We start from the raw sequence: 72089 nt of genomic DNA on the forward strand, positions 1-72089 counted from the left end.
AAAAAAGAGGTAAAAATAAACAAATAAAAATTATATTTAAGAATTTAATCTAAATGGGTAAGATACTTAATTTGGAAATAATGAAAAAGAATAGAGATAAGAGAAAATCAAATATATGAAAATTATATGAATCAAATATATGAAAATTATATGAAAACAAAAAATCACGTGAATAGAGATGAGAGAAAATCAAATATATGAAAATTATAAATGAATGAGAAATAAGAAAATAAAAACAAGGAATAAACTAAACTTACACAAAAGTGTATCATATGTCAGTGAAGAATTATATTATCATTAAGATGAAATCAAACTAAAAGGAAATCTACTTGGATATGCAAATTTCACCATTACAAAATTATAATAAACCACCCACTTCATATACTAGTAAGCATGAGATTTCGTGAACAAAGCTTATACTCTAGGAAGGAAATTATATATATATATATATATATATATATATATATATATATATATATATATATATATATATATAAAGTTATTTATCTGAAAAATAAAACCATCGACTAATGGTGGGGGTTTCCTATGGATCTACTATGGGGGGAGTTTCTGCTGCTAGATCCATTGTTCACATCTGTGTTATGGGGTCTGCAATAGAGAAGGTTTCTATAATGGGTATTGGTGGTGCATGTGCAGATGATTTTGTGGATCCCTGGATGAGTTCTTGGAGCGAGGAGGATGATTTTAATCCTTTCTTGATATTATTTTAGTGGCTTGTATTCATTCTAAATAGGTTTTCGCTGATGGGGTTAATGTTTATTATCATGGGGAGAATGATGTGCTTTTGAAAAGTAAGAAGATTTCCGTTTTCCTTTGTCTGCCTTGAGTTTCTCCTCTTTTGTAGGCGTTGAAACTTTAAGGGATTTTTTGGATGAGAAGGATGAGCTTCTTTTGGATATCCTAATGAAAGTTCGTTTAAAGACTAATAAGATAGACAAGAGTTCTAATGTGGTGGTAAGTTTCTAGGGTTGAGAAGAGGGTTTCTCTCACCTTCCTCAAGTGATAATACCAGCAAAATGAATCACAGTTATGTGGATCCTCCTAAGCCCCTCTCTTTTACTTTGAAAGGGATTGGGTTTCTTGCTAAAATAGTAGAAGATGATGTTGTTTTCTCTCCTTTTAAAGTCCCTAAAATTTTGGTTACTGCTTTGGAGAGTGATGTTGCTTCTAAGGTTGTTGTCTCTTCTCTAGGAAGTGATAAACTAGATGTGAGATATGCTTCTCTTGAGGATGTTGCTTTTCTTCTTATGTTTTGGAGAAAGTTTCAAATATTTTTATTATGGAAGTTTCATTTGAGGCTAAGATGGATATTCAAAAGCTTAGACCTAATTATGATAATGAGGTTTTTGTTTTATCTCCTCCTATTGTTGTTCTTGTGTTTGCCCCAAAAGTCTCCACAGAGAATGTGATGGATGAACAAATTCAAATCAATATTCCTAATTTTGTTATCAAAGAATCTTTTGTACTCACCTTTAGAAGTCTCTTGTTGGGAGATTCTATGTTAACCATCCCAACATTGATTCAATTAGAAGATGGGTGCTCTGGAGTTGGAATCTCTCGGGTGAGGTTGAGGAAACAATAATGTTGAATGATTAGTTTTTGGTTACTTTTTTCAATTTGAAGGACTGCACTAGGATTTTATTAGATGGTCCTTGTTTTATTGGAAAGTGTTAATCTTAGAGGATCCGGTTAATACTAAGAGGGGGGGGGTGAATCAGTATTAACAACAATTTCAAACTTTAAAACTTGATCTTATAAAACTTCACCAAATCAATCATAAACCAACAATAAACTCTTTACTATTACCGGTAATCACTGATAACCAACTGTTAAACTGATTCAACAAAACTGCTCATTAAGTGTTCATCAACATGCATAAACTGAAAGTAAATCAAATCAACACATCAGAAACATTCACCACATGAACACCATGTTTTTCACATGGAAACCCAAATAGGGAAAAACCATGGTGGGAATTGGTACCCAAAAAAATTGTGCACTCTTTCGGAATGAGCCCTGTTAGGAGCCTAGCCCGGTTAGGAGCTTACAAAGATGCCCTGTTAGGAGTCACCCAGATAAGGGATTTAGATGATGAGCCCTGTTAGCTTTGAACTGTTAGGATCAACCTTGCAAGAGGATTTAACACTCAGATGTTGAGCTACCCAGTTAAGGGATTTACAATGTAAGGCCTATTAGGACCTACCCAGTTGATTTTGATTGCTGCAACTATTAAGGAACAACAATGAATGATCTGGGTATAGAACTTAACTTCTTGCTTGATCATATCCAATTCTTCTCCAAATCTGCTGCACTCTAGCAAATCTCTCACACTTTGGTTTGGCTTCACACTCTTCTCAAAAACCACCGACACAACAAACATCAACTGTACCGACCTAAATAACCTTTACAACTTAGTCGGTTACAAAACCCCAAGACTTACAACATATATCATCACAGATCTTTACAACTAATTACAAATCATCAAATAGATCATAAAAATCAATTACAAATTAATTATAGCCGTTGAATGATCACCGCACCTCGATCTGATACACTTTTAAACCCTTAGCTCATTTCGCTAAGCACTTCGCACATTCCCAAGAAATTTGCTCTTCAAACATGCTAAAACATCCTTCAAACACTTCACACAGTTTCAAGTATGTCATCACTAGCTTATAAACATAATGTGATCCATCGCTGAACTCAAAATCATTACGGTTAAGAGAATTCTTTACCGGTCCTTATTTACCCTTCTTAAACCCTAGCAAAAATACAACAAAAATCATAAACATGACTTTCGATAACCAAATAATGATGCGGTTCCGGTCAGATACATATTACAATGATACAAACTCACATTCCAAACCACAACACTTCAATCACCACCAATAGATCTAATCAAAACATTTCCTCGTTTACCGGTTAAGGTCCTAATTCCCAGTTTCTTATTTCTTTATCGGCAAGGTCTTTCCAGTAGACCAAAAAGACTAAGATGAGAAAATACAACATAGTAAACATCAATTGCCATCAATGACAACACAAATAACTAATCAAAGTCATCCAATCATGCAATCTCAATCTCTTCATCACAATGTCATCACAAACAATCCTTTACCGGTTCAGTCATAATTCTTCATCTGCATTAGTTATGCCAATCATGCCAACATAAAGAATGGCCTTGGTATTCAATAGTGGACTCCTACTTTCAACCCTATCAAGGATTGCCTTTCCAACTTTCCTATTTGGGTTCATTTACCAAGCCTATCCTTAGAATTTTGGAGTGAAAATATCCTTTCGACTATTGCCAATTCATTTGAGCATTATGGTGCCATAGATAAGATCACTAAATTCAGGAAATGACACCCATATGCTATAATTTATGTGTTTGTGAAGGAAATTTAGGTGCTTCCTACCCAAATTTCCTTATCCTCTAAATTTGGAGTTTGGGTATAGCATAATTTTTTATGAAGATTAGATACATTCATTTGCCATTCATGTGGCAAAGTGGGGTATTCTTTTACTACTTGCTTAAGAATGAAGAAAACCCACAATGTTTGGAAGAAAAAGGAATGTCGGTCTACCTCTAAGGAGGATTCTTCTTCTTCCTTTGTAAGATGAAAACGTTGCCTCTTTCAAAACTTTAAGGCTTGATGATCATGCTATTAGTGGTCTTATGTTTTCCCAGGCCTTAAGAAAAAAAGGTTTGAAGATGAAAATAAAAGGAATTTCTCTATGGATTGTTTGAAGATGGACGCCTCTTTCAAAACTCCGAGAACTGAAGATAGAGATGCTAGTATTACATAATTTTACGCTCGTCTCAAGAAGAAAAGGTTTGGGGAAAATTATCTTTGTATTACAAAAAAGCAAATTGTTCTGGATCACCTTTCTAAACCGTGCCTTGATATGGGTTGACTGTTTGTTTGTAACTTTAAGTCTCGTTGTTGTTCTAATTGTAGTTGTTTGTGTTTGTTATTCTTTTCTTGTTCGTCTTTTCTTGGTAGTTCCTTGTTGTCATGTTGTGCTTAATGCTCTACCTTATTGTAAAAGATTCTAGATCCTTTCAAAACCCTACTTACCTTAATCAAAAACAAAAAAAAATCTTATTAATAAAATTTCATTTCCTATCATACGAAAAAAGTTACATTTCAGTCATCAAATGTGGGCGACGTCTATCCAGTACGTCACCTACTGTACAACTTTCAATAACGCAATTTGTTCCAAACTCATGTAAATCTCGACGTTACATTAACTCGCTTGAAAATAATTTGTTTTGACGACGTCAGAACGGGCTCCATTTAATAAAAATGAATAAATAAATTCCCGTCAATCCAATCCAACTGCCCGTCAATAAGAAGATAAATATAGATTGGTTCAGGGATGGTCAGTGAAAGCGTCAGATGCATAGAAAGGGAGGTTATCCTACCATTCTGCCCACCACCTTTCTCTACAACAATCAGTCTATCTTGTACATACATAGCATTGATGTCCATAGATTTGTTCGTCTGTTTGTTGGAGCTGACAGTCAAAATCTAAGAACTAATAATGAGATCTAGACAATGGTATTCCAAGAGTAGACTATGGATTTTGGTGTTGGCCCTTTTCTGAATCAGAGCCCATTCAGATTGCATTGAGCTTGTTCATGGATTTTTGCAATGGTTATGTAGCTGGAGTAGACTCCTGTATTACAGGTGAATGCTCTAATTGGTCATTTAAAAGTAGACATACAGGAAAAAAGAAAACCATTATAAACAATATATTCATTCTTTAAGGTTTTTGAATTTAACTTCTATCTATTTTGTTAAGCACGAACTTGATTCTTCATATCAGATTACTTTGGCTATTCTAAATTATTTAGAGAACAGGAAGAAATTTCTCTAGTCTCTATTAACTTATGTTTTGGTGTATTTTTCTTGCAAGAGTACTAAATCATGATAAATCTTATTCAGGGCTTATTGGAGTTGGAAATTTGGAGAACAATAGTTGCACTCCCGCTTTACGTGCTGAAAAGAGGTATGTGTAATGATGATCTGTGCTCTGTTGATTGTAATGGGAATCAATTTTCTTGTTCTTGTTTGGATTACTTGCAATGGTAGCCCTGTTAGATAAGATAATGATTGAAAGTTTTTAAAAATAGCATAGGACTGTTTAAGGTCAAGAAAAACTCCATTAAAGTTTCTATTGATTTTGTAAGGTTTGAACTAGTTAGTTTTCTACGGTAGTCTTGTAGCTTTTGGTCATTTCTACGCAGATGGCATCTTTACTATGTTCCCTAAATTTGATCTGGGCAATTGCACGCTTGCTTTTTGATAATCTAATTTGCTGTTCTTGGTTGATTATTAAGGATGGATATTATTCAAAACTAGAAGATTTTTAAATTGTGAAGGTTATGTTTTAAATTTTGGGATAATGAAAATAAGTTGAGACAATACTCTTTAATCATGTAAATATTCTTAAATAATGACGGAGGTTCTCTTTTAATGTTCCAATCAAAAGATTCTTATTCTAATTATTTTTTTTGGTGATACATTGAATTGTTCATCTTGATATTTAGCGATGAAATGGATACATATTAAATGTCCTTAAATACAAGTACATAATAATAGACCATGTAAATATGTCTTGAGTCAACTTATGATGAGAATACAATAGAGAGTAGTATTTAAGAAAAGTAAATTTAAATTCTAGTGGTCAATTTTATGTGGGGAGGGATCAATCATCTAGTGTGGAGTTGATCCAAGACAAGGAAACACTAATCTTGATGTGGAGAATGAATTTCTAGACCTGGTGTAAAAAAGTTCAAATTTATGAGAATGAAAGTGGATATGGATAAGATATAATCAAATGCATGGCAATGAGTGTAAATGGATAGAGGTGATGGATAGAGAATGATACCAACTTCATATAAGATAGTGTAATTTATCGATATACAATTATATTACATCATTCTCCTAAAATGAGTCCCAAAATAAATCAAAATTGGCATTGATACAATTACGATTACATTTTATCACCATTTTGAGGTAAATACAAATTCTATCATGAATAAGTATTTTATTTAGTAAATAAACACTAACAAACATGTGTATAAAGTAAATAATAAAATATTAAGGACATTGAGGTCCATGCAAATTAATGGACCCCAACTAGATCTCATCACGTGTGTTCATCCTTTAGCATGTGCCCTCCATGGGAAACTATGAGAGAATAAAAGGATGTGCAATGAATAGCTTCTATTAGACAAGTAAAGATAGAGATTACTACATGTTGAATTTTCTATCAAGAATCACGAGAAATAAAAGAGGGGAGAGTAAGGTTAGAAATTTCCACCTATACAAAAAGTGGTATAAGGATTGATATTTATGGTATTGAATTACAAGGTCAAAAAATAAATCATAAAAAGTCAAGCATTTTATGATACCTTTACATAGCTAACTATTAGAAACATATTTTTTTATTCATTAAAGCCTCTTGTGATGTTAGACGAACATTATTTAATCATGAATATGGAATTGATCTAGATGCAAGTAAAAATTTAAACTTATGTATGCAGATTTGACCCACATTGATATGTCTATCAAAATTACACACACACACACACACACACACACACACACACACACACACACACACACACACACACACACACACACACACACACACACACACACACACACACACACACACACACACACGTATACGCATGTGTGTGTATGTGTGTGTGTGTGTGTGTGTGTGTGTGTGTGTGTGTGTCTATGTCTATATGTATATGTATATGTATATGTATATGTATATGTATATCTATATATATATCTATATCTATATATATATACACACACAATTGATAATCTTGCTGTGTATGGGGATTGTCCTTTAGTCAAACCCTTGTTATTGAGTAAAAAGTATGGAACCAAAGATTAAAGACTGCTAATGTAAGTATATGATACTTTTATTGTTGTGTGAACATGTCTTGAATTCTCTTAGATGGTCTTTGGATGGTTCTTTAATTTGTTTAGATGAATAATAATGAAGTAGATTTTTATTTAAATACAAAATCCTAACAAGCGAAAGTTAGGAAGAGTCCAAATTTGATTTAAGTTTTAAAAGTGTTGAGGTAATTTCAACACTTGTAGAACTAAATTGGTTCAATTATATGGATGCAAATACAACTTAAGTAAAGAAATGGATAAAGTAAAGCTTAAAAAATTTGTTTCTCAGGATGTGTGTACAAGGGATTAAGTTCAATTCCATTAGTGTAGACCTACCTTAAGTAAATGAATGGGTAAATTAAAGGTCAAAACCAAAATTTGAGGATTTGTGTAAATTAGATCAAGTATAAATCAAGTTATTTGCTAATTTTTTACACTAGAATTGATCCACAAAATCATGAAGAAAAAAGAGATGTTCTGAATAAATAAAAATGGGAGAGGCCTAAACCTTTACATAGAAGCCATAGAGCTAAAACTAGGGGTCTCACAAGGGGTGAGTGTTGGTCCCTACCGGAGACTGAGAGGGGGAGGGGGGGGGGGGGGCGTGAATCAGTCACCTACCAGTTTTACATAATTAAAACCCTTTTAATCAAGTCTGAACTAACTTAATGTTCATCAATACAAACAGTTATTACAGGAGAACATGCATGCATGAAAAGATACACAATAACACCAAGAATTATCTCATGGAAACCCAAATGGAAGAAAACCATGGTGTGAGTTGATGCTCACAAAATTTGTGCTCTTCTGGAGCACGCCTTGTAAGGAGCCATCCCTATTAGGATATCTACAAAGAAACTGTTGTGCCACTCGATTAAGGGATTTGAATCTAGGCCTTTTAAAGCCTTCACCCTGTTAAAGGTAGCCTGATTAAAGGACTTAAATCATCAATCAAGATGACACTCGATTAAGGGATTTAAACAACAGGACCTGTTAGAATCCACTCGGTTAAGGGATTTTGAGTTGCAATGGTTAGAAAGCAACATGAAGTTGATCTGCTGGAATAGCTACTCATAGCTTGATCAGACCACAATGAATCTCATACTCTGTCTGCAACGGTTGTGTCTGCTCTGCACTACACCGGTTCTCTACTCATACCCTCAGCTCTGCACTCTGCCGATCTACTTCACACACACTTTTCTCTGCTAAATCACTTAGCACTTTCTCACTCTTCACTCTGCATGTTGGATCACCTCTCATGGGATTTGCACTTTGCCAAATTTTTTCGATCAAAATGTTTTGCATGAACTCAAAACACTTTATACTCCCTCTGTCGTCACCTTCAGATGTTTCCTTAATCAATGCAATCACAAATTTTGGTAGATTTCAATTCAAATCTTGCCTCTCTTTCTGTAAAAATTCCGCCAACTATTCATCCAAATCTGCCACCGCATCACCCAAAAATAGCAACTTCTGGGTCGAGTTCAATCTTTTAAATGTGAACCAGAAAATCCGCAAAAATCATGGCTTAACTACAAGATGACTGAGGTTGACTTTGCTAACCTTTAGTTTGGCATTATCACAAACTAACCAACTCACCTTTTGCCATCGCAACTTTGTTACCGATCACCACTCTTAGATTTATGGTGACTACCTATCTTCCTTTTGCTTCACCGGCCTACCGGTATACCACTACGCTCTTCACTACCAGTTCATCCTTTGCTACTAGTTTGTAGTACTTCCATCAAGCCTCTTTTCCTATTTTCCAATGAAGTTCTAGTTTGCATAGGACCTCAAACCTTCTTGCCTAAGTCACCTTATGTGACTATATCATCATCGGAATAGCCAACTTGAAGATTTGACCTTAACACTGATCTTCTTGAATGACAGACCAGTTGGCTTATTCTATCTTCCCTTGAACCGATTGAACCTTGATCATATATCTATGATGTTGCTTCCATGTTGTTTGCAAGCCATCACCTTTGCTACTGAGATACACCACTCCATCGATCAGTGTTAGTCATCAATGACAAATCTCAGCTAATATACTTGTTCACTGGATTAACCGATTTTGTCAATATCAGTAATGCCAACAATGAGATTAGCCAATAAAAGAACTAGTTGAGAACCAAGAACAAATAAACAACAAAGAACTAAACCAACAACTGAACGACACTAAAAAAGGAACCAAAACCACCCATCAAAGACACAAACCGATGGTCTACCTCGCGGGGGTCTTATTAGATTTCCAATCCTAGCTAAGCGCTTTCACCTTCTCAAAGAAAGATAATATTTTGTTAGAGGCTTTACTTGAAAAGATAGTCAGGGACTCAGGAGTAGCCTTGACCCTGGAAACAATATGCTTTGATGTAGTTGTAGAAGACAATTCCATATGGTGCTTCTTCGCATTCCTTTTGTCAATCTCCTCCTAGATGGCTTGTAGAGAAGAAAAAAATTTCTAGCCATTTTCATGTTGAGGGCCACTGCCTTGTCTAACTTCTTCTTGAGAGTCTCCTAGTTTCCCTAAAGCTCTATGATGACCTTGGCCATCTCCTTTCTACCATCCCCCTATTCCACCTTTTCACTAAGAGCCTTAACTTTCTCCTCCATCACTTCCAATTTCTCAAGCTTCTCCACTAGCTCATTGGTCACCACCCAGACCCTTTATCTTTTTTTTTTCATTTGCCCAATTGGAGGCTCTAGCATCAACCTCAGATAGTGCTTCCAATCTATTGATTTCTTTCTTATCAGCATTGAACTGGGCGAGGAGCTAGTAGATAATGGCTTCAAGTTGTTATTCAAGATTTCATTTTAAGTTTAGCCCATTTGCACATAAGGTTTAGGTCTATTGATGCTACTTCAACCCCTAGCATAGAAAAATCTAATTTTTAGTATGTTAGAGATGGACTAATACAAATTTGTTAGGGAAATTTTGAGACAATACATAATACATGCATTACAATTTTTTTTATTAGCATATTGAGCTAAGAATATCTATCATTCATTACCATTTTTAAATTCTATTCTACTAAATATTTTAGTACTTTATTTAGCCTCAACTTATTTATCTAAATTAATCATTTGATTAATAATCACTAAGACATTTTTTGTATTGTTATTTTATCCCTTAATAATTTTTAAATTTATCTTTAAAAAAGAATAATTTTAAATTGACACTTTAAATATTATCTAGTATCCACGGTTGGGTGAATGTGAGATCATGAGGTTTTAGATGCAACCTTTAAGTGGCAACGAAAATCATAAAACATAAATTTAAATAACTTCACATAAACATTTTACTGAGTTTTTATCTACAAAATTTTGAAAAAGTGTTAAGAAATTGAATGTGTTTAGAGACTAATTTGTTTTAAAAAAAATTAAATTAATTTCATATAAACTCAATATTTTAAAAGAAATATGACTATCATTTTGATCAACCTAAATAGTGAAAAAACCCTAAGCAAATGTGGTACACATTTTTAAATATAAATAATTATTTATATTTTTATATAGATTTAGAAAGATCTTCAATAGTGTCTCTATACTCCACCTTAGCTTCTAAGATATTTAGCAAGTGAATGAAAATAAATTCTTAAGTGCACTTTTTGTTATATTAGTTTAACTAAGTTTATAATAGTTGAGATGATCATACAACTCATGTCATCTTGACCTACAATACAATGTGGAGATTTGTATGGAGGGTTATATAACCACTAAGAATCTAAGGTTCTATACTTATTTTCATCAAGAGGTTAAGGGGATAAATTATTTAAGGTATGCAATTTGAAAGTGGAAGTGTTCCACATGGATGGTGAAGGGTAGAGAACATTATTTTTGATAAAGTTAAACGGGTTTTACATGGACCGAAAACCAAAAGTTTTACAACAATCGGCCATCAGCCAAACAGACATGAACCAAAATCAAAATAGGGGAGCATCCCCGAGCAGTCACAGAAACAAAGGAAACGCAGACAAACAAGACAAAACAAAAGAAAAAACTCTCAATTAAGAGAGAGCACCAGATCTTTGTTCTTCTGGATGGAAATCCTGTTGATTTCCTCCAGCTCCTCCATAATGAATCTAGAGGTACCCTTGTTGCTGCTTCTGCTTTTGGTTTTGGAACTGGGACCAATAGTTTTGCTGTCGCAAGAAGCCATATCTTCCCCTCCAAGATCTTTCACCGGTTCACTGTGGTAGGATCTGTAATCAAGAACCATGACATTAATCTTTTCAAGCCCCTCAATACTGTTGTTCATGGCTTCTTTGCTCATGTCAGCCAGATTCTTGAGATTTTTCTTAATCTACGCCATAGACTGCTCAACTTTTTCAATCCTTTGTTCGTGATTGCATTTCATCACCTCAACATCCTGGGAGAGATTTTTGGTCATAATCATGAGTTTCTCAGGTTTACTGGGCTCAGGAGAAGTAGTGAAGATATCAATAATCTCTTTAACCCCCACTTTGAGGGTATCAATTTCATGCTCAACCCACTTCCAACAACTTTCCTGGCTTATGGTAGCTTCCATAACCAGATTCATCAAGTTACCAATCCTCTGAATCCTACTATTCTCTTCGTTGGCCATGGTCCCCTATTTTTCTTTCTGGACATTGATAGGGATGTCCAATTTAATTCCCTTCTTCGTAATCTTCAGACTATGGTCCTTAACCACCAGCTTTTTCTTTTTAGAGAGGGGCTTGACCTTAGAGATCAATTTGATGGTGGTTTTGTATTTGCTAGCTACCCATCTGGGAGGATTCTTGCTGCTAAACGTCCTAGGGGTGACCATCATCTCCCCTTCCTCCGCAGCTTTATAGTCAAGGTCATCAAGAGGAACCCCACTTTCTTCCAAGTCCATTTCCGAGTCAGAGACCTCATGGATATCAGTCTGATGGCCAGTCTCAGAAAGAGGGGTACAATTTCAAGGGATTTAGCGTACTCCATGATGAGAAAAATGAGTCCCTCGTGGAGAATAGGGTTGTTAGGATTCTCCTAATATTTTTCCAGGCTATTTTCAAGAGAGGAGGCTAGATAGAAAGGAACAAAAATAATTTTACCATGCCTAAAGTGATTTAAAATGATAAATGATAGGAAAAGATGCTGACATATCTACCATCGAGTGTAATATACCTCATTATGAACTTGGCCATGTTATCCCAGGGAGCCATAAGATCTTTTCTATTATATTCGCCATCAGCCATCTTGGTAGCTCTAGAGCGCTCCTTGTCTCTGTCAAAGAACTCGTCAAGTCCTCCTCCTCGATTTTCCTATCCCTATAGAATCTTCTGTCAGTCGTCGCCAGACCAGTGACCATCGCCACCAGGGTTTCATCAATATGATAATCAGTGCCATAAGCCCTGAGACTCCCTTTTTTCTACCCGCTAACAAAAGCCTCTGCGAGCAGAGGAGAAGGGCCATGAGGTCGGTCCAAGTAGGGGATGATTGCCCCATCAATGACTTCCTCCCACACATCTTTGTTTTTCATCCATTTCTCACAAGTAGAGGGCTCTTGCCTATTCTTGTCCCCACCCATTACGTTCTTGGTCACCAAATAGCAGAAAATGGGCCACACCAGAGAAGGCACCGACCAATCGTAGGAAATGGGCCACACTAGAAAAGTATCTAAATAGTAGCAAAAAGGGCCACACAATAAGACAAAAAATCCAGTCACCGAGAAAGTTTCTAGATCTTTGGTTAGGGAAAACCAAAAAGAGCCATTTCCCCATCAACTCAATCAAGTCATGATGAGAGATCGTTGATTAACACAGGAATCATCATGGGCCAGCTTGCACAGATTTTTGGGGAAAGCATCCTTGCTGCTCCACCATTTGGTTGCCACTTATCCCACCGCCAGATTGGCCAGTAGATCTGCCGTCTTGTTGCCTTCCCGGTATACGTGCGAGATTTTGAAATCTGCCAGTTCATTAATTATATCTCAGCAATACTTGATCAAGTTAGTTGTCATCCAGCTAGGATCTGTGTGTTCACTCAGACAGTGTTTACCAGTCAGACTCCAACCGGACTTTAGTAAAGCCTTCTCTTTTAGCCATGTGTAACCCAATATGGGCAGCGCTGGCTTCCGCATAGTGGTTGGACTGGGTGCCTAGAGGGAGCGCCACCACAGAAACCAGCAGACCAAAATGATTCCTAGCCACTCCCCCGCACCTGGTCGGCCTAGGATTTCCTTTAGCCACCCCATCCACATTAATTTTGATCCAATCCATAGGGGGGGGATGCCAAAGAATATTTTGTCTGCACTGTTTGGTTGTAGAGAACATTATTATTAAATTCATTCATTAACATTTTTATTTTAGAGGAATGGTTACCTAGAAACGAGTTTAGTGTTTTATTTATTGAGATATTATTTAATAATTTTTTTAATTTTTAAAATTAAATTTAAAATAGAAAATTATACTAGAGGCATAACCTATAGAAGTAGCAAGGAAGAGAATCATTTGATTTCATGAATATGAAGGAAGAACTATTTAGAGCTAGTATTTATTTTTTAAAATGTAATGATATCCAAATTTTTAAATAGATATTAATGTCTACAAATGAGGCTATCAAATATTAATGCTTACAAATTAAACAATGAGAAAGTAACACATAAATATATAAATTGACTGCACTTTTCAAAGTGATAACAAAACAAAATGATTATGAATAAGGAATGATCTAGCTTTTCAAAAAAAAAAAAAGTTTAAAGCTACTTACAAAAGTAATATAGCTTTTCAAATAAAAAGTAAAATAAATAATGTAGATAAAATAAAATAATTTAGATATAATTTTTTTTATGTGTCCATAAAATATGTAGTAAATAAAATAGTTATAAAATAAAATGAAAAATAGTATATATATCTTATATATATCTATAAAGACTTAGAAATATCAATCTTGAGTTATTTTATTTTACTTTAGAATTATTTAAACATGATTTTACTTTATTTTTACTTTAAGAATTGCCTTTTTATGAAGTAAAGAGGGATTATAAGAACCCCTCACAATAGAAAATAGCAAAAGTCTACTATGATTGAGCTCTATAAGATATATAATTCACATAGTTTTATAAATAGTAAAAACAATATATGGCATGAATGAAGGGGTATAAATAAATAGGGGTTTTAAAAGATCATAAAAAATAAGAATATAAGATATATTGGTAAAAAGGGGATTTTTTTAAGAGGAATTGTGTACTAGGGAAGGGAATTGAAAATTCAAGATGTGGGTAGAAATAAGATTAGGGGTGCTGTGTGAGTAAAAATGTGATTGTAAATGTAAAGAGATTGAAATAACAATTATCAACCTAAGCATACACAAATTAATCAAACACTCAAGATAAGGAAGCTAAAAAGAAAACTAGGAAAATAAATTAGTAAGCAAATAAAATAGCAAACTCTCTTGGAAATATTTGATTTGGTTGTCCTTCAATTTAATGTGTGCTCGATTTTGTGCTTCCAAGGGTGCTAGATGTGGTCCACGATGGTTGGATATGTAAATGATGTTAAATGAGGGATTATGATGATGCGATTATGTAAATTATGAGTGATTAATTTGACATTACAATGGTATGGTTGCATGAAGAATGGATGATTTGCAAATAAAAGGGAGGGATTAAATAAGCAAGGATGAGAAGAGAGGGGGCTTGAAAATGAGGCACTTGTCCTCAAAGAGGACATTTGAGGACAAGTGATAATCCTTAAAATGTCACGTGGAATAAGTTTCCATACTTGACCTCAAAGAGGAAAAGTGGCTAGGGCAAGGGTGACAAGTGTCCTTGGGAAGGGCAAGTGTCATGGAGAGTAATGACAAGTGTCCCTAAGAACACATGTTTATTTGGGAGAGAAACACCCAAATAAAAGATTATTTTCCAATTATTAAAAATATTATGAATGTGCACACATGTGAGGGAGGAAGTTGGAAAGGATAAGGTTGGTTTGGATGGAATAGGGTTGGTAAAAACTGAAGGATAGTTAGTGGCTTAGGTTAGAAGAAGAGTTTAGGTTAGGAGACACATGGGGAAATAGGATTAATTAATTCTATTTTGGCAAATGAAGAAAAGGACAAAAGTGAATTAAATAATCAAATTATACATTTGATTCATTTAATGGAAGAAGAGATCAAATTTAGTTAATTAGACGATTTATGGTTGTCAAATAATTAATTAAAAGGGGACTATAGCATAATTAACAAAATTAATTAGCTAGAAGGGGGGGCACTAATTAATTAAATAATGTGCAATTATTTAATTTTAAAGCATTCAGGATAGCTAAATTCAATTAATTAGATTAATCAAATTTAGGTGTCTACAGGTACTATTAATCTTTCATTATCATATGCGATATACGATAAGATTATAAAGTGAATTCATTTTGGACTAAAATCTTAAATTTTGGTGAAGATGACATTTTTTTAATAGATTGACGGTTTACTCTTATGGTTTCTTCTTCTTCATTAGCACCTCAAAAGAAGATTCATTGTATTCATTTATGAAGACAATATATTTTATAATATATATGATTTTTTTTCATGTTGATTGAGAATGTCTATATATTTTGAAATGAATTTTCATGTTAGATACACATGCACATTAAAGTGGAATAAAATGTAATGTTTTTGATTAAATGGTAAAGCAAGTTTTGAAGGGACCCCGAAACCCTTTACAAAAATTTGTCTACAAGAAATAAACAAGGAAAAACATGGCAGATGTAAAAGCCAAAAATAGGGAAAAAGCTAGGAATAACACAACATATCTAAAGCCCAAAAATAAAAGAACAAAATGTAATGTTAAAACTAGTATACCCATGATTATTTACCATTTTTGTGCCCACTTTAATTGGAATATATGTGTGCACTATAATATCAACAAGTGAAATATTCTTTGTTAGGATTGACTCTTGGACCCCAACCATAATCATCCTCATTTTACATTAGTTGCCATACATTCACTCCCTACTTTGATTTAGTAATTTTACCATGTAGATCATTATCATGGAATATAGATTAAGCTAGGTCAACACCATGGAGTACAAGGCCAATCCCTAAATTCTAATATTCAAAATTTAATTTTAAATTCTTCTTTACTAGTTGTTATGAGCTAAACTTGCAAATAGTTTTCGATTAAGTGAAAAGAAGGTTTTGAAGGGGCCTTGAAACCCTTTTACAAAAAGATAATCAAAAGATAAGACATTAATGACCAGCTAGATAGAGCAAAACAAAAAAAAGAGACAACTGACAAAGACAAAAAGCCAGCAAGAAGCCAAAAGAGGCAAAGGGACATCACAAAAACAACTAAGGGATAGCCACAAGCAACAGACCCTAAGAAAGGTTTATGATAAGCTCCGCCGCTTCTTGCTCTGGCTAGACCATAGAGGCAACAACGCTTTTCAGTTCCTCCAACTCCTTGGCATGCTGGGTCATCTTCCTAGTACTAGCTTGAGTTCTTTTGCACTAACTAGTAGTCCCCCCTTCAAGAGTCAGAGCCTTATCCTCGGTAGTATCAATAGTGTTTTTTTTCTAATGGATCTGTTCCAATTTGCTGATTGAATCACACTGGAGCTGTCGGTAGAGCCTTTCAAATTTTTTTGGCTTTGTTCTCTAATTTTCTTCAAGGTGTTCTCATGATTGAGAACCCGCTTCTCTAGATCATTGAATCTAGCCTCCACAACCTTAAATTGAGAGCCATATGCACCAGTGATAGCCTCCACATCGTTGATGGCTTTTGTCAATTCACTCAGGTAGTTAGGTAGGGTACTGGGCTTACCTGTTCCAACAACTTCTAAGGTATCCAGTTTCTTGGATGAATCCTCTTGCTTGTTCTTCAAACCATCCATCTCCGAATAGACCCAATCAATAACCTTGCAAAAATCCATCATCCCACTCTTTGCGGTATTCAACATGGATTAAAGGAGAGTTTTTGCTATCAATATTGATCTCACAGGCAATATTATCCAGGGTCTCCACGTTAACACCAGTAGTTTTATCATTCGGAGGCAGAGTATCACCTTCCTTCACCATCTTCCCATCTTCTTCAACATCATCTGTTCTTTTATTGAGATCCCGAGGATTGGGTTGGACATTTAGAAATCATTCCCTTTATCTAGGTTGATATCAGTGATGATAGGGCTCTGCTTGTTTTTCTTCTTTGGCGGTGGGGTAACATATTCACTATTAGTCTCCATCACCTTGTCATCCTCTTCATCATCTTCAAGCCAACTGTCCTCCTCCTAAACCTTACTCCTTTTTCCTTTGACCCCTTTTCTAACTTTCTTTTTTTCGGACCTAGAAGCCATATCTTTGTCCTTCCCCTTGCTAGAACCTTTAGCAGATGTAATCCTATCACCATCATATTCCCACTTAGTATCAAACCCCTTGTCTTCACCGTCTTCTAAGTTCTTAGACTCATCATCTGAATCTAAAATCTCAGTGATAGAATGTTGCACACAGGAGGCCTTGACATGGTTGTATAAAAGAAACATTAACCCTTCATGCATGGGGGGGTTACTATCCAAATTAGCCCTAAAATCCTTAATGCTAGTGCTAAGGGAGCTAAATAGATATAAGGGCATAAACACCAGATCTTTATGGTGAAAATGATTCAGAAGCACAAAGTGATAACCACAGACATGAGAGTATCTACCATCAAGAGTTACATATTGCATGACAACAAACATAATCCATCTCCATACCTTCTTTATCAGTTTTGGCAAGTAGTAGGTCTTGTCGGATTTCACCAACTTGGTTTTTCCAAACTCCTCCTTCGGGAATCGCTTGATAGCAACGTATGTAAGCTTTCTGTCTTTGTAAAACTTTCTACCTCCCATTGGCATGCAAGTGACTTCTGCGATCATCCCTTCATCAATTTCAACCTTTCTTCCTCCTATGGTGATTTTTCCATCTTTCCAATTCTTCTTGAAAATTTTGGTAATGGTAGGGTTTTTCCCAGCAATTCTCTCCATATACCCTGTCATCTTGGCCATTTCTAGAATAGCCCATGCCTTCGGCTTATCTTTCCATTCATCACAGGAGAGCGACTCAATTCTTTTCTTGTTATCTCCCATGGCGTCAACAACCATATTATTCCTATCCTTCACAATGCAGAACAAGGCAAAATCAGAGATCAAAGTGCAGAGTATGAAGGTCTTCAAAATTGAAATGGGCACCCACAAAGCGTACAGAGTCTTGTCCGCATTAAACACCAGCTCAATCTTCGAGCATTGCTCTTTCCCATTCATTATGGCCTTTTTCATTGATAAGTACATTGTCATTATTCCTTATCACTCCCTCATAACCATGCACTCTATCATAAATGAGGAAGGAAGTGACAGACATGTTGGCAGCCCAATTAGCCATAGTGTTGGTTTCTCTATAATTGTGAGATACAACACACAGCTCGAAAGACTTAATTATCTCCTTAGCTTGAGATATGATATTTTTTATGGTCCATGATGGGGAGGATAGACCCTTCAGGCATTGAACAATGTTGTTAGAATCTCCCTCGAGCCAGACTTTACTAAATCCCAATGATTTAACAAGGGAAAGGATTTGGTAAGCAGCCATGACCTCGGTTAAGTGGTTAGTTTGTGATCCCATGGGGAATGCCACCACTGCAATACAATAGCCAACCTCATTTCTTATCACTCCCCCACACCCAGCCAACCCCGGGTTTCCGTTGACTACCCAAAAAACTTGCAAATAGTTTATATGGAATATTATGTCATGTTATTTTAAGACATTGATTACGCACTTAAACACATGAAATGATAATAAGAAGAAAGAAAAAGAAAAATCATCAAAGCACATTTCAATTCTAAAATTAAATAAATGAATCAAATATGCATTATCATATAGGTCATCTATATGTCAACGCATGTTATTTTTGATCTTTCTCATTGTCATTAATTTAGTCCACCAAGGGGTTTTAACTAAGGGAATTCATTCACTTATTGAGTTGTAAAGCTCTTCAATGGTATCTTTAGAAGTCACCTTGACTTTTAAAATGCCAACAAGTGACAACAATCAATATCTTTTAGCCATATTAGTTTCATACATGATAGTTGAGATCATTGTATAGAGAATGACATCTATCCATAGAGATTTATGTGTCTATTTAGACATTCAAACCAAGATAAACAATTTTATGAAAGTGACGATCATTCCCAAACAACATCAACAATATTTTTTCATCATTAATCCTAAAACTAAATACATATATTATCCTATTAAATTATTACAATTATTTCATCTCTATTATCCATTCAAATTCTTATTTATCTAAACTACTTATAAAATTATATCTATTTAACTAATCCTTATATTTACTTCTTACACTTAAATAAACTACTATACATAACACACTTTTTAATTTCTATATTGTTTCTATAAACCCTTATAATCACAAAAGAAAGTTTTCTCCATTTACCAACGAAAGAAATAGATTGGAGCTGGACAAACCATACCAATAAATTTTATATTTTACTATTAAATTATTAATTTTAAACATTCGAATATGAATTTTTAACTATCTTAACCAGGTCGTTACCTGGACTTTAGTAGCTTAAGTTGGTTTTTCATGGCTGCCTTAATAGTTCATACATGGAAAACTTGTTTTTCCTCTTATTCATGCTTCTTATTGCAATGCTTCTATGTTGACTCTGCCAAGAGAAAACCTTTGGGATAGAGTACGAAACCTAATCATAAAAGTTCCTTAAATTTGCCTTTGCTTTCAGGATTGATAGTGATTCCAAAATATAAGAACACTGTTATTTTGACATGTAGAATCTACAGTCTGCCGCAGACTCTTTCTGATAACTGAATCATTTCTTGTAACAAATTCCTTCACTTGGTATCTGAATCATTTATTTCGAATATTTTTATCTCTTAACAAACTAAGTTTTTTTAAGGGTTCTACATACAAAGTTGAAGCATATTTATCTTAATGCATTTGTAGCTGGCTAACAATATTTCATTACACGAACTGTAGATTTACAGATTGTATCAAACAACAATGGAGCAATAAGCTAATACAAATCAGTTATTCAAGTAAGCAATATTTCATCACACGAACTGCAGGTTTACAGATTTTATTAAACAACAAGGGAGCAATAAGCCAATAGAAAACATTGAATATACAAACATTTTACAGATTTTTTTTTTTATTACAGAAAACATCTTCCTCGTACACATCTTTTTATTACAGAAAGCATCTAATTCCTCTTCTGGGTCATTTAGAGGGATGAAATTGAGCAGATGGAGGAGAAAGCAGAGATGGCAAGTCATAGCTAAGATTGGCTGGGTTCTGTGCACAAGTAACATGCGCCCATTCCTCATTGGCATAAGATTCCATGATAGAAGAAAACATATTTAAATTGCAATCACCAAAACCTGAGCCCATACAGCTTGCAGTACTGGGATAAGAAAAATTAAAAGCTGTATGGGAACAATTTGTATTGCTCAATTTATTGTAGGATGTGGGTACTATTCCACATCCCTGAAATGATAAATCCTCAGGTACAGAAGCCTGACTTGAGCTCCACTGTCTTCTTACATCCAAATTGAAATCCTCTGTCCTTTGATGATGGGCAGTCCCAGAATTACAGTTAAGGAAGGGCGCAAGGGTTGCTTGGTTGCTTCCTAAATTTTCTTCATTCTGTTCAAAGGGTGTGCCCAGATCTCCTGAATTCACAAGGGTGAGAAGAAGAGGATATTGGTTATCAATGGAGAAATCAAGGGCAGGAGATAGAGGAACACAGGAAGCTTCAGAGTTGATATCATTAACAGTATGAGCAGGTGATTTGCCTTCATTCTCAGTTGCAGTTGCAGGAACACTGGTATTTTCATTCACAGGACTCGTGCTCTGAACTGGGGAATCTGGGTTATCATTCTCATCCGAGGTACCATCACAGAGATTGTCCTTTACAGAGAGCGGTTTGTGAGTCCTGGGATCTATGCCCTGGGTGATAAGCTTTTTGCTGAGATGGGTGTTCCAATAGTTCTTCACCTCGTTATCAGTTCTGCCGGGCATTCGACCTGCTATCAAAGACCATCTGCAACGAAAAAAACCAAATGAGAGAAACCCTAGACCTATTCCTGTTCAATGAAATTCTCAATATTTTTCCGCACCTAGTTAAGTTATGATATCAGAATTCAACTGGGTAATCTTTAATTCAATGAAATAACGTGTCATATTATGATTTTAATATCAAAATTATATAATTTTTAAATCAAACCCATTAACTCAAAAACTATACAGTCAATCCTGATATTAATATCATAACATTCTCAATTCTCTACCGCACTTAATAAAACATCAGACTGCTAAAACTGGTTAAAAATATTCTTGCCCACCCTACCATACCTGTTTCCCAGAAGACGGTGCAATCGAAGTATTAAATCTTCTTCGTCAGGCAGAATCTTCCCTCTTTTAACATCAGGTCGAAGATAATTCATCCACCTCAACCTGCAACTCTTCCCACACCGGAGCAGGCCTGCATTCCACAATAACCAGTTGAATCTAGCAAGCTGAGCATTAAAAACACATCTTTTGTATTCTGATGATGAATTAATGAGTGTGATTCGACACAATTAAAACTAATTTCTACCTTTCAAAAGACTTAAAAACTCTGGTGTTGCATACCTGCTTTCTTAGGGAGGGTTCTCCAGCCACCCTCGCCATGGGTTTCAACATAATTTGATAGACGAAGATCTTCGTCAGGCGTCCATGGACCTCTGTTCAGACCCTCTTTGGCACAGCAAGGCGTTCGTCCCATTGCATCTTCCCTTCTCGAAGCACTAAGAATGTTAGATAAGGATATGTATATATAAAGACTAAGTGAGTGGTGCTCCTACCATATCACTCGCTTTAACTCCTTCCAGGAAATTCAAGTCAGAAAGCTTTGACTTTTAGGTGAGGCAGGCGATTCAATTATTGATGGAATTAGAAGAGATTCCACAAGTAATCATCCTAACATTCACCCTACGCCAACACAAATGTCTCTCTTTCAGGGAATATTCGTTTCACATAACGTCACAGGCACGTAACTCTTTTTGCTTCTCAAAAGTTTGCAGCCTATAGGGGCATGCAATTCCATCAGATTGATTAGGTGGCACTCTATCTTAATTAGGTGACAATCTATTACTAATAGTGTAGATAGAGGATATGTACAACTTAGGAAGGACATGAGACTTTATGATTGTTATAAATACAAGTCTACTGAAGCATTTATAAAATAAAGGTTGTATAGGTAGGGATTATGCAGAATCAACTATACCTTATCTCTAATATAAGCTAATCTGGATATATTATGATACAAAGTACAAAATAAGATTTAATAAGATTTTCTAGTATGCAATCTTTGTCTTATAAGAAATCTTTTTGAAACACTTAATTTAATTGGTTCCTTCCTTGAAAAATGAGTACATTCATTTTATTCTTTGTAATTCCAAACAAATATTAACAAATCATTGTAGACAAGTTGGACGTGTCATGTTTGGAAAATTGCATACATTAGCTATCCACAAGTATACATATATGCACCTCCACAATATATCAAATTTGTTAGCCAACATTCTATTCTTAATATTGTGGGTAAGAAGACAAACAACTTGAAAAAAGAACATGTTAAATAAGACAAAATATACCCACAACCATTCCATGATAACTACAAATATATTTTGTTTGCATATTATTCAGACTAACCCAATTTAAAGTTAGATTGAAGTTTATTCCCTTCTTTTATAACAAAATAAGTCTAACAAGAAATCCTTGTACAACCTTGCCTTTCCTTGTAGATATTTCAATTACTTTAATTATTACTAATTCTTATATTGTATTTTATATACATATTATTTAAATCAATCTAAACTAAATTTATCTCTTTTTTCTTTTTCTTTTTTATAAATGTTTCAATTAACTTAATCATTTAAAAAAATAAAACTCACAAGTATAATTATCCATCTTCTTATCTTACAACATTCAAAATAAACTATCAAGTAATAGACCGCAGTTATCATAAACATGCATGCCCATGCATATACAAAAATAGATGACTCTTATACTCCCAATGCATATACCCACGCTAAGAAGATAGACCCTTATACTCTATTTATATACTCACTTCATGCTAAGAAGAGCTACTCTTATATTCTTAATGTATATACTTAATTGTTCATGCTAAAAAAAGACTACTCTTATATTCCCAATGGATATACCCACTTGTTCATGCTAAGAAGAAATGGGTGTTATATTCCCAATCTATATACCCACTTGTTTATTCTAAGACTAGACGATTCTTAAGTTCCCAATGAATGTTTGCATACTTTGCTGTTGAAACTAAACCGTCTACACTTATTTGAAATTTCACAACACTCACATGAAATAAACAACTTGTAATATAAAAAAAGTTTGACAAATAAATATAGTTTGTATTTTTTAAAATATTATGATTATTTATTATTTATATTGTACAACAATAGTTTATTTTTATTTTTTAAATAGGAGGAGTCTATTATTTTTATTTATGGATGAATTATTTAATACAAAAGATAAGTTAAATAAAGTCTTCATTTTGTCTCTTTTTTTATAAGGAAATTGGATCTACAATCATATTCACAAGTGTTTTATCTCATTCTAACAATGGATTATAAGATTTGATTAGAAGGTTTAAGAATTTTTATCGTAAAATACTCTATTTTGATTAAAATAGACTATTAAATTTGAAACTTTACAAAAGATTTAAAAAAATTAAATAACAGAAACAAATGAAATGATCAACTTATTTGCTACCTAAAATTTAAGAAAACAGAATAATTTTTTTAATTTGTTATCTGAAATTTTATTAGACAATTAAATAAGAAGTAACAACATGTTTTGACAACATTCTGTTAGTGGCTGTTGTTTGTCTATGATCTATCTTCTTTGAGCTTTCTATATATGAATTCTGGATCCTGTCAAAATCTGTTTATAAAAGATTTCAGATCCCTTCAAAAACTGTTTGACCAACCCATTTTACTCATATTAGTAAAATTTTACAAAGCAATTAAATATCAACCAGCAGATTATATAGGCTACGTTAAGATCAATCTCAAATGTTTCCGAACATTATCTCTGCAATAAGCCAAAAGACAACTCATTTTGACTAGTGTTTTGTTATTTTATAGCTTCGAATGGAAGATTGCAGATATAAATCTCATTCAGTTACTTCAAGTAGCTAGTAATGTATTCAAACTGAGCTTTCCCATAGAAAAAAAAGTATAAATCCAAGTTGGGCATGGGCAAAAGTTATATGAGTTGTCCGGAGCGTCCATTACACACATCAGAGAATTTGTGTGGAAAGCTAGAAAAAGATAAGACCTGCAGAAAGCTTGTGTAGAAGCTGAAAGATGAGTATACTTTAATGAGCAATTATACCATCTTTATTGTCTGTTATTAATAAAGCGCGAGGACAAAAGCATGTGGAGCAATTGATGGGGCAAGACAGTAGAGCTGGTTGACATTCAGTGTTACACAGTTTCTGTTATTATCAGAACTTCTGCCATGACTAATTAGTAATACAGAAGTTCCAGTGTAGAAGAATACGGCTCGTACCTATTATGCTATTCATTCTGCAAGCAAACAGTAGGAAACGTAAAAAGAATCGAACCCCATTCACCATGCTAAATAAGTAAGAAGAATCGAACCCCATTCAGTTTTGTCTACTCTTCTTGTCTGCAAGCATTGAAAATATACAGATAAGTTTGCATCGTATTAATTTATCTTCATTCATTCAGGCTACCAATTAAATTGGCATTCTCTGAAGAAAACAAAACTGAGACATTTTTTTTTTTGAGCTGAGTGGTCCAATTGTTGTGAAAGCATAAATGTTGATAATTGTGCTGCCCAAAATGGAACATATGTGGATTCCCACCTTGAAAAACTGCTTCTGGCCTGCAATAGATGGCTAGCCAAATTAGAAAAAGCATTAGAAATAGTAAAAGATTACTACTGTCCATTTTTTTGTTATAATGTTTTACATATCTTATTTTGTATATTTCATACTTAATATTTTGTTTGAAGGATGTAATACGTTGAGAAAAATAAAGAAATTATGTTTTTGATTAAGGAAAAACAAGTTTTTAAGGGACCAAAAACCCTTTACAAGACAGGTTTTAGGAGGACCTACAACTCGAACCGAAAGATAAACTTGAAAGACCACTCAAAGAAACAGAACACAAAAGAGATTTGGCCCAGCTAATCAAAAGAAAGGGAACAACATTAATCCCCACCAAAAACCTACAGGCTGCAAAAAACCAGCAGCCCTAACCCAACCAGGAATGATCAAGAATTTGACCTACCCTTATGGGATTGAAGGGTCATATCAAAAGAGGATTGGGACAATTTATATTTTTTACTTTTAACAGTAATCCAGAGAGGCAGAGACAACAGCCACAATCTAAAATTATGTTATAGCGTGTGAATTTATGAAATATAGAAAGTGAAATGATTTGTAAATTTTCAATGATAATATACAAAATATAATAATTTTGAAATGTAGTAAAAACTTTAAAATGTTTTTTAATCTCTGAAACAATATAATCCATGTTTTTAGTTCAAACTCATTTTTTCCTCAAAACTGTAAGTGACAACTGGGTTTGGTCAACTAGGTCATAGTGTATATTGGGGAGGTAAAGTATACATTGCAAACTTTCATTTTTTTTTTGTGTGAATCATTCATTAATTCTAAATAAAGATTCTTTTATGAGATCATACTTTATGATCCATCATCATGATGTAAGCAATGTGGTACAATTGTAGAGATTAACTCTACACAAAGAAGCAACAATACCAAGGAACATCCTAAAATTATTAATGATTGAACAAGTCCTAAATTAATTCTTATTATTACGGACAAGTAATTCTTACTATGCCTTTTCCAATATGATTTTTTTAAATCTATTTTTATCACTTTGACTTAATCAAGCAATTGATAGTTTTATTAAACAATTTTAGATTTATAGTTGTACATTGTGGAAAAAGAAAAGGACAAAAAGAAAATGAAACAAAAATTAATCGATTAGATCAAATCCAAGAAAATAGAAATGTATTCTTATTATAAATCAAGAGGAAAAGCTACAAGAACAAGTCCAACAAAAATTATCAAGATATTTAAATTAAAAATAAAAATAGAAAAAGCTACAGTAACAAGTTCAAGAAAAATCATGAATTTTTTAATTTAAAAATAAAATAAAAATAAAAAATTCTTTGATGATGGATATGGTAAAATTAAAGGATTGAGTTATCTAAAAAAAAATGGACATATGTTTAAATCTTGAACTCAAATAACAATAATGTGGATAAGAAATTTATAGACATTAATAGTTGGTAGACTTTTCACATTTATATGTATTATTCAAAAGATTACTTTTGGAATCAACTATATATAGTTTTGAAATGAGATTGGAAATTATTTTTGTCTTCTTCATGATGGATCAATCACTTTCTTCTTCCTAATGATGGATCAATCACTATCTTCTTCCTAATGATGGATCACTCAATATGATAAACATACACAATTGATTTCAAAAATGACCTTTTAAATATAGACATTAAGATTAAGGTATTGCACACAAGTTTCATTATGGATTCCATAGTTCCAAATTAATTTTCATTCATTCGTATTTAAATTTTCATATTAAATAAAATCACTTCATTTACATTACAAATAATTATCACTAATAAAAGGTCATTCATTTGAGAGTTAAATAAATAAAAAAGAAGTAAACAAGCAACTCACTTTGCATCTTTGTTGTGAATTTAATGTTTTGTGCCTAATGTATTACAAGTGAGTTTCAAATTATTTTGCATTCATCTATATTTACACTCTAATTTCATACCCTCCAACATACTATCCAAAATATATTTACTATCGGCTACCCATTGCACCTCCTTCTGGTGCAAGTGCTAGTATATTTGATATGCTATCTATGTCAAGGTGGGAATGACAATTCAATAGTGTAGAGATGTGGACAATTTTTAAAGGTTTTTTTCCCATGGTCTATCAAATTTATGTCATCAATCTCTTTTTTTTTCTTTTGAGATAGCATAATGAATATCAAAAAATTTATATCAAGGTTTCTATATTACAAATTATTAGGTTTCTTTTAATTGGGAAGTTAATGTAGCATGCACAATATTTTTTTATCTAATAGATGCATTTTATTTGTTTATTAGTATTAAATATTAAATTATTGAATCATATTTTACAATTCATAATTATGTACTATTCATAATATTAGATATAGTAATTAAGAACATGATTTCAACCCTCATTAAATCAAATGCACAAAAGTAATAATTAGAGCAAAAATTAAAATTCAATGCATTAAATTTTTAACATCATTAAAAGCTTTAATAATCATTTTTACATCATGAAGACCACTTGACTATGCATGTCTTTAACTTTGAGATTGATGATTCCTCTTAAGATATCAATTATTCTTAAGATGATGGTTCTCATGTGATTGGTGTGACTCTAGCAAGCCCTACCCCTATCACCTAATCAAATCCCAATAGTGAGTCTCAACCACTTTCTAATCTAATCTAATCACTTTTCTTGTTATTTAATCAACTTTAGATTCACTTCATCCTACTCATATGGTGGTTGTTCAACATTTGAATAATCTACTTTGACATGCAGTTGTTTCTACTACACACATAAATGACCCTTTATGGAGGAAACCCCTCCAAATTCTCCCTTTTCTTAGGACTTGGATGATAGCATTTCATGGATTATTATACAAAAGAAAAAATAAAGGTCTTGCCTAATTTTTCTCAATCTCATACTAGAGTGAATGGTATTAGATTGAATAGGGTTTAATTTAACATTGTCTAGGTTGAACCTAAAGGCACCTTATAATTTCTTACTTTTTATTATTTTTGTGTATAGAAACTTGGTTGTAGTTGTACCTTTTTTTGTTGTTGTTGATGGTTTGTTTGGTTTGTCGTATATCTCTTTGTACTTTTTCTAATTTTTGGATGGTTTACCTATTGTTCAAGGGCCCGATCCCTTCCAAAAATCACTTTTATCAATATAAATTAAAATTTTATGTATTCACTCTCATATTGTTCAAGATCTTTATTTTAAAAGAACTTCTTCGTTACACTTTTCTTTCTTTATACCAAAGCTAAGTATTCAAGGTAAGGAATCATTTAAGGAGATCCTAGACATGTAATTCATTTGTACCTTCAACATAGTATTGTCATTAAATCATACAATCATAGTGGAGGGAGTTAAAGTGGTTTACAAACATACCTTTTCTAGATATCAACTAACAAAAGACATAGTTGTATTTCCTCTCACTTTTATCAAGTAATTAACTAAGTGGTGATCTTTTAGTTTGGAAAGCCATTGTGGAGCATAAGCTTGTTTATTTTTTTAGTATATTTTATATCAAGATATTCCAATTGGCTAGCATCTTGTTCATCTAGAAGTTTCTAGCATTAAGTTTTTTTATTTTAATTTTTAATTTTTTTTGGTATCAAACAATTTGACATTCTTGAGCATTTATTTAGTTTCCTTTAAGATTAGTTTTCTCAATTATAGATCTATGACATATTCTAATCTTTTTAAAACATATAATTATTTACTTGACATGATTCTCTTTTTGGGGAAAGCCTACACTGATCCGAATTATGGATTTAGATGACAACACCTGAGTGAGAACCTACGGTATTGTAAATTCTGTTTACAAGAACCAGAAAGAATAGAATTGAAGCAAGCCAAATGTAATCTATTCCATTCGAAAATCCAACATATAGAAGTTCATGAGATTCCAAGGGTCACAAAAACCCCTTGATAATCAAAGTCCAACAGTCACATTTGTTTATTACATAATAAAATCTAAAACTATATAAAATTTGTCCTAACTTTAACTAGGCATAACTTTTTGCACAAGACTCGAAATTACGAGCCGTTTAACTCATTGGAAAGGTCTCCAAGAGTTGTAGGTGAGATTTTGAAAGAGCATGGCCTAGCCTCTTTCAAGGGCTAAAAATTTCCCGAAGGCCTTCAAAAATGCCAATTACTAATGTATAGAAAAACTAAAAAAATATGAAAATATTTTTTCAACTATTTCAAAATTTCTTCTGATCATACACTTAGTTAAATTCTTCAAATATAGCAGACTTTTAGAGAGGATATTTTGTTTGCTAAGTAGAAATGTAGAAATGCTACAAGTTTCTCTCCAACAATTCAATTAACAAGCTTTTATCTAATTATTCCAAACATTTAGTTATATCCAATTTTTTTTTGTAGATTCAAGTGCAATCCAACAAGGTAGTTTTGGAGGTGGTCCACCTTCATACCTTTTCATATCATTGGGCAAGCGCTCGTTGCTCTATGGCTTGGGTTTTTCAATCCCTACCACCTTATGAATTTTCCCTATATTGAAATTAAAAATGCGAGTCTAATGATTTTAGCATTATTTTTAGAGTCGATTTGGTTGGTTTTCCCTTCAATAAACCAAACAAAAAATTGGGTAGTCTCTATGCATTAACTAGTCGTCAACCCTCTTTTGCTTCTTCTCAATATTTAGTTTCATTATTTGACTTTGACCATTGTATTTCATTTCATATATTTATTCTTCTTAAATAATGGTTCAACATTCTTCTTGTTTGAAAGCATATTAAATAGAACCAAAATATTTTATGTAAGAATTTTAACCAAATGATTGAAATAATCTTCATCTATTATTTTTTATTTATATTTATTAATATATTACTCATTTATTCAATTTTTATAATCATTAAATTTTTTAATAATTATTTCTTTAGATATTTCCTTCCCTTAAACCCAAACTGATTTGCAAGGATTTTAAACATAATATCTCTATCCATTTTTAGGGTAAGTTGTCTATAAATACTTTATATGATAATGTATAAAAGAACATTTTTGTAAAGAATGCAATGTTTCTATCTAAAATAATGTGATCCATACTTCTAATAAATTGAGAGCTCCATGACTTTCTCTCCATGGCTGTAACTTAAATTGTGGTCCATTCGATTGGATGTATTTCCATTCTCTCACTCTCATCTCCTTCTCACACCCAATCAAACAAGTGGCCTTTGAACACGTGTTCCAATATTTTTGTCGATATTACTGCCCCAAAATAGTATCTTTTAAATCTTAGCTTTTGGAGCAACCACCCATTTAAAGAGATGATATCAACCAGCAAAAGTAACTATTACTCCTTTTAATAAATTTTCACATGAATATAGTTTCCAAAACTAAGCATTTTATTATGTATCAAAAATAATCAATGAGCCTGGATTTAAATTAAAGAGTTGAAAATGAGTAGAGAAAGTGATTGAAAGTATATTTATATTTGTTTGATAAGGAAACAAGTTTAATTTTTTAGTTGAATTATATGTATGTTTTAATATGATAGATAATCAAAATATGTTTTAACATAACAGATAATTATTATTAATAATTAAGTTCTAAAACAATGGTTAGAATAATTTGATAATTTTTTCGTAAAATTTGAATTAATGTAAATAAGATCATTTTTAATGGTCTATTTAGAATAAAGGAATGTCACAAAGTGCAGTCTAATGTATGGCCTACTCTTTCACTAATGTGTCCTTTGTAGATCTGGTATATATCTTTGTCCCCTAACACATTACTTAAAGGTTTATGCTAAAAGGCATAGTGAGACTAATTTCAAGAAGAGAAGTGAAAAACTAGGTTTGTCTTGGTCACAAGTCAAACCTCTAATGATTAAATAAATTCATATTCATACCATATATACAATAAAATAATTTTGGTGTAGTGACGGTGTGTCTCAATGTAGCATTTGATAATATATGGTTCTTAATAAAATACATTAGTAGAAATTAGAATTTGTATATTGATGCCAATTTCCAAATAGTTTTGGGGCTGTTTTGAGAGAATATCTTAATATGATTGCATATCAACATGTTCCACACCTTTTTGCCAAGTTTGGATCCTTCTCTAGTACTTATTTATCCCCTTTAATGCTCATTTTTGCACATAAATACATATGCTCAACTATAATCCTACACTATCTACATATGTTTAATTAGTGCTAGCTAGATTACCCTTCTTATGGCAAGTCCATTGGATCCAATAAGTCTCTTTTGAACGTTTCACATTTGTTTCCCCACTTGGAAACCTTGTAAATGTGATTAAGTGTCAAGTTTTTAATATTTTAGGCTATCAAGGGTTATTTTACACTCATGCCTCCTTGAATCATTCCCAATCTCTAAAGTTTGAAGTGTATTATTTTTTATGTTGTTTTGTTGATCTTTCGATCCATTAAGGTTTCCCTTCTTTGCATACCTTTCATGAGTTCCTTTAGATCCCAAAAATTTGAAACATGAAGCCTTGTGATTTGTCCATGTACCATTTTGTGAGCCTTTCAGATCTTTCGTGGTTCCTTGTACTTTTTTGCCATTCCTTGTCATCCTCGACATATGAAGCTTGAAAGTCTTCACAAACATAAGTCCTTTACTTGTCATATTTTTAGAATTCCTCATCCATCCATACCTTGGCACATTTTCCCCTAATTAAATGATTCCTTGATGCTTTCACCCTCAAACTATCACAGTTTTCCACCCTTCCTTCCTTCCATATAGGACTTTGCATCCCAATCATAACTCCCCATAAGGTCTAACATTTTGATTCCCTTTATGTATTTCCCTTGTCAAAGCTAATTTTTTTGATAAAAGTGTATATACCACTAAATTATATTAATATTTTTAATGTTTTACATGGTGTCTGGTTCAATGAGCACTGAAGGGAAAGAACTAGTAAGAAAATCCTTTAGTATTGCTCCAAAATCACAAATCCTACCTACCCATTACAAGGAGGCCACCTGGGCACAATCCAAAATACCCCTCCCCATACTACATAATATTTTCATTAGATACAAAAGAAGCTTCCATTAAAGGCTTACAAGAAGATAACACCAACATAGCCTTCCTTTCAGATCAGTGTGAAGAACAACAACCAATTACAACTGTAGAATAGCCAAAAAAGAACATCCTCAAACCACCCCTGGCTACATAGAACAATTATCCAAACCATTTATTAGTATGAGACAAAGAACAAGAAATGAAATCACTGCAAGTGAGCATGCCATGATGAGAACCGTGATCAAACAAAGGATATTCCAAATAAGAAGGAGAACAGGATGTAGGAATCCCGATGGAACCAAAATGAGGCCAAGCCAAAAGATCATGGACATAAAAAGATCCAAGAAAACAAAAGATAAAAAAGAAACCACCACATATACCAAATCACTTGCAATTTCCAAGGCCCCACAGACAACCACCACCTTCCAAGCCTCAAAAAAACATTCGCATGAAGCAGATTGCACCCTCACCCACAAATCTCATCTTAACATATGAGAAAGACAACCACTAGATGGGAACATGAAGAGGAAAAAAAAGCAATAAGAATAGAGAAAAACAAAACCTGTTTATAACCCAAGCCAGGTGAGAGAGGACATCATAACATCAACACCTTGAAGTGAAGCACAACATCACACAGAAGCTGCAATAACCAACTCTCCCCAACATAATTACCAAGCCCACGATCCGAAGGAGTGATCAATCAACAAAGATAAAGAGCACACCCAAACATGATTACCAAATCAATCATCCAAGCTGCGTACCATGATAAAGAGTAATGCCAGAGATCAGTAATGATAGACTGAAAAAAGGAGCGCGTGAGAACATCATAATCCAGTAAATAACCAAATAAGCCTAATCTGTCAAACAAAGGAAATAAGAAAGAGACATACCGCATGGATGAAACTCCATCACCACCCCCATTCGTAGAGAAAATACCTACCATGTATGCCATTAGCAAAAGTGTTACCACAAGATGAGACAACACTCTCCCTAATGTAATACACACAAGAACGTCCACGACGAACATGGTAAGTGATGAAAGCATCATACTGCCAACAAACAGGAAGGATACCACCAATCCTAAGAAATGAAAAAACCGGTCAAAGCAGAGATTACACATCCACAAGAACAAGAAAACACATGCCATACCATTTCAAACAAGAGGTCCCTGAGCCCATAAAACAACATAATAAGCAAGAATTGTCGATCATAGAAAACTAAAAGAGAATGCTAATTCAAGAAGAGGGAATATCCATAGGGGAGACCTCCAAATATTCTACGCCCTCAACTACAGCCTTATTAGCAATAAAATCAGTGATACAATTAATTTCCCTATAACAATGAGAAATAGTAAAGGAACTAAAACACTTTAATTGAGAAAGAATTCGATCTAAAAGTTATTGTAAGTGCAAGGAGACACATTTCTTATTGGAGACCGAATGAAAAACTAACATTGAATCCCCTTCAATGACAATATCCTTAATGCTTAGAGAAATAGCTAAATCTAGACTGAATGATAAAGCATGGAATTCAATAGAATTATTGGAACCAACACCAATATATTTACAAGCAACTTTGACAATCTTTGAATTATAATAAAAAAGGACAACTCCAATCCTAGATTTACTTGGATTACCCTTGGCAGCCCCATCAAAATTTAATTTAAAAGAAAATTGTGAAGGAGGGGACCATTTAGCAAGCCTGCACTTGACAAGAGAGGATAATCCTAATGATACAACCCCATGAGATGGGATGACTCGAAGAGACTCCCACTTCCATGTCACCCAATTCTACCAATGGGAAAAGGAACACAAATGCTCCAAATTTTTATAAATATAAGAAAGCACCACTTCAGAAATGGAAGATTGAATCCTACCTAGCACATCCATCAAAGAAGCAGATTTGTGCTTGAAAATCCTAGAGTTCCTCTCAAGCCAGATATTCCAAATAACAATAGATAGAGCAACAATCCAGTGACATGAGTAAAATGAAGATGAATACAACAAAGACCAAGCCAAAAAAAGAGATAATAAATTAGGACCAATAGCAGAAGACCATCCAAGCATATTAAACAACCAATACCAGGAATCTAGAGCAAATGGACAATGCAAAAACACATGATCCATGGATTCCATGAAAAATCCACAAAACACACAAGGAAACACTTCTATAATCCCAAGCCTATCTAATCTCATCCCTGTAAGAACTCTATCTTGAACTACAAGCCAGGCAAAGGAACCATCCTTAGGAAGACAAGCCGAATGCCAAAAGAGATGAGAAGGCCAAGAGGGGATAGTAGAGGAATGAGACAAGACCTTGTACCCCTCCTTTACTGTATAAGAACCCGAAGCATTCTTAGTCCAGATCAAATCATCCTCCTTATCCTGAAATACTAGCAATCTCTTCTCAAGCTCCTACATATAAGCGTCTTTGAGTTCATGACTTATCAACACAGAGTTAATGGATTTCCAACAAAAAATAGGATAGGGACCTAAAACATCAACAACACAATAATCAACAACAAACACACCCCAAAGATCAGTGAGGATATTAGATAAAGGAGACCAATCCCAAATGGAAGACAAGGAAGTATGACCATTATTAACTTCATCCCAAAAACGAGCCTTTCTACCATTATGAATTACCCAAGAAAGGTGAGGAAGGATAACCGATCTACAACTAGAAATAAAATTCCAAAAAGCTGACCCATTTGAGAAAGATGAAGCTGTGAATAATCACTCTTGAGGAGCCCCCCTCAAATACTTGGCAAACATAAGAGAATCCCACCTCAGATACTTAGCAAACATAAGAGAATCCCATTTACTTGAAGGGTCCTTATATAGCTTTTAGACAAGTTTAGCCCCCAAAGCTTTATTATGAGTAACTAAATCTCTGATACCCAAACCCCCCAACTTCTTAGGAAGACATACCCTATCCCAGGCTAATAGAGGGATCTTCTTCTTGCCCCTAATATTGTCATTCCAAAGAAAGAATCTTAAAGACACCTTAAGCTCATGAACAACCTTGGGAGGAGTTTTCAAAATAGACATTAAATAAATAGGAATGGCATTAAGAACTGACTTAATCAATAGAATCTTACTAGCCAAAGTAAGCCATTTATGATTCCAAGAAGAAATTTTGGAAGAAACCGCATGAACCACTTTGTCCCAAAACATTGCCTTATCTGATCCAACAAAAAAAGGAATACCTAAATACTTACAAGGAAAAGAACCCACTTGAAAACCCCAAAAACGAGTCAACCTACTCTGTACTAAAGGGGAGACATTAAAAAAAAACACCTCAGATTTGAGACTGTTAACTTTCTGCCTAGAAAAAGAAAAGTAATTAGTAATAATTTTCTTGATAACTCTAGCCTTTGCCAATGAGGCTGAACCAAACATGAGAGTATCATCTGTAAAAAGATAATGGGATTGTGAAATCGGATACCCATCTATATTAATACCTTGCCAAAGGCCTAAAGATCTAGAAGCAAAAATGGCCCTACTAAAAGCTTCAACTAAAAGAATAAACAAAAAGGGGGACAGAGGATCCCCTTGCCTAACACCTCGAGAGGAAGAGAAAAAAGCCAGAAGGAGAACCATTAAGAAAAACTGAAAAATGAGTAAAAGAAATGCAATAAAAAACCCATTTAACCCAACTATGAGAAAAACCAAAACGATTCAGAACAGAGACTAACGAATGTCAATCTACTCGGTTATATGCTTTAAGCATATCAAGTTTAAGAATAATAGCCGGAGTCTTTTGAAGTGAGATGGAATGCAAGATCTCATGTGCAACAATAGCACCCTCTGAAGTCTCCCTCCCAGGAACAAAACCACCCTGATCAACATACACAATCCTAGGAATGAGTTTAGCCAATCTAACCGAAATCGCCTTAGTGATGATTTTATACAAGGTATTACAAAAAGCAATAGGATGAAAATCAAAAAAAGAATTAGGATTGTACAACTTAGGGATAATGACAATAAGAGTTGTATTAAGCTCCTTCAAAATAGTTTTATTTCGCCTAGATTCCTGAAGAGCTAGTAAGACATCATTCCCCACAAAATCCTAATATTTTTTAAAAAACAAAGCCGTGAACCCATCTAGTCCCGGAGCTTTCTCCGGAGACATGGAAAATACCACCTCTCTTAACTCTAGACTAGTAAAAGGAGCCATGAGCATCTTATTATCATCCTCCCTAACAAGTGGAGGGGTTGAATTAACAAATCTACTATCCGAAGTGACCGACTCAGTAGAAAGAAAGGACTTCAAAAATTTAACAGCCTCAGAGGCGATGGCACCATCAATAGTCATGAAATTCCCATTAGAATCATGAATGTAAGATATTCTATTACACCGTCTCTTTAGTTTAGTTGAGGAATGAAAAAAATTAGTATTCCTATCACCTTATGATAACCATAAATCCCTGGATTTCTGCCTCCAATAAGATTCTTCACAAGCCAGAACCTCCTCAAGCTAGTCTTTCAAACTTTAAAGCCTATTAAAGGACAAAGAATCCATACCAATATTTAAAATAACCTCATTCATCTGCTCAATTTCGTCCTGAATCCTAGCCTTTTCACCAAAAATATTCTTAAAATGCAAAGAATTCCATTATCTAATCTTACCATTAAGAAAGACCAACTTCTTAACAATCTGATACATCCTAGAACCACTGACATGAGGAGCAGACATCCACCATATTTTCAACAGGGGCAAAAAAGATTGATCCCTAAACCACATTGGTTCAAATTTGAAAGGAAGCTTCCTAGGGGCCCTATCCTCAAGAATAGACAATAAAATAGGAAAATGATCCGAGCCAGTATAAGGCAGAACTGAATAAAAGAAATCCCAATCTGAACTAAACCAACTTTCAGACACCAAAAAACGATCCAACCTTTTAGCAATCTGACAAAAATCATTTCTCATATTAGTCCAAGTAAAAGGGCCATTTTGAGGTTTATAATCAACCAGGTTCAATTCCTTAATAAAATGACAAAAATCACCAATAATATGCTTGTTTGGAATGATACCCCTTGCTTTCTCTTCCAGATTTGAGATAGCATTGAAGTCAGCCCCAAAAATAAAAAAAATGCACCATTCAGTGGAGAAGCAATCACAACTAAAGTCTCCCAAAGTTTGCTTTTCTCAACGATACTAATAGGACCATAAATATTGAAAAGCCAAAATTTAGCATTGGAAAATCTACTTTTCATCAAACCAAGCATCCAATTCGAGGAAGAAGCAACCAAAGAAAGATCCACACAAAAATCATTCCAAAGGAAAGCAAGCCCTCCCGAAGCCCCCACAGAAGAAGAAATGCAAAATTTCCAAGGCTTCCAAGAGGAAAACAAAAACTCTGCAAAAGACAAATTTAACTTAGTTTCTTGCACCATCACAATATCACACTTCATTAAGTTCAACTGAGACTTAATCAAGCGTCTTTTGTTAGGGGCATTTAAGCCCATAACATTCCAGGAAATGATCCTCATTGGTCAAGATTAATCAATAGAATGAAATTAAATAATGAACATATTATTTATTACTGAATTACACTAAATAACATTTTTAACTTACTATCTAAAATTCTAGAGGAAAATTGGATAAGAATTAATTTTACAATTACAACATCCCTGCAATAAGCCAAAAACAACCCATTTTGACTATTCTCTATCATTTTACAACTTCGAATGCATGATTGCAGATATAAATCTCATTCTACTCTAAGTAACTATCAAAGTATTCAAACTGAACTTTCCCATAAAAAAGAGAGTAAAAATCCAAGTTGGACATGGGCAAAAGTTATATCAGTTGTCTATTGCACATATCAGAGGAACTTGTCTAGAAAAATAGAAAAACAGCAGCCTTCCAGAAAGATGAGTATACTTTAACGAGTAACTATTCCCTCTTTATTGTCTGTTATTAATAAATCTCAACGACAGAAGCATGCAGAGCATGAAATGAAATTAAACAACTAAACAGATTATTTATTTATTTTGTAAAACTTTACAAAACAATTAAATATAATTTTAATAGATGGAACATTAAAAGAACCAGAACATCATTTAGGCTAATTTAAGATCAATCTCAAATATTTCTAATATTATCTTTGCAATAAGTCCAAAGATAGCCCATTTTGACAGTTGTGTCATTTAGTTAAAGCTTTGAATGCATGATTGTACATATACATTCCATTCTACTTTAAGTAGTTATTAATGTATTCAGACTGAGATTTCCCATAGAAAAGATGGTGTAAAACCAAGCTGGCATGGGCAAAAGCTATATCAGTTGTCCGTAGCGTCTATTATTATAATAGAATTTGTCTAGAAATCTAGAAAAAGATAAGACCTGCAGAAAGCTTGTGTAGAGGCTGAAAGATGAGTATACTTATAATGAGCAATTATACCATGTTTATTGTCTGTTATTAATAAAGAGCGAGGACAGAAGCATGTGGAGCAATTGATGGAGCAAGACAACAAAGGTGGTTGAAAATTAGTGAGTGTTACACAACCACTGTTATTCATCAGAACTTCTGCCATGACTAAGTAATACAGATGTCTCAGTGTAAAAGAATACGGCTCGTACCTATTATGCAAGAAAAACTGGAAGTGTAAAGATGTGGACAATTTAAGTTTTTTCTGGTTTAATATTTTTTTAATTTATTTTTTAAATTTTGGGACAGTTAAATTGTTTGTGTGCTTGAAGATTATGTGGAAGGTTATTATTTGTTACAAAAGCTTTTTCTCAATGTACACCAAATTTTATAAATTCAAGTACATATTATTTTTTGCGAGTATGTTGGGCTAATAGTGAAACAATGGTACATGTTTTTTAGGTTGTTTTGCTAGCTTTTTCAATGTTTGAGTTTTTTTTAACATGCATGGCTGTCTAGAAGGTCCACCACTCTTCTTACAATGGACATTCTCCACCTCTTTAACTAATTTTTTTTAAATATAGGTATGCTAGTTTTAAGATCTCATAATGAATATAAAAAATTAGATCAATAGCCGTATATGAAGAATTAACAGTTACATATGACTTAAGTCATTTTTTATTGGTACATCAATATAGTATCATATAATTTGATGTTATTTTTTTTATTTAAAAGACACATTTTATTTAACTATTAATATTGGGTATAGAATAATTGAATCATCTTTCACAACTCATAGTAATTTACTATTAAGAATATTGGATACTAATTGAGGACATGATTTCAAGCCTTGTTGAATCAGAAAATAGTATCTAGAAAGAAAGTTACAATTCAATGTATTAACTTTTTTACATTATTAATTGTAATAATTTTTCTTTAATAAAAGTAAGTTGTACATAACAATATTCAAGATGTTTATCTTCTCAATAAATAAATGAATCAATTTAAATTAAATGTATATTTTAAATATATTTATTTAAAAGATGTTAAGGAGTTTGAAGTATTTATATTAACACATTCATATTGAAATTGAAATATATGATAGATAATGGTACCATGTTGATATCTCTCAATTAACTACCAAATTTATATGAAGATAATTTATATTTTAACTTGCTCTTTTCAAGAAGGAGAGATTACCATTCTATCAATCAACCCATTTACAAATAAAAGTACTAAATAATCAATTTATTTAAAGGGAAAAATATATATCTTTACAGTTAACAATATCTCCAAAATTGATTATTCTATTATATATTTCAACATTCTATCGCACTTAATTTTTTAAAATTTTTCTCAGTCATAATATATATCTTAAAGCTACACAATTTACAAGATTCACTATACCATCTAGTAGGAGTGAGATGTGGTAAAAGTAAGGTATGTATGATAATGCTATACCTTAACCTCATATAACTATATCATCCACTTTTATGGTGTTATTCTTTATTAAATCTTCACCCAAAATCACAAGTGATATCATTAATATATTAAGGAACTCAACTAGACACATTTTTAGTGTCTAGTTAGTACCTTCCATTAAATAAAATCCAATATTAATTCCCTATCATTGTATTGTCATGTCCTCTATTGCAATTTCAACTAACAATGTCGAAGACTTCCAATGTCTACCATGGTTGGTAGTGCCTCTATTTGGGATAATTTAAGGCCAACTCAATAGTTTTTTTGCCTAGTGATTCTCTCATGCAACCATGTTCTTCCTTTTATTTAATAGAATGATCTTCCTCTACTAGCTTAGGTTTCCCTTCTTTCATCCATAATGTTGAGTATCCATGTACCATTAATTCAAATGCTTAGCCCATTTCTCAAGTCATTATTTGGGATGATGGTAGTTCTAAGGCTAGTTTATCTTCCCTTCCAAAGTCACATTTTTATTTGGGATCCCATACTATTAGTAATGAGACTATAACTTAATATCATCAATTAATTATGAAAATATTACAAATGTTGTTTGTGTTTATTGTCCTTATAGGGATAAATTACAACCCCTCCCTTGTGCCAGATATTTCTCATGGTGATTAGTGGATAACATGCACTTGATATTAATATTTTTATTTGTCTAGAGGCTTGGTTTATATATTTATGAATTTTGGCCTTCCCTTCCTAGTCTTCAAAAATGGGTCTTGGGTTTTTGGAATCCTATCCTCAAAGACAAGATTGATATCGAGCTCCTTGTGCCAAAGGTTTCTTCGTTATGTCTTTCAAATCTTCAAATGACAAGGATTTGGTGCTTGACAATGGGTAATGGATGTTGGGTGAGAATTATCTCTTGGTCAAGCCTTTCAATTCTTCCTTCGACTACCGTTTTGAACCTCTCAATGTCAAACTTGTGTGGTTTTACTAGTTTTAGGATGATTCCTACTATTAGGTTATTAATAATTCTATTGGTCATTTCCTAAAGATGAATTCCGCCACTTCTTATATGGGGCAATATAATTTTTTTCATATTTGGGTAGAAATTGATATCTTCAAGGCTCTTCATAGGGTCATCGTTTTAGTGGTGGGCATGTTGGTGTCAATAGAGGTATTTCCTATCCAATTTTATCTTTCTAGTGTGAATAAGACACTATATATAACTATTCATTAGTTAGAATCTATTCACATTTTTTCACATGTTAAGTTTATTTAAGGATCTAAGAATCAATTTAGAAGTATCTATTACATCTATGATCTTATCCTCTAGTTGTCACATGCCATATGATTAAGAAAACTTGTCATCATCCTAGTTAATCCTGCCTCATCATATTCTTTATATAAGCAAGGTATCTCATTATACATTTTGGGTAACATATCATAATTTAGTTTGTATACACCACAATAAAGCAATTATTTCTCTTGCCACTCTCTTTTTTAAATATAATGTTTAGTCTTGCAAGTCATCTTGGTAGCTTGAGTCAATTGGTGACTCTTAAATGGCGTCATAGATTCGAGTATGCAATCCTACTCCTAAATTTGGTATATAAGTAGAAATGACATTTTTTGGTGCACTTTGGGAAAAAATGGACCTCACTATTATATGCCGATGTGAGATTTTGCCAGGATCAAGAGGCAATGGAAAACACAAATAAGAGAGAACAAAATAGATGATAAGAATAAATTGTATTCTATCAAGATGCAAAATATGATCAACTGGATCATTGCAAGATATAGATTGATTGCCCGTACAAACAATGTAGATGAGCTTGCTTATATAGGCAAGGCTAGGGATATGCAAGCACACAAACATGACATGTGGCTGAATAAGAAACAAGGGTAGGTAGGAAATCGGTGTGGGTAGGTAGGAGAAATAATATAATATTCCACATGAGGTGGATCACCCACTGAATGTGGAGTGTAACAACAAGATAAGTCCACAAAAGGTAGAAATTCTCCTACACACACTAACCCAATGTGACACAAACACCCAAGTGTCTCATATCCAAACTACTATGAAATGCATTTCCTAAGTAAACTTAAGTAAAGTGTAATAATATCCATGATGAATAATTATTTACACAAACACCCCCCCTTAAGTGCAACTTAGAGGAATGCACTAAAGTCTACAATGCAACTAAGCAATGCAAGATGGGTCTCGGCTACTAGGCCATGTTAGGTACCAATGTACAAATGCAAATGCATGCAAACCAATGCAATGAAATCTCTCACAAAGTGAGGAAAGAGAGAAAAACCCAATGGAAAAAAACCCTCCCCCAAAAGAGAGATTATGAAAGCACACAATGCTCTCAATGATGAATGAGAAGAACAAAATATATCCCCCCCATAAGAGAGAAGAAAGACCATGAAGCCCCCCCTCAATGTTGAATCTCCTGCAAGGATGGTCTAATGATGTTGACCAAAAATACCTCCCCATAAGGAAGAAAGAGAGCCAATGCTGCACCAATAATGTCAAAGTGTGACAAAACCAAGAACCAAGTCGATGACAATGAATCACTCACTACAACAAAAAGAAGATCAAGCATAGAGACAACCTGCTTTGAGCATCATCTGGATACTCATAAATAGAAGAAATACTGGTACAATCCAAGTCTCATGGAAGCCATGCACAAATGTGTACAATCTAAGTCTCAACTGAAGCCATGCACCAAGTTTCACAAGATATTCCTAATCTACGCATACAAGAGGATTACATCAAATAGTCAACAATGAAAGATACAAAGAGGTGTGGCACTTTATGATAGTGCGAGTACAACATTGCTCAAGCAAGAGCATTCATCATGATAAAATATTCAAATGTGAAAACATGAAAATGATGCCACCAACAAAGAAGCCCTGTAGAATACTACAGATGAAGATGCCTCTGAATGGAATTTCACCAAGAGATATAAATGAACAAATGACCCCCAATAAAAAGATCATGTTGGCACTTGCAAATAATGGAAAAGTGGACTTCTGATTTCAAATTTACAACTTCTCAAAATGAGATATAAGAGACTTCAACAAATACTGCTAGTGATCTAAACTGAGATCCAAGCAAAATGCAAGTACCAAATATGCCAAGAATGGCCAAATACTGAAAGTACAATTTCTACTTGAAATCACTGCAAACAGATGGCAGATTATGAAAGTAGATGAAAAATGATGCACTCTCAAAAAAAATGACACTTGAAAAGGAGTCCATATGAGTCCAAATGAAGCCTCCAAAGTTGTAAAATTGAGATTTCATGATTTTCGAAAAACCTGTATCCAAAAAAAAAAAAAATCCTGCACCATTGTACAGATCACAAAATTCTACCCCAAAATAAAAAACATTGCTCGAAAAAAGGAGTCTAGATGAATGAGATAACACTATTTGAAAATTGTCTGGAAAATTATAATTTTTGGAAAATTTCCATCGTAGCTTCAAACTTCAAATGCCTCTAGATCTGGCCTCCGAAGTCCGATTTGGATGAAAAAAAAGGCAAAACTAACTTTCTTGGACCTCTTCAATCTAATGGTAACTTCAGATTTGACCCATCAAGCTTCAATAATAACTTGCAAAAAAAAACCTCCAAAATATACAACCCCAAATAACATCAAATTTCTCTCAATTGACAAACCAATGACACTCTAATGGCTCTGATACCATGTGAGACATGGACCAGCTCTGATACCATGTGAGATTTTGCCAAGATCAAGAGGCAATGGAAAGCACAAATAAGAGAGAACAAAATAGATGATAGGAATAACTGTATTCTATCAAGATGCAAAATATGATCAACTGGATCATTACAAGATATAGATTGATTTCCCGTACAAACAATGTAGATGAGCCTACTTATATAGGCAAGGCTAGCGATATGTGAGCACACAAACATGACATGTGGCTCAATAAGAGACAAGGGTAGGTAGGAAATAGGTGTGGGTAGGTAGGAGAAATAATATAATATTCCACTTGAGGTGGATCACCCACTCAATGTGGAGTGTAACAACAAGATAAGTCCACAAAAGGTAGAAATTATCCTACACACACTATCCCAATGTGACACAAACACCCAAGTGTCTCATACCCAAATTACTATGAAATGCATTTCCTAAGTAAACCTAAGTAAAGTGTAATAATATCCATGATGAATAATTATTTACACCAACAGCCCAAAAGACCTAAAAGCCCATATATTTCATATTTGAAGTGCTCTATATTTTGGAGTTAATTTTTTTGGCCATTTTAGAAGGGTTTGAAGAAATTATATAAAAATCCATCCATACAATGGTACACAATCTTTATGATACGGATTCATACTCTTTCATATCAATCGTACTAGTATATAGTCATTGATAGGTGTTAGTAACTTGTGCACGTAAAATATTTCCTAAAGTCAACAAAATTTGTCTAAGTCACCATATAATGGCCTACACCTTCTCAAGTATAAATTTTATGTTTTTTAAATTAAAATTATTCCGAACCTAAAACAAGTGTTGTATTTTAGCGTCTACTTTTTCCAAATACCAATGTGTAGTGATAGTTACTTATTAATAGCGGATTATACACTATGATGTATGAGATTCATTATGGCTATACTGGTTAACACCAGCTGAAGTGGATAGTAGAGCCATTGTCATTCATGTTTCATCCTGCATACTACCCAACTAATCAAGTAAATATCTACCACCCATAGTAGTGGCATGACCTTGATCCATTTCTAATAGGGTCCCATGGCCCAGTTCGATGACCAAACAATGTTAAAGGTACCTTAGTCCTAGCTAAAGTATCCACTTTTTTTTTTTATCATATTATCTTTGGAAAATTAAGTCATATATATTAAAAAGTAAATATCATCCTAAAGATAGTTCTAAGAAATTTGAACCTTGGTACAAATAATTTTGTTTGATTTTTCTATATGTGCTTGATTTGGCTAATCAAAGTAAGATCTTAATTTTTTTATCTCCAAGATTGTAACCTTTTACTTAAATCTCTAATATTCACGATTCTTGAAGCATTGGAAATGTATTGAGGATCTCTATATAGAAATTCATAATATTTTTTCTAGATCTATCCGTAGATACATTTTATTTAGTTTGTCACATATTTGCATCCTAATTATTACTCAAGGATATCTTGACACTTAAAAAAAGTTATATTTTGATCAATTAATGAATTCATCTCAACTACTTAATATGTATTAAGAGTTTTGTTCTCTCATTTTATTATTTTAGGAGTGTATTATTGTAATGTCATAGGTTATGCAACCCATCATTCCATAATCATTTTGAATACAAATAATTATGAGCCTTGGAAAAAAAGCCATTCTAACACGTTATAAGTGGATTAATATTTTACCTCATCTTTATGGACTCATCCATGAGCTAAATAGACTTTGAAAGAAATAAGTTTGAGATAATAAAATCATCATACGGTGTAGACAAGATTAGGAGGTCTTATAAAACTACACAATCTTGTAGCCTTAAAATGCCATCCAATCCATATTAATATATAGACAAAAAAAGAAGAATATGAAACATAAATTTATTTCAACTTTCATATACATATTCATATAAGAAAATCCCTCAAGTGCAATTTTATATATGGGGGATTTCAAGAAAAGATAAACTTTAGATACTTTACAATGTTTTTAGGCACTTCATGCCTTCAAATATTAAAGCCTGCTTGCCTTCAAATTTCTTGGTTGGAATCCTCTTTTGAAACTTATTTTTTTCTTTCTTCCTATAGCCTAACGGTTACCTTGAACACCAACAACATACCTTCCAATTTCTCCTTGTTCTCAAATATTTTTTCAATCACCTTGTTATCACTCCCATTAACTTTTTGATCCTCCAATTATTTAATAGTATTCTTATTTGGACTTTGATTCCTTATAAATTTTGACCTTCCATACTAGAACCTTTAGCTCCAATGAAATCAACCACATTAAGTGAGAATTAGACAAATTTAGACAGTGCAAATGCAAGAAGGATGAACCATACCTTGAAAATTCCCATCGTATAGATGAGATAACATTCATCTATACCTATCAAGCGGGGGGTGGAATCATCTGTGACCATTTGGGAAACACTGTGGCAGCCTACGCGGGCAACCTAAAGAACAATACTATCACCCAAGCGGAGGGAATGGCTCTCATATGGGGGCTGAAATTTGCTAACTCCATAGGAATTAAACAGCTAGAAATTGAAGGAGACTCTTAGATTATTGTGGAAGTAGTGAAAGGGAGATCTACTATTGTTTGGAGAGTGAAGCCCATTTTGAGGGACACCAAGAGCCTTCTGGCCAACTTGGATGGCTTCACCATCTGACATATCTTTAGAGAAGGAAATGAAGCCGCTGATTCTATGGCGGTGACGATAAGGCTACAAAATGGCTTACGATGTTGGAGGGACCCTAGTCTGCTGCCGGTCACCACCAAGGGGATCTTGGAGAGGGAAAAAGCCTTTGTCCAAGATGGAACCATTTTATCCACCCAAAGATGAAGGAAACCAACTTTCAAATTTTAAGGTGGGATGGGAATCCCGCCCATTATGAACTTGGATGACCACGTATCCAAGGCAGGCTTAGTCACCACTCTCACAAGGGATGGAATTATGATGATAGTACAAATATCGGGAATGATTATTCCATAATTATTACCCAGATGGAGCCAACTGGCGAAGATAAAGGAGAAGGAAAGGAAAGGTCAAACCACACTAGCTCGATTGACGGTCCACACATTCCTAGTAGATTTCCTAATTTTGATATCTACTCGAATATGAGAGATAATAATCAGCTCAATTATTACATCCTCTTATCTCGTGTCCAACATAGATTTTATATCAACTCTCCCTTAATTCTGCTTCGGCTTTGTATTTTTGTTGGAAGGACTCACATTCACTCTATTAAGCTGGAGGAACCAAGAATGGGGGGGATAGGCTTAGACTGGAACTTTATAATGTGGATGATTTTAGAGAAAAACCAATGGTGTGGTTTGTCTGTTCGGAGGGCGGCATTGATAAGTTCATGGAAAGTATGAAGGGTAACGATGAAAGAATCTCCAAACAATTTGTGACTTCCTAGGAAGACAGAAGAGTGACCATGGGAGGAATCTCATTTGAAATCAATGAAGAGGTCATAGCCCAGGTGACGGGTCTTTCTATGGAGGGAAGGAAATGGAAAAAGAAGAGCCGTATTGCGAATACCACCATCTTGAACCAGTTCCTCCGCGAGGGCGAAAAACCTGTTAAGAGGGCTGGCGGATTCAACAGGGAGGAGCTCCCTCCCCCGTGGGATAAGGTCTGTTATGTTGTGATGAAGTATTTCATGCAGGAGGGAAGGTATGGTATCTTCTATTACTACCATCTCCCTTTCCTTAACCATTTGAGAAATGAAGTATTTGCTGCATTCTTGGACAGTAATGTTAAGGACATTGTTGAAGCTAAGAAAAAAGGGAAGGATTTCCCAATCCTCCACCAAGGCTTGATTCTTCACCTATACAGCTTCCACCTCGCCCTCTGCCCGCCCCGCCCCATCTCCATCCCGAATGTGACTAATACTAGCCCTTTGACCCACCCTTCTGCTAAAAATGATGCTAGGCCCCCTTGGCTCTCAGACATTGGCTCTTGTAGCAAGAAAACTAGAAAACACTCCCTTGAGGAGTTCAAAACTCCTAAGAAAGTCAGAATCCAAGAGATCGATTCTGACATGGATATTACTGATGAAGCCAATACCCCCCGCCGCTCTAGTAGGCTTGCCTCTAAACCCTTGGAAAAATCCTTGAGAGACCCCTCCTGTTCGCATGACACTGATAATTCCATCCTGACTGGTAATGTGGTCTTGCTTCACCATAACCCGACCCCTCACTCCGTCAGCTCCACCCAGGCTTCTGAAAGCCCCACCTCTTTGAAGAGTCTGAAGCTTGCAAATTTCCCCTCCCCGACTTTCAAATTGGATAAAATGATGGTTGTCGAGGAGGCGAGTAGCATAAAAGAGGAGGAGGAAAACAACCTGGCGGAGCTCAAGAAAAAGATGGAGGCCCTTTCAGCTAATGTACAGGATATCACCAGCAAACTGGAGGCGACGGAGTCCAAAATGCATGATGTTTCTAAATTTGTGCTGAATGTTATGCGTTCCTCGGCTACCACCCTGTGCCTCATGCAGGAAAGTGCGTCCAAAGGTAAAGGCAAGGATGACGAGGACTAGAAGGCCCTGTTCAAATTCCTCACCAAGGAATGGGCAAAAAAGGTCCTCCCCAAGAGGAGCCATGGAAAAAAGAAGTAATGCTCTGAATGCAGAGGGATACTGGTTTTTTGTTTATGGTTAGTAGCCTATGGGCGGATAGGTTTAGCCTATGCTTTTGTTTAAGTTTCTATGTTTATTGCCCTGCGTAGCAAATATCTAAAACTCTGCTTATTACTACTTTAATTCTGATAAACTCTCGTAGAATGATAGTTGTTTTTTATAGAGGCAAAAGGCTGTAACTCTGCTGTTTATATGCAGTCAGTGGTCTTGCCACTGATCTTCTTAATGTTGCTATGGGGTCAGCCCCCTTGCATTTTGGCTGCTTTTTAATATCAAAAACATTCATCTGCTCCATTTTCTTCTCCTTATTTTCCTCTTGAACCCTTTTTAACTTTTTGGTCTTTACACTCTCTAGATAAATGAACTACTTTTGAACAACTAATGCATCGAATGGGGATACAATCACAATATACCTACTAGTTCCAATCTCCTAAAACTGAGGATAATTTGATTGGGTGTATGATAGGTTTACAAATATTAATAGCATGGGTGGCATTGGTTTCTTCCCATTGCACTTGAACTAAAAATATCTTCTCCTATTGAGTTTCTAATTATATTAAAAATTTCCTCTAATTATAATTAATATAGGAGCTTGTACATCCTAATCCACAAAGGTGCCTGCAAAGATTATCTCTAGATGGGGATCAAAGCTAGGCATCCAAGAATGAATATCAAAATAGAATTCCCTATAAACCATGTCACTGCTTTTGAACCATTTCTCTTTCAAATTCTAATTGGAAGAAGATCTATAGAAACCCTAAGACTAAACAGCTAATATGTAGGTTGTAAAAATGTTGGTTTTGCATAATCCAAGCCTTGATTCTCTCTATCAATGGCCAAATTAGGTGAATTTAGTAATTTTTTCTTAACTTTCCATTCCTTGAGTTTAGGAATTCATCTAGAATATAGATAGTTCTACCTCATCATCCAATTCTAAATTCCATAATTTTTTTCCCTTTCCGTTCAATTTATTGTCAACTCTATCCCCTTATTAAATGTTACTATCTTTTTCTTTGCGTTCCTTCTTTCTTGAAGTAAGAGAACCCTATTGGTGACTTTTCTTCTCTTCCTTTTCTTTCCTGCTTTCTTTCCCCTTCTTTTTCTCCCAAATTGTATAGGAATTACTATTGCTACTGAAATCACTTATATGAAGTGGAATATATAATCATGCTATAATCATATTATTGTCAATGCTACAAACCAATTAACATCTGCATTAAAGATTTCTTATTTTTGAACATCTAGATAAATTCTTACATTCATTTAGATTAGATCCCTAAATATGAAAAAAGAATTATTGATTAATATAGTGGGTAATGTTATCTTATTGTTTAAATTTGGTCCTAAATATTTACACATATTATGCTATAATTTTTATAGGTAATGAACAATTAGGGTCCTCTCCCAGTTTATTAATTAATATAAACGATACATATCTAATCTAATCAGAATCATGGGGTTGAAAAAAGAGCGAATAGATAACATATATCCTATCGTCGACACTATATTACTGTAATTGTTACAATATCATAGTGACAATATGTTTATAATAGAGCAACAAATTTGGTGATGGGATGACATAGCACCAATAATCAACAGACATTATAAACTCTGTGTGCAAACGACCATTATCTCCAATAATATCAGAGACATCAAAATGGAGATATGAGTGCTCAAGGGACACACAATGAACTAGACCAACTCAGCTCCTTACATTTGACTAGTGTAGCTCAATCAATGATAAATTTGATATATTTTTCAGTTTTGACCATATTTAATTAATAAATTTTCACTGGTTAGAAGAGTTCGGCTTCTAAATCTCATTGAGTTCTGTCATTTTATAGCTTCGAATGCATGATTGTAGATATAAATCTCATTCTACTTTAAGTAGCTATCATTGTATTCAAACTGAACTTTCAAATAGAAAAGAGAGTATAAATCCAGTTGGGTGTGGGCAAACGTTATATCAGTTGTCCGTAGCCTCCATTACACATATCAGAGAGTTTGTCTAGATAGCTAGAAAGACATCATTCTTCCATAAAGCTTGTGTAGAAGCTGAAATATGAGTACACTTTAACGAGTAACTATTCCCTCTTTATTGTCTGTTATTAATAAAGAGCGAGGACAGAAGCATCATGTGGAGCATGAAATGAAATTAAACAACCAGACAGACTATTTATTTTGGTAAAACTTTACAAAACAATTAAATATTGTTGAATAGATGGAACACTATAATAACCAGAACACCATATAGGCTAATTTAAGATCACTCTCAAATGTCTATTATATTATCTCTGCAATACGTTCAAAGATAGTCCATTTTGACAGTCGTGTCATTTTACAGCTTTGAATGCATGATTGTAGATATAATCTCATTTTACTTTAAGTAGTTATTAATGTATTCAGACTGAAATTTACCGTAGCAAAGGTGGTGTAAATTCAAGCTGGGCATGGGCAAAAGCTGTATCAGTTGTCCGTAGCGTCAATCACATTTATGAGATAATTTGTCTAGAAATCTAGAAAAAGATTAGACCTGCAGAAATTTTGTGTAGAGGCTGAAATATGAGTATACTTTAACAGGTACGTATTCCATGTTTATTGTCTGTTATTAATAAAGCGCGAGGGCAGAAGCATGTGGAGCAATTGATGGGGCAAGACAGTAAAGGTGGTTGACAATTACTGAGTGCTTCTGTTACTCATGAGAACTTCTGCCATGACTAATTAGTAAAACAGAAGTTTTAGTGTAGAAGAATACGGCTCGTACGTATTACGCTATTCATTCTGCAAGCAAACAGTAGGAAACGTAAAAACAACGTGGATATCGTCGAGATAATGAAACTAAAACAAAGGACTAGTAATTTCATGAGAGGATCGATAGTGGGCATTAAAACTGGATAGTGTAGAGATGTGGACAATTCAAGTTTTCTTTTGGTTTAATGATGTATTTTATCTTCTTTGTTTTTTTTTGGACAATTAAATTGTTTGTGTGCATTTGTTAAGAATTATTTTTTTCTAGTATGTTGGGTTAATGGTTAAGCAATGGTAGATGTTTAATAGTTTGTTTTGGTAGTTGTACATGAAGAATTAATAGTTACACATTAAGTCATGTTTTATTTGTACGTCAACATAATATCATATAGTTTGATGTTGTTTTTTATCTAACAAACACCTTCTTTTCAATTTTTAGTATTGACTATGAAATTAGTGAATCATCTTCCACAATTCATAGTATTGTACTATTAAGAATATTAGATAGTAGTTAAGGACATCATTTCAAGTCTCATTGAATTAGGAAATAATAACTAGAAAGAAAGTTGAAATTCAATACATTAATTTTTTTACATTATTAAAAAATTCGTAATAATTTTCCTTTAATAAAAATAAGTTGCACATAATAATATTCAAGATGCTTATCTTCTCAATAAATAAATAAATCAATTTGAATTAACATAATATATATTTTTTAAATATATTTATTTAAAAGAAGTTAAGGAGTTTGTAGTATTTATATTGAAGGCATCCATATTACATTTAAAATATATAATAGATAAGGGTACCATGTTGATATCTCTTAATTAACTGCCAACTTTATATGAAGATAATTCATATTTAACATAATGCTCTCAAGAAGGAGAGATTGTCATTCTATCAATCATCCTATTTAAATATAAAAGTATTAAATAATCAATTTATTTTAAAAGGAAAATTAATATCTTTATACTTTGAATTGTTTGATTGTTAAAAAGATCTCCAAAATTGATTATTCCATTAACATATTTCAACATTCTCTCTACTACTTGAATTTTAAAATTTTTCTATCATAAATAAATATATTAAAATTATACAATTTTCAAGACTTAATATATCAAGTCTAGTAGGTGTCATATATGGCAAATAGTGAGGTAGGTATGATAACGATATACCCTAGCCTAATATAACTATAGAATCCATTTTGATGGTATCATTCTTAATTAAAATTTCACCCAAACTCACAAACTTGATCGTATTAATATAGTAAAATCATCTAGGCACATTTTTACTATTTCTTCTTCTTCTTTTTTAAGTCAAAAGCCTAATATAGTGGTTTCTAGTTAGTATCTTCCATGTAACATTCCATTAACTAAAATCCCATATTAATGTCCTCTCATTTTAATTACATATCCTTTATTGCAATTGAAACTAATATCTTCAAAGACTTCCAATTTCTCCCATGGTTGGCAGTGCCTATATTTGGGATGGCTTAGATGTAGCTCATTAGCGATGCTCTCACATAACCATGTTCATCCTTTTATTTAGTATGAGCTTCCTCTACTAGCTTATGTTGCCCTTCTTTCATCCTTAAAGTTGAGTGTTTATGTGCTATTAGTTCAATTGCTTTTCCCTTTCCTCAAGTCATTCTTGGGATGATGGTGGTTCTAGGGCTATTTTATCCTCTCTTCCAAAGTCACTTTTTTATTTGTGTGCTCACACTACTAGCAATGAGACTATAACTAAATATCATTAGTGACAAGAATATTATAAATGTTGTGGGTGTTTCTTGTCCTTATAGGGATAAATTACAACCCCTCCCTTGTGCTAAATCTTTCTAGTGGTGATTAGTCAATAGGATGTACTTGAAAATGAATATTTTTATTTATGTAGGGGTTTGGTTTATATATTTATCAATTATGGCCTTCCCTTCTAGATATTCACAAATGGGTCTTGGGTTCTTTAAATACTATCATCAAAGGAAAGATTGAGCTCTCTCCTTGTGCCAAAGGTTTCTTTATTATGCCTCTGGGCTCTTCAAAGGACAAGGATTTGGTGCTTGACAATAGATTATGGATATTGGGTGATAGTTATCTATTGGTCAAGCCTTGGAATATTTCCTTCAACTACCTTTTCGAACCTCTCAATGTCATAATTGTGTGGATCCACATTATGAATGCTTTTGTCTAGTTTTAGGATTATTTATGCTATTAGTCTATTATATTTCCTAAACATGGATTCTACCACTTCCAACATGGGGCAATGTAATTTTGTTCATATTCAGGTTGAAATTGATATCTTCAAGGCTCTTGCTAGGGTGTTGGTGTGAATAGGGGTATTTCCTATCTAATTTTCCATTTTTAGTGTCAACAAGACACATTATCTAACTAGATATTAGTTAGGATATATTTACACTTGCTCACATGTTAAATTTATTTAAGGCTCTAAGAATTATTCTGCCAGTATCTAGTAGATCTATGATGTTATCCTCTAGTTGTCACATGTCATAGGGTTAAGAAGACTTGCCATCATACTAGTTAGCCCAACCTCATCACCCTCTCTATATAATAAATATATCTCATTATACATTTTGGGATAATATATCATAATTCATTTTGTACCATAATCAAGAAATTATTTATCTTACCTCAAAAAATTTAGTCAATTGGTGACTCTTACATGGCATCATAGATTCAGATATGTGAACCCACTCCTAAATTTGGTAGATAATTAGAAATGAAAATTTTGGGTGCACTTTGGCACAAAATGGACCTCACTATTGAGCCCAAAACACCCAAAAACCCATATTTTCATAGTCAACACTCCATTTTTTAGAGTCAATTTTTTGGCCATTTTAAGAGGGATTGAATAAATTATATAAAAATCCATCCATATAGTCATACATATTCTTTATAATATAGATTCATACTCTTTCATATCGATCATACTAATGTATAGTCATTGATAGGTGTCAACAGTGTGTAAGTAAAACATTTCCTATAGTCAACAAATTCTTTTGAAGTCACCATATGATGACTTACATCATATAAAGTATGAATTTTAGGCTTTTTAAATTAAAATTATTCTAAATGTAAACAAGTGTAGTATTTTAGCACCTTCTTTTTCCAAATACTAATGCATAGTGATAGGTCCTTATTGATAGGAACTTACACACTATGATGTGCGAGAGTCATTATGGCTCCATTGGTTAACATCATTTGAAGTGGCTAGTAGAGGCATTGTCATTCATGTTGCATCCTACATAGTACCTAGGTAATCAAGTAAATATCTACCACCCATAGTAGTGGTGTGGCCTTGATCCATTGCTAATGGGGTGCCATGACCAAACAATGTTAAAGTTACCTTTTTCCTTGCTAAAGTAGCTATTTTTTCTTTTTACCATATTAGCTTGGGAAAATGAAGTCAAGTGTTCAAAAATAAATATTATCTAAAAAAATAGTTCTAAACACTTTGAAGTGGTAAAAAATATTTTGTTAGATTTTTTTGCAAGTACTTGATTTGGCTAATTTAATTCAGATCTTCATTTTTGGTCTCCAAAATCATAATCTTTTACTTACATCTCTAATATTTGTGGTTCTTGTAATATTGGACATTTATTAAGGAGCTCCATATATCTATTTATACATTTTTTCTATATTTAGCCTTAAATACAATTTATGTAGTTTGTCACATATTCACATCCTAGTTATTATTTGGACATATTGATACTTAAAAAAGTAATATCTTGATCAAATGACTTAATCTCAACTACTTAATATGTACTAAGAATTGTTTTATCTCATTTTATCATTTGGAGAGTGTATTATTGTACTGTCATGGGTTATGAAACACAACATTCCATAACCATTCTGACTTGGGATAATTATGAGTCTATGAAAAAAGACATCCTGACATATTATGGATAGCTTAATATTTTACCTCATCTTTATGAACTCATCCATGATCATGAAAAATAATTTTGAGATAATTTTTACAAAACAATTTAATAAAATTAAATAGATGGATGAAACTAAAACCAACATATTGTTTATTTGTCTTTTGAACTCTACAAAATTAAGGACTTTCAAGATACTGTCTGTCCTTAACAAAACAACTAGACAAAATTAAACAGCCTAATAAAATCAAACAACCAGAACATTATTTGATATTTGAAACTTGAAAAAAACATTTGACAAGATTAATCAGCAGAATGAAATTAAATAATGAACAAATTATTTATTACTGAATAAAATTAAACTAAATAACTTTTTAAATTTGTTCTCTAAAATTTTATAACAATAAAATTTTAAAAAAACAGTATCTCTGCAATAAGCCAAAAGATAGCCCATTTTGACTAAGTTCTGTCATTTTACAGCTTCGAATGGAAGATTGCAGATATAAATCTCATTCTACTCTAAGTAGGTTTCAATGTATTCAAACTGAACTTTCCCATAGAAAAGAGAGTATAAATCTAGTTGGGTATGGGCAAAACTTATATCAGTTGTCCATTACACATATCACACAACTTGTTCAGAAAGATAGATGAGTATACTTTAAGGAGTAAGTATTCCCTCTTTATTGTCTGTTATTAATAAAGCGCGGGGACAGAAGCATGGGGCAAGCTAGTCAAGATGGTTGACAATTAGTGTTACACAGTTACTGTAATTCATCAGAAGTTCTGCCATGTTTAAGTGATACAGAAGTTTCAGTGGAAGAGAATACGACTCGTACCTATATTATGCTATTCATTCTCCAAGCAAACACAATAGTTAGATCAATAGTAGTATATTACAAACATAATAGTTATGTATTACGCCATGTTTATAAGTCACTTAATGTGGTTATCAAAGGTATTGAAGGATTGAATCTTGTTTAAAAACTTAGAGCATTATATTATTCAAAATATTAAGTATGATGGTTGAAGATATGATTCAAACTCTCATTGAATCAACTCTCAAACAAAATAATAATTAGAAGGACAGCTAAAACCTAATATACCAATATTTTTTTTCATCATTAATATTTGTGATTTTTTTTAATGTACTAAAATAAGTTGTAGTTGAGACTATATTCAATATTCAATCTAATTAATGAGTATTAAACTTATCAAAGTGGAAATTCTCATATCTTGGTTTTACTTATAATAAAAAAAATTAAGATGTTATTTTTTTCTCAATGAGATATTTCATATATTTAACATTATAAATAAGAAAAACACAATGAAGACAACACTATTTTTTTTATTGAGAGCTTATTAACTAGTACCTTAATTTTATATATATATATATATATATATATATATATATATATATATATATATATATATATATATATATATATATATATATATATATATATATATATATACTTGGTTTATATGTGGACCTCATCCCCAATTAAACATTGAGCAACAACATCCGAGTAAGGACTGAATCTTGATGGAAAGAACAACACAACAACTTAACTATGACAACATGCCAATGCCGACAATAATAATTTAATATTATTTAGAATATAATACTATAATTATTTTTTAAGTGGAATAATGAACAAATATGAAATCTTTCAGCGTACTTTACCTATATTCCTCTAAAGATAGGTATGCTAGTTCATAACACCCAATAGACATATTGTTATTGAACACGCTTTCCATTTTTTTGTCGATATGATTGCCCCAAAATAGTATCTCATGATCTTTTTTGTTAAAAAAAATGTTAGCGCTACAACTACCCATTTTTTCCCAAATACAAGGCCCTTTTAAACAAATGAATGTAGTGATTTGTCACATGAATATAGCATCCAAAGAATTTAAATATATTTCTAAAATGATCAACAATGACATGATTAAATATATCTTTTAGCATACTTTACCTATATTCATCTAAAGATAGGTATGCTAGTTCATAACACCTAATAGACATATTGTCATTGAACATGTTTTCCATTGTTTTTTTGTCAATATGATTGCCCCAAAATAGTCTCTCAAGATCTTTTTTGTTAAAGAAAATGTTAGCTTTAGCTACAACTACCCATTTTTTCCACAAATACAAGGCTCTTTTTGTTGGTATTTTGGATATGGTTTTGTCATTGATGTCAACACCTATTAACACTTATCAACTCTGGCACTTGGAGAATTGGCAAAGTTCACCGACAAGCTAGTAACTTATGCACAGTCACCAGTATCTGGTACACCGGCAGGATATATTGTTCACCGACACTTGGAATGACATGGAAAACACTTGGTTATGTCGAAGACATCTTTTGGACACTTTGTCTTGGAGATTTGTTCATTGGTATATTCGTGTTTGCATAGTTGCTGTTACCGACAAATAGGTCCAGGATAAGCACCGACAGGCTTATCTATTCCAGATCAGCATGAAACGCTATGGAGATGATTTTGTTGTTATTGTAAATGCATTGAGCCGACATCATGCATCAGATATTGTTTTATTTGTAATTGATTTTATTGTAATATCTTTTAGAGCCGACCTACTAAAATTGGTCTTAGGCTTCAGTATATATGTAAGATATTATTTGTAAGATCGATATGCAAATGTGAGAAGGATTGTAATTCAGTATATGCGAGAATAAGCAGAGCTATACATGCAGACATTATTTGAAGGTTGAAGGAAGGTTTTTGTGAAGGCAATCAGAACTACACTGGTACTGAATCCAGCATATGAAGATGCTATTTTGAGCAGTACATCATTATTGGATTTAACCATCCAATTATAGTTAGTGTGACTCCTATTTGTGTTTGAGAAGTGAGCTCTAGGCACTTGGCCTTTCTGCATGTGCAGACCCCCTATTGTATACACATACTATCTGCAGTAGTATCATCTGATTGTGGGTAAGGTTTCCCACCATAGTTTTTCCCCTTACAGGGTTTCCATGTACAAATATTGGTGTTATGTGTTGTGGATGATATTGTCTTTCTGTTTCATGCATTAATCTTTACCGGTACTGCAATTAACTGATAAACTGTCTACTGACATTAAGTTTGGTTTACCGGTATTAAGCATTAAGTTTGGATAAGTTGTTTTTGGTTTAAATTTATTTGACAACTGATTCACCCCACCCTCTTAGTTGTCTCCGAGACCTAACAATTGGTATCAGAGCCTAGTCCTCTTTTTGTAGAAGTTTAACAACTTGAGGAGATCCAATGTCTTCTAACTATTTCAGGAAGGACAATCCTAAACTTGATGGAACCAACTATGGCATATAGAAAATCAAGATGGAGACACCTCTGAATTGCATTGGAAAGGACATCTGGGAAGTTACAAAGAATGGCTATACTACTCTTACTCCCGGTCAGCCTAATCCACCTACCTTAGGAAAAGATGAAGAAAATGATTGCAAAGCAAGAGAAACACTTTTGAGCACATTATCAGATCAACAAATAATGAGATTATCAAATAGATCTACTGCTAAAGCTATTTGGGACCATTTGGAAACATTGAATGAAGGAGATTCCACAGTCAAAATTGCAAAACTTGAAAGCTTCTGAGTCAAGTATGAAAATTTGAAAATGGAAGAAGATGAAAGGATTTATGCTTTTATGGAAAGAGTAAATGAAATTGTTTTGGGTATTAAATGTTAGGGAGGAACCTTAAGTGAAGATGAAATTGTTTCAAAAGTTTTAAGAGGATTGCCACCGACATACAAAATGAAAGTTACTGCTATAAATGAGTTAAGAACAATAGACAGATTTAACTTTTAAGGCATCAACATCATCCGCACCATCATTTGACAAATCTGATTGGAAAGCCTTCTATGCAAGAGAACTTGAAGAAAGCAGGAGAGAAAATGAAGAACTTGAAGAACTCGAAGCACTAATTGCAAGGAAAATGCCTAAAGGTCCAGTTGGAAGTAAGTATGAAGGTAAAGCACCCTTTAAATGTTTTAACTATAATAAGATTGGTCATATGGCTTCAAGATGCCCTGATAGACATACAAGATTGAGAGAAGAAACTAGAAGAACATACAAGCCTAACCCTGAATATCAGAGATACAGATTTAAGAAGAATAAAGACAAGTCTTGTTATCTTGTGGATGAAGGAGTCACTGATGATTCTGATGAGGATCCGACAGATAATGGATGGGTCTTTGTTGCTATAACAGAAGATCAACTGATGCCTACTGTTCAACCGGTAGAGCAGGCCCTGGCAACTAAAATTGAAGTTAAGGATGAATGGATCTTTGATTCAGGATTTTCACATCATATGACTGGTGATAAAGGTAAATTCTTGACTTTTCGGGAATATAATGGAGGTCTAGTAAGATTTGGAGATGATAAAGCTTGTTTGATCAAAGAAAAAGGTACTATATCTCTTGATGGTAAGCATAATACTGACAATGTCTACTATGTTGAAGGCTTAAAGCATAATATTTTAAGTGTTGGTCAATTAGTTGAAAAAGGATTTCAGTTACAATTCAAGAATGGAAAATGCAAAAGCATGAACAAAACTAGTTTGGAAATTGGAACCGGTAATCAAACTAGAGGTAATATCTTTCATTTGAATAATAATGAAAAGACATGCTTGATTGCATATATTGATGAAAGTTGGCTATGGCATAAGAGACTCTGTCATGTAAATTTTGATTGCATTGTGAAAATCAGTACAACTAAAGCAGTTAGAGATTTACCTAAGATTGTTAAACCTCACAATCCGGTATGTAAGGAATGTCAATTTGGAAAACAAGTTAGAGCATCTTTTAAAAGTATTCCAGAAAAATCCAATAATGCTCTTGACTTAATTCATACCGATTTATGTGGTCTAGCTAGAACTAAAAGCTTACAAGGTGATATATATTTCATGCTAATCGTTGATGACTATTCTAGAATGTGTTGGGTTACTTTTCTCAGAGAAAAATCAGAAGCACTTGGGAAATTCAAGCTATTCAAGGCAATGGTAGAAAATGAAACCGGTAAGAAAATCAAATATCTAAGATTAGATCAAGGAGGTGAATTCACATCTAAGGAATTGAATACATTATGTGAAGTAAATGGAATCAGAAGGCAATTATCAGCACCCCAGACACCATAGCAGAATGGAGTTGTAGAAAGGAAAAACAAAACTATCTTGGATGTAGCTAGAAGTATGTTATCAGAAGAAAATCTACCACATGTATATTGGAGAGAGGCAGTGAGCACAACAGTCTACACATTCAACAAAGTTCACATCAAAGGTGAAACTGGTAAGACCCCTCATGAACTATGGTTTCGTATTACTCCTACTCTTAAATATTTTAGAATATTTGGAAGTAAATGTTATATTAGAAGAGATGAGTATATTGGAAAATTTGATCCTAGAAGTGATGAAGGAATATTTCTTGGTTATTCTTCTAAGAGCAAGGCATATAGATGATTTAACAAAAGATTGCATAAAATTGTTGAGAGTACAAATGTGAAGATTGATGAACAATTTAGAGGAACTTCAAGGTATATAGACTCTAAATCGGCAACAGAGATACTGACAAATGAACCTACATTGAACCCATCGGTACAGAATGAAGATCTAGTTAAACCAGTATCATCTAAAAATTCTACTGTAACTAAGGAACAACAACATTGAACCCCGGTATGTAAGATTGAACCACTCTAAAAATCAGATAATTGAGAACGAGTATCAAGGAGTTATGACAAGAGGAAGAATGGCAAATGAAGAGGTATGTCTTATTTCTAAAATTGAACTAGCATCAATTAATGAGGCATGTGAAGATAAACACTGGATTAAAGCTATGGAAGAAGAATTAGAATAAATTGAAAAGAATAACACATGGACATTAGTTCCCCGACCTAAAGACAAAAATGTAATTGGAACAAAATGGGTATTCAGAAACAAACTTAATGAAGATGGCAAGGTAATCAGAAATAAAGCAAGACTAGTGTGTAAGGGATATTCACAAAAAGAAGGAATTGATTACAATTAAACCTTTGCACCGGCAGCTAGAATTGAGGTAGTCAGATTATTCTTGGCTTTTGCAACACACAAGAACTACAAAGTATATCAAATGGATATTAAATGTGCATTTTTGAATGGAGATCTTGAAGAAGAAGTTTACATTAAGCAACTTGATGGGTTTTGTTTGATAGATAACAAAGATATGGTTTGCAGGTTAAAGAAAGCTTTGTATGGGTTGAAGCAAGCTCCAAGAGATTGGTATGCTAGATTGGATAAATACCTTTTGAAGATTGTTTTTTCTAAATGTAATGCTGACAACAACTTATACTATAAAGTGACTAATGATGACATCTTGGTTATAGAAGTTTTTGTTGATGATATAATCTTTGGAAGAGAAGATGGATTATGTAAATACTTTTCTATTTAAATGCAACAAGAATTTGAAATGTCTATGATTGGAGAGATAAAATTCTTTTTAGGATTGTAGATTTCACGGACTGATAAAGGTATATTCTTGAGTCAATCTAAGTACTTGAAGGAGTTACTAAAGAAATTTGGGATGGAAAACTCTAAACTAGTAAGTACACCTATGACTACAAATGACAAATTATCACTAAGGGATGAATCTACACCTGTCAATCCGACTAGGTACAAATCTATGATAGGAGGTCTACTATATTTGACACAAACAAGACCTGATATTATGAATGCAGTATGTACTGTTTCAATATTTCAGAGTAATCCTAAAGAAAATCATGAATCGACAGTAAAAAGGATTTTCCGGTACTTACAAGGCACTACAAATCTTGGCCTATGGTATCCTAGAGATGAAAAATTTGAATTATGTGCATACACAAATACAAATTGGGAAGGAGATGTAGATGACAAAAAAAGCACCACTGGCGGAGCATTTTTTCTTGGAAGCAAGGTATGTGCAGGATCATGGTGTGCCAAAACAGGCCCTTAAGTGGCAATGAAATTTCAGAAAATCAGAGTTATGCAACTTGACATGAAAATTTGAATAAGTTGTAAACATTATTTTTAAAATATGTAAGAAGTGAATATATAGAAAATTGAATGAAGTTTCTAAGCTACTAGTTGTTTTTTGGAAAAAAAAATCCTATTTGATGAAAATTTCAAATTTCAATGCAATGGTACTAAAATTTCAGGAAAAAAAAAAAGAAGTACACGTATGTCTGACCACCCTAATCACAATCAAATAATAATATTTTTTTATAAAATTTATAATATAAGTATTAGAATCATGTTCGGATGAGACACATATTTTTTAAAATTTTTTTTTATAAAGTAAATAATTATTTATGAATTTTTAACTACAGCTTTTCAAAAATTCAGAAACTCCTACATTTGACTGTTGGTATTTTAGTACAGTTTTGTCATTGATGTCAACACCTACTAAACACTTATCAACTCTGGCACTTTGGAGAATCGGCAACATTCACTGGCAAGCAAGTGACTTATGCACAGTCACCGGTATCTAGTACACCGACAGGTTTATCTTTTCCAGATCAGCATGGCATGCTATGGAGATGACTAATTATAGTTGTAAATGCATTAAGCCGACATATTGAATCAGTTATTGCATTGGGTATTAATTGATTTGTAAATGAATTTTATTGTAATATCTTGTAGAGTCGACCTACTAAAACTGGTCTTAGGGTATGGTATAAATGTAAGATCTTATTTGTAAGATCGAATGTGGAATGTGAAAAAGGATTATGTGAAGGTATATGCGAGAATAAGCAGAGCTATACACGCAGACATCATTTGAAGATTGAAGGAGGGTTTTTGAGAAGACAATCAGAACTAAACCAGTACTGAATCCAGCATATGAAGATGCTATTTTGAGCAGTACATTCTTATTGGATTTAACCATCCAACTATAGTCAGTGTGACTCCCATTTTGTGATTGAGCAGTGAGCTCTAGGCGCTTGGCCTTTCTACATGTGTAGACCCCATTTGTATACAATTACTATCTGCAGTAGTATCATCTGATTGTGGGTAAGGTTTCCCACCATAGTTTTTCCCCTTACAGGGTTTCCACATACAAATATTGGTGTTATGTGTTGTGGATGACTTTGTTTTTTTGTTTCATGCATTAATCCTTACCGGTATTGCAATAACTGTTAAAACTGTCTATCGACATATTAGACCAGTTATCGGTATTAAGAATTAAGTTGGTTAAGTTGTTTTTGGTTTGAATTTATTTGACAATTGATTCACCCCCCCCCTCTTAGTTGTCTCTGGGACCTAACAATTGGTATCAGAGCTTAGTTCTCTTTGCAGAACTTTAACAGCTTGAGGAGATCCAATGTCTACTAACTATTTTAGGAAGGACAGTCCTAAACTTGATGGAACCAACTATGGCATATGGAAGATTAGAATGGAGACACATTTAAATTGCATTGGAAAGGACATCTGGGATGTTACAAAGAATGGTTATACTACTCCTACTCAGAGTCAACCCAATCCACCCAAATGGACTAAAGATGAGGAAAATGATTGCAAAGAAAGAGAAGCACTTTTGAGCACATTATCTAATCAGCAAATCATGGGACTATTAGATAGGACTATTGCTAAAGCTATTTGGGATCATTTGGAAACACTAAATGAAGGATATTCCACAGTCAAAATTGCAAAACTTGAAAGCTTCTGGATCAGGTATGAACATCTAAAAATGGAAGATGAAAGGATTTTTGTTTTTATGGAAAGAGTAAATGAGATAGTTCTGGGTATTAAATGTTGTGGAGGAACCTTAAGTGAGGATGAAATTGTTTCAAAATTTTTAAGAGGATTTCCACCGGCATATAAAATGAAAGTCACTACTATAAATGAGTTAAGAACAATGCCTAATACATCAGTAACTAGGGATACATTGATTGGAAAACTTTCAGCTTTTGAAATTGAAGAATTTGGTCTTGTTGCTACTATAAAGACAGATTTAGCCTTTAAAGCATCAACATCATCTGCTCCATCATTTGACAAATCTGATTGGAAAGCCTTTTATGCAAGAGAACTTGAAGAAAGCAGGAAAGAAAATGAAGAACTTGAAGAACTTGAAGCACTATTTGCAAGGAAAATGCCTAAAGGTCCAGTTGGAAGTAAGTATGAAGATAAAGCACCCTTTAAATGTTTTAACTGCAATAAGATTGGTTATATGGCTTCAAGATGCCCTGATAGACATGCTAGACTAAGAGAAGAAGCTAGAAGAACATACAAGCCTAACCCTGAATATCAGAGATATAGATTTAAGAAGAATAAAGACAAATCTTGTTACATTGTTGATGAAGGAGTGACTGATGATTCTGATGAGGATCCGACAGACAATGGATGAGTTTTTGTTGCTATAACAGAAGATCAACCAACACCTACTGCTCAACCGGTAGAATAGGCCTTGGCAGCTAAAGTTGAAGTAAAGGATGAGTGGATCATTGATTCAGGATGCTCACATCATATGACAAGAGATAAAGGTAAATTCTTGAACTTTCAAGAATACAATGGAGGCTTAGTGAGATTTGGAGATGATAAAGCTTGTTTGATCAAAGGTAAGGGTACAATATCTCTTGATGGTAAGCATAACACTGAAAATGTTTACTATGTTGAAGGTTTAAAGTATAATCTTTTGAGTGTTGGTCAATTAGTTGAGAAAGGATTTCAGTTACAATTCAAAAATGGAAAATGCAAAATCATGAATAGAACTGGTTTGGAAATTGCAACCGGTAATCAGACTAGAGGTAATATCTGTCATTTGAATAACAGTGAAAAGACATGCTTAATTGCACATATTGATGAAAGTTGGCTATGACATAAGAGACTATGTCATATAAACTTTGATTGCATGGTGAAAATCAGTACTATTAAGGCAGTTAGAGATTTACCTAAAATTGTCAAACCTCACAATAGAGTATGTAAGGAATGTCAATTTGGAAAACAAGTTAGAGCTAGTTTCAAAAGTATTCCAAAAAAATCCAATAATGGTCTTGATTTAATTCATATCGATTTATGTGGTCCAACTAGAACTAAAAGCTTACAAGGTGATAGATATTTCATGCTAATCATTGATGACTATTCTAGAATGTGTTGGGTTACTTTTCTCAGAGAAAAATTAGAAGCACTTGGAAAGTTCAAATTGTTCAAAGCAATGGTAGAAAATGAAACCGGTAAGAATATCAAATGTCTAAGATCAGATCAAGGAGGAAAATTTACATCTAAGGAGTTCAATACATTCTGTGAAGTAAGTGGAATCAAAAGACAACTATCAGCACCTCAGACACCACAACAAAATGGAGTTGTTGAAAGGAAAAACATAACTATCTAGGATGCAACAAGAAGTGTGTTATCAGAAGCCAACCTGTGACATGTATATTAGAGAGAGGCAGTCAGTACATCGGTCTATACATTCAACAATGTTCACATCAAAGGTGAAACCAATAAGACCCCTCATGAACTAGGGTGTGGTATTACTCCTACTCTTAAATATTTCAGAATTTTTGGAAGTAAATGTTATATTAGAAGAGATGAGTATATTGGCAAATTTGATCCTAGAAGTGATGAAGGAATATTTCTTGGTTATTCATCTAAGAGCAAGGCATATAGATGTTTTAACAAAAGATTGCAGATAATTGTTGAAAGTACAAATGTAAAGATTGATGAACAATTCAGAGGAACTTCAAGGTATATAGATTCTGAGCCGGCAATAGAAATCTTGACAAATGAACCTACACTGAATCCACCGATACAGAATGAAGATCCAATTACCTCGGTATCATCTAAAAATTCCACAGTAACTGAGGAACAACAACAAACAAAGACACCCCGGTATGTAATACTGAATCACTCTAAAGATCAGATAATTGGAAACAAGTATAAAGGAGTTATGACTAGAGGAAGATTGGCAAATGAAGAGGTATGCCATATTTCTCAAATTGAACCATCATCAGTTAATGAGGCATGTGAAGATAAATTTTGGATTAAAGCTATGGAAGAAGAATTAGAACAAATTGAGAAGAATAACACTTGGACATTAGTTCCCCAACCTAAAGGTAAAAATGTAATTGGAACCAAATGGGTATTCAGAAACAAACTTAATGAAGATGGTAAGGTAATCAAAAATAAAGCAAGACTAGTGTGTAAGGGATATTCTCAAAAAGAAGGAATTGATTACAATGAAACCTTTGCACTAGTAGCTAGAATTGAGGCAGTCAGATTATTCTTGGCTTTTGCAGCACATAAGAACTACAAAGTATATCAAATGGATATTAAATGTGCATTTTTGAATGGAGATCTTGAAGAAGAAGTTTACATTGAACAACCTGATGGATTTTCTTTGACAGATAACAAAGATATGGTTTGCAGGTTAAGAAAAGCTCTATATGGATTGAAGCAAGCTCCAAGAGCTTGGTATGTAAGATTGGATAAGTATCTTTTGAAGATTAGTTTTTCTAAAAGTAATACAGATAGCAATTTATATTATAAAGTGACTAATGATGACATCTTGGTTATAGAAGTTTTTGTTGATGATATAATCTTTGGAGGAGAAGATGGATTATGTAAAAAATTTTCTATTAAAATGCAGCAAGAATTTGAAATGTCTATGATTGGAGAAATTAAATTCTTTTTAGGATTGCAGATTTCACAGACTGATAAAGGTATATTCTTGAGTCAATCCAAGTACTTAAAGGAGTTACTAAAGAAATTTGGGATGGAGAACTCTAAACTGGTAAGCACACCTATGACTACAAATGACAAACTATCACTAAGGGATGAATCTACACTTGTTAATCCAACTAGATACAAATCTATGATAGGCGGTTTACTGTATTTGACACAAACCAGACCTGATATTATGAATGCAGTATGTATTGTTTCAAGATTTTAGAGTAATCCTAGAGAAAATCATGAATCAATAGTAAAAAAGGATTTTCTGGTACTTACAAGGCACTATAAATCTTGGATTATGGTATCCTAGAGATGAAAACATTGAATTATGTGCATACATAGATGAAAATTGGATAGGAGATGTGGATGATTGAAAAATCACCACCGGTGGTGCATTCTTTCTTGGAAATACACTAGTTTCTTGGTTGAGTAAGAAACAAAGTTGTACATCTTTATCAACAGCAGAATCAGAATATGTTGCAGCAACAACTAACTGTACACAGGTACTATGGCTTAAGCAAATGTTGAAGGACATATAGGTAAAATGCAAGGAACCTAGTACTATCTATTGTGATAACACTGTAGCAATTGATATATCTAAGAATCCGGTATTACATTCTAAAACCAAACATGTTTCTATCAAACTAAATTTTCTAAGGGAAAATGTTGAAGCAAAGGAAATAAAATTGGTTTATGTGAATACTAAAGAGAAGATTGCAGATATCTTTACTAAACCTCTGCCTAAGGAGACTTTTGAATATCTCAGAGACCAGCTTGGGGTCATACCCCCACCGGTAGAGACTTAGGAAGTTGATGATTGTCATCAACCGACATAATTAATAGAGAAATCTTTTACTCTGGCTTTGATGGGAAGCTACTTCTCAGGGGGAGTAGTTGGTATACTAAATTGATTGGTATTTTGTATATAAACTTGGCTTGGTAATAACTTTGGCATTTGATGTCAAAGGGGGAGACATTGGTATGGAAAAACACAAGGATAACACATGTTGCTCCTAGGCGGAGAGGTTGTTGTTTGGGAGAGATTATTACTCTTCGTATCTGTATTTTGATTTCTGGTTATGATCTTTTCTTTTGAGATTGTTGGTTTTTGGTACTTGGCATTTTTGTTTTGGCACTTTGATGGTTTTTCCATCTTGTGTTGCCATCAATGCCAAAGGGGGAGATTGTTGGTATTTTGGTACGGTTTTGTCATTGATGTCAACACCTACTAAACACTTATCAACTTTGGCACTTTGGAGAATCAACAACATTCACCGCCAAGCAAGTGACTTATGCACAATCACCGGTATCTGGTACACTGACAAGATATAATGATCACCGACACTTGGAATGATATGGAAAACACTTGGCTATGTCAAAGACATCATGTGGACACTTTGTATTGGAGTTTTGTTTATTAGTATATTCGTATTTACATATTTTTGTTACCGAGAAATAGGTCCAGGTTACACTGACAGGTTTATCTTTTCCAAATCAGCATGGCACGCTATGGAGATGACTTATTATTGTTGTAAATGCATTGAGCTGACATATTGAATTGGTTATTGCATCGGGTATTAATTGATTTGTAAATTAATTTTATTGTAATATCTTGTAGAGTCGACCTACTAAAATTGGTCTTAGGGTATGGTATAAATGTAAGATCTTATTTGTAAGATCGAATGTGGAATGCAAAAAAGGATTGTGTGAAGGTATATGCGAGAATAAGCAGAGCTATACACGCAGACATCATTTGAAGATTGAAGGAGGGTTTTTGAGAAGACAATCAAAACTACACCGGTACTGAATCCAACATATGAAGATGCTATTTTGAACAGTACATTCTTATTGGATTTAACCATCCAATTGTAGTCAGTGTGACTCCCATTTTGTGATTGAGCAATGAGCTCTAGGCGCTTGGCCTTTCTGCATGTGCAGACCCCATTTGTATACACTTACTATCTACAGTAGTATCATCTGATTGTGGGTAAGGTTTCCCACTGTGGTTTTTCCCCTTACAGGGTTTCCACATACAAATATTGGTGTTATGTGTTGTGGATGACTTTGTATTTTTGTTTCATGCATCAATCCTTACCGGTATTGCAATTAACTGTTAAAATTGTCTACCGGCATATTAGACCAGTTATCGGTATTAAGCATTAAGTTGGTTAAGTTGTTTTTGGTTTGAATTTATTTGACAACTAATTCACACCCCCCCCCTCTTAGTTGTCTCCGGGACCTAACATTGACCACCTTAACTTGGTCAAAACCTTATGAAATTTAATTTTTTTCAATTTTTTGTGATAGTAGATGAAGCATAGGATGTGATACATGTTTCGGATTCAAAAAATGTTATACCATTTGAAAGTTATGAGTATTTTTCAATCAGTATATCAATCAAGACTATTGTCAGAATTCAATTAGAAAATAAATAATATTTATTTATTAAAGTCAAAAAAAGACAAGCCTTATATTTTTGGAAAGCTGGGAACGTCCTTAAAAAACCCTTTTCATTTTATCAATTTTGGCTACAAAAAAAGTCGACAACCACCAGTGTAAAGTCTGGAAAATCAAAGAATACTGAAAAACACATTTTTTCAATTGACTTTCCAAGCTTGTCACTTCCAAGCCAAATACCAAAGCATTCCTGAGCCGAAATTTGAAATTTGAAAATTTGACAACAAAAAGTCGGATATCTTATTTTAATCAATAAATTCTCTAACTAAATTTGTTTATTAATATATTAATTTATAAATAAATTAGTATATGATAGTAGGGAGAGGGAGAGGGAGAGGGGGGAGTGGGGAGAGAGAGAGAGAGAGAGAGAGAGAGAGATAGAGTGAGAGAGAGAGATGGAGAGAATAGGGGAGAGGGATAGAGAGAGATTAGGGGGGAGAGAGAGAGAGAGAGAGAGAGAGAGAGAGAGAGAGAGGAGAGAGAGAGAGAGGGGGAGAGGGGGAAGGGAGAGAGGGAGGGAGGGAAGGTAGAGAGAGATAAAGAGATTAGTGGAGAGAGAGAGAGAGAGAGAGATTAGTGGAGAGATTAGGGGAGAGAGAGAGACAAAGAGATAGAGGGAGAGAGATGGGGAGGAGGAAGGGAGAGAGAGTTATTAGGGGAGAGAGAGAGAGAAGGAGAGGGAGAGAGATATTAGGAGAGAGAGAAAGAGATTAGGGGAGAGGAGGAAAGAGAGAGATTAAGACACCATAGGACCCAAAGCGACCCAATATGGTGTCATAACGGGTCGTATGGCATCCTAAGGGGTCATAAGGGTTCATGGGACACCATATGACCCCTAAGGACAACATACGACCCCATATGGTGTCATTAGGGGTCATATGGTGTCCATAGGTGTCATATGGTGTCCTTGGGTCATATGTTGTCCTAAGGGGTTGTAAGGCACCATATGACCCAAAGCGACCCAATATGGTGTCATTAGGGGTTTAATGGTGTCCTAAGGGGTCATATGATGTCTTAAAGGGGTCATATGTCACAATATGACCCATAACGACCAAATATGGTGTCTTAAGGGGTCGTAGGACACCATATGACCCCTTAGGACACTATATGACCCAAAGCGACCCAATATGGTGTCCTAATGGGTTGTATGGTGTCCCAAGACACCATATGACCCCTATGGACACCATAGGACCCCTTAAGACACCAAATCATGTCATTAGGGGTCATATGGTGTCCTAAGGGGTCATATGGTGTCCAATGAACCCTTATGACCTCTTAGGACACCATATGACCCCTAATGACACCATATTGGGTCACTTTGGGTCATATTGTGTCCTAAGGGGTCATATTGTGTCCTAAGGGGTCCTATGGTGTCTAATATGACCTAAGGGGTCATATTGTGTCCTAAGGGGTCCTATGGTGTCCAAGACACCATAGGACCCCTTAGGACACAATATGACCCCTTAGGACACAATATGACCCCTAACGACACCATAGGACCCCTTCAGATACCAAATCATGTCGTTAGGGGTCATATTGTGCCTTGCAACCCCTTAGGACACCATATGACCCCTAACGACATGATTTGGTGTCTTAAGGTGTCCTATGGTGTCCCAAGACACCATATGACCCCTATGGACACCATATGACCCCTAACGACACGATAGGATCCCTTAAGACACCAAATCGTGTTGTTAGGGGTCATATGGTGTCCTAAGGGGTAGTAGGACACAATATGACCCCTTAGGACACAATATGACCCAAAGCAACCCAATATGGTGTCATTAGGGGTCATATGGTGTCCTAAGAGGTCATAAGGGTTTATGGGACACCATATGACCCCTTAGGACATTGTATGAGCCCTAACAACACAATTTGGTGTCTTAAGGGGTCAGATGGTGTCCCATGAACCCTTATGACCTCTTAGGACACCATATGACCCCTAATGACACCATATTGGGTCGCTTTGGGTTATATTGTGTCCTAAGGGGTCATATTGTGTCCTACGACCCCTTAGGACACCATATGACCCCTAATGACATGATTTTGTGTCTTAAGGGGTCCTATGGTGTTGTTAGGGGTCATATGGTGTCTTGGGACACCATAGGACCCCTTAATACACCAAATTGTGTCGTTAGGGGTCATATGGTGTCCTAAGGGGTCATAGGAAATATTATAACCCCTTAGGACACAATATGACCCAAAGCGACCCAATATGGTGTCATTAGGGGTCATATGGTGTCTCAAGACATCATATGACCCCTATGGACATCATATGACCCCTAATGACACCATATGACCCCTTAAGACACCAAATCATGTCGTTAGGGGTTATATGGTGTCCTAAGGGGTCATATGGTGTCCCATGAACCCTTATGACCTCTTAGGACACCATATGACCCCTAATGACCCCATATTGGGTCGCTTTGGGTCATATTGTGTCCTAAGGGGTCATATTGTGTCCTACGACCCCTTAGAACACCATATGAACTCTAATGACATGATTTGGTGTCTTAAGGGGTCCTATGGTGTCCATAGGGGTTCATGGGACACCATATAACCCCTTAGGACACCATATGACCCCTAACGACACAATTTGGTGTCTTAAGGGGTCCTATGGTGTCCCAAGAGACCATATGACCCCTATGGACACCATATGACCCCTAACAACACCATAGGACCCCTTAAGACACCAAATCATGTTGTTAGGGGTCATATTGTGTCTTACGACCCCTTAGGACACCATATGACCCCTAACGACACAATTTGGTGTCTTAAGGGGTCCTATGGTGTCCCAAGACACCATATGACCCCTAACAACACCATATGACCCCTTAAGACACCAAATCATGTCATTAGGGGTCATATGGTGTCCTAAGGGGTCATATGGTGTCCCATGAATCCTTATGACCTCTTAGCACACCATATGACCCCTAATGACACCATATTGAGTCGCTTTGGATCATATTGTGTCCTACGACCCCTTAGGACACCATATGACCCCTAACAACATGATTTGGTGTCTTAAAGGGTCCTATGGTGTCGTTAGGGGTCATATGGTGTCCCTCTCTCCCTTCCTCTCTCTCTCTCTCTCTCTCTCCCCCTCTCCTTCTCTCTCTCTCTCTAAAATATGACTAATAAAATCCAATATCGAATTTAATCGAATATCGGATTTCTGCCATGTGGCAGTTTACTAAATAAATGGCGACAACAAGAAAATTTTTGGGGACCACAAATTTTTGTACTAAAATCAGATATCCAATTTTAGTATAAAAAAAAAAGAAAAAAA

General features: G+C 34.0%; 1 protein-coding gene and 1 long non-coding RNA gene across 2 annotated transcripts; one reads left to right on the forward strand and one right to left on the reverse strand.

The window, feature by feature from the left end:
- Positions 1-4430: 4430 nt before the first annotated feature.
- LOC131041476 (uncharacterized) lies at positions 4431-24819 on the forward strand. Its single transcript, XR_009105038.1, has 3 exons — positions 4431-4709; positions 4968-5031; positions 24099-24819. It is a non-coding gene; the product is annotated as an uncharacterized LOC131041476 (long non-coding RNA).
- Positions 20059-21767, reverse strand: LOC131041467 (transcription repressor MYB5). The gene is made up of 3 exons (XM_057974579.2): positions 21577-21767; positions 21298-21427; positions 20059-20986 (listed from the first exon to the last, which is right to left on the reverse strand). Exons 1-3 carry the CDS (start codon positions 21707-21709, stop codon positions 20164-20166), a joined length of 1086 nt encoding a protein of 361 aa, XP_057830562.1. The 5' UTR covers positions 21710-21767; the 3' UTR covers positions 20059-20163.
- Positions 24820-72089: the final 47270 nt, after the last annotated feature.

The sequence above is a fragment of the Cryptomeria japonica genome, chromosome 7 (assembly GCF_030272615.1).
Source record: "Cryptomeria japonica chromosome 7, Sugi_1.0, whole genome shotgun sequence".
NCBI lineage: Eukaryota > Viridiplantae > Streptophyta > Pinopsida > Cupressales > Cupressaceae > Cryptomeria > Cryptomeria japonica.

Coding starts and splice junctions, on each gene's coding strand:
- LOC131041467 (XM_057974579.2), bottom strand. CDS start 21,709: ATGGGACGAACGCCTTGCTGTGCCAAAGAGGGTCTGAACAGAGGTCCA. Junction 21,428..21,576: donor AACCCTCCCTAAGAAAGCAG/GTATGCAACACC, acceptor TGTGGAATGCAG/GCCTGCTCCGGTGTGGGAAG. Junction 20,987..21,297: donor CACCGTCTTCTGGGAAACAG/GTATGGTAGGGT, acceptor TTTTCGTTGCAG/ATGGTCTTTGATAGCAGGTC.